This window comes from Lactuca sativa, chromosome 9 (genome assembly GCF_002870075.4).
Source record: "Lactuca sativa cultivar Salinas chromosome 9, Lsat_Salinas_v11, whole genome shotgun sequence".
In the NCBI taxonomy this organism is placed as follows: domain Eukaryota; kingdom Viridiplantae; phylum Streptophyta; class Magnoliopsida; order Asterales; family Asteraceae; genus Lactuca; species Lactuca sativa.
Window position 1 is genome coordinate 14,593,733 of NC_056631.2, and position 72,089 is coordinate 14,665,821.

The window sequence follows — 72,089 nt, forward strand, 5'->3', positions numbered from 1 at the left end:
TTTTTCTCTTCTATAAATAGGAAAGGTTGTGAAATGTTTCAAATGGACCAAATCATGAGAACTTCCTCATGCCTACCTTTGTAGGATTTTGAAGGTATTATTTGGTTAGATTGTCTATATTGGCAAGTGTCCAGTTAACTTTTAGAATTCTAAAAATGGTTTTGAACCAAATTTTTCAGGTTTAAACCGTGTTTTAGTTAGAAAAAAATTATATAGTTGGGTAAATTGAGTTGAACCGGATCTGGATCAATTTGGACCGATAAAGGAATCATTTTCCTTTCACAACAACCATTTGAAACTCCCATGATTTTTCGAATTATTTCTAATAATATATAAATAAGTTACATAATTTTATATAAATATAAAAAATCATCTTCCTAAACCTAAAATTATAACTGTTTGAAAAATCACTTTGATTCAAAAGCACGAAATATATACAAACCGGGTTTCACTAGAAAAAAATATGTAGTTTGGTATATTTAGTTGAATCGGTCCCAGTTTGATCTATTTGGACCATAAAATAAGCATTTTCCTTTTACTACATACATTTGAAACTCCCATGATTTTTCAAATTGTTTCCAATTATATTTTAAAAAAGTTACATAATGTTATATAAATATAAAAAAACATCTACCTAAAAATAAAATTATAACTGTTTGAAAATTCGATTTGATCAAAAGCACGAAATATATACGCAGATTATATTTTATAAATGAATTCTTTTTATAATGAACTTTTGAATATTGAAAATACATATAAACAAGCTTTCTATATTAAGTACCTAACTGAATTTATGATTTTAGAATTGAACAAAAAGTTATTCAATAAGAACTTACTTTTTTGGATAGCAACTTACGAGATTATAGAAAAATGAAACTATTGAACAATAAAGAAAGGGTAAACAAAAGAAATGATGTTTTACTAAATAAGTTGAATAATGTTTTATTAACAAGAAAGCGTGTTTTATTACAATGTCTTCATCCCACATCAATGGCGAGAGTAAACAAAAGACGTTTCCTCTTCTATAAATAGGAAAGGTTGTGAATTGTTTCAAAGGGACCAAACCATGAGAACTTCCTTATGCCTACCTTTTTAGAATGTTGAGAGTATTCTTTGGTGAGATTGTCTTTATTGGAAATTGTCCATTTAAGTTTTAGAATCCTAAAAATGGTTTTGAACAATTTTTTTTTTAGGTTCAAACAGAGTTTCAGTTGAAAATCCGTTATGTAGTTCGGTATATTGAGTTGAATCGGTCTGAGTTTGATCAATTTGGACTGATAAAGGAAACATTTTCCTTTCAGCACATACATTTGAAACTCCCATGATTTTTCAAATTGTTTCTAATAATATTATAAATAAGTTACCTAAACCTAAAATTATCATTGTTTGAAAAATAAATTTGATTCAAAAACACAAAATATATACAAACCAGGTTTCAATAGAAAAACGTTATGTAGTTTGGTATATTAAGCTGAATCGGTCCGAGTTTGATCAATTTGGACCGATAAATGAAGCATTTTCCTTTCACCATATACATTTGAAACTCCCATTATTATTCAAATTGTTTATAATATTATAAGTTACATAATGTTATATAAATATAAAAAAATCTACTTAAACATAAAATTATAATTGTTTGAAAAATCACTTTGATTCAAAAGCACGAAATATATACTCGATTATATTTTATAAATGAATTCATTTTATAATGACATTTTGAATCATGAAAATACATATACACAAACTTTCTATATTAAGTACCTAACTAAATTTATGATTTTAGGATTTAACAAAAATATTATTCAATAAAAACTTGCTTTTTATAGCAACTTACGAGATTACTGAAAAATGGAACTATTGAACAATAAATTTTCTGGATAACGTTTTATTTTTATTATTTAATATTTTATTTAACAAAATGAAATTATTGGCAAATAAAAAAATGAGTTTAATTAAAATGTCTTCATCCCACATTGATCGTGAGAGTAAACAAGAGAATGTATTCTCCTCTATAAATGGGAAAGATTGTGAAATATTTTAAAGGGACTAAGTCATGAGATCTTCGTTGCATCTAACTTTGTAGGACGTTGAGTGTATTCTTTGGTGAGATTGTCTTTGTCGACAAGTAACCAATTAAATTTCAGAATTTCGAAAATGCTTTTGGATTGTATCTTTTAGATTTGGATTGAGTTTAATAAGGATTCGAGTGTCTTCTGGCTGAGTTAGACAAACTCGCTTCCATTGGAGGCCGATATTAAGTAACATGTCGAGTATTTGGTTGTGTTAACCAAGTTTTACAACCCTGTATGTAATACAATTTAAAGTTTTAACCTTATAAAAGACGTCACTATTATCATATGTTCTACATAATTATGGTAATATTTATGATACAAAACATTTTTTTTAATATTTAAGATAAAAAGTTGTCTCTATTATCATATGTTGTACACAATGATAAAATTTAAGATTAATAAAAAGATGTCTCTATTATCATATTTTCTACATAATGATAATATTTATTATAAACGTTTTAATTTAATATGAAATTATTATTTAATACATAACAATAACGACTTATTTATTTTTAAAAATTAATTTTTTTTTTCTATTTTAATCATATAACTTTGTATATGCAAAACAACTTCAAGTTCAAACTTTATCTCTTATAATATAGTTCAACATAATAACAATACTAAAAATCATTTTTTATATTTTTTAAGAAAATATTATTTAATTGTTAATAACAATGATTTAGTTATTTTTAATATAAAATATTTTTTTATATCCCACGCAACGCGCGGGCATTCGCCTAGTATACTTATAAAGGAAGCATTTTCCTTTCACCACATTCATTTGAAACTCTCATTCCTTTTTCCTTTCACCACATTCATTTGAAACTCCCATGATTTTTCAATATCTTTCTAGTAATGATTATAAGTTGGTTAATAAGGTTAAATAAATATCAAACCTAAAATGTAATCATATATAAACTAAATTTCAATATTAAAAGAATATATTTTCTTATACTTATAAAGTTATGTTTTTAACTTTTAACATATTATACTTAATTTATTAGGTTTAACATGTTGTTGTATGTAAACCATTATCATTTTAAAGCTACAACTTTTGAAAAATTTGTATAAATTACTTAAATTGTTAATTTAAATACAACCATACAAGATCAACTTAAACATAAGTTTAACTTAAACAACCAAAAAAAAATATTTTGTAAATAGTTAAAAATGATAAATTGTAGTGTCTTTTTAATAATGATTATAAGTTGGTTAATAAGATTAAATAAGTATCAAACCTAAAGTGTAATCATAAATAAACTAAAATTCAATATTAACATAAATAAACTAAAATTCAATATTAACATATTATACTTAATTTATTAAATTTAATATGTTGTTTTATGTAAACCATTATCAGTATAAAGCTATAATTTTTGAACAGTTTTGACAAAATACTTAAATTATTAATTTAAATATAACATTATAGTGTCAACTTCAATATAAATTTCAGTTCAACTTAAAAAACTCAAAAAATATTTTGTGAATAGTTAAAGGTGATAAATTGTAGTGCTAAATACAAAAACTAAATTGTAATATCAATTTAACAAAAATATTTCCTAAAGATATTTTTATAATCATTAAAATTTTAAAATAAGTAGTTTAAAATAATTTACAATAACAATAGTTAAAAATAATCTATATAAATAATTACAATGATAGAAATTAAAAAGGTTATATAAATAAATTTTAAAAAATTAATTAACAATAACAATAACTTTAAATAACATTAAACCATATATTATATTTAATTTTATTCATGAGCAACCCACGGGTAGAGGTCATTCAAAATATTGCGATTATGCAGTTTTAATAGATTTATATATTATCATATAAATCAAAATAATCAATATATTATATCAATTTAGTATACAAATTATTATATCAAATTTAACAACATAATTGTCATATTTAAAAAAAAACATATATTTGTAAAGATTTCAGCTATATAGATGTTTTTGCGCAACGCGCAGGCATTCGCCTAGTGTTTAATAAACGAATGTATTCCATACTCGGATATAATGTGGGTTCAACCCTTAAATAACATGGAGTAGTAATTGTCAATGACTCGCGAAATTCATTATTATTATATATTCACTAATATTAGAAAATAAGGATGAAAACACAAAGTATATACGTGATTGAAATTTGTTAATGAAAACTTGACTCCTACCGGTATAAAATTTATCAGAAATAAAAACCCAACGATTATCGTGTGAAAAATCATTTACCTCAAATAAATTCTTTAACAACATGTTGGCAAAAAGTACATAAAATATTGAGATCGTGAGCTTCAAGTAAATTCGAACAAGAAATTTATTATAATTAGTCACTATATTGCGACATTGAAATACGACAAGTATACTAAGTTCTAGAAGTTACTGATATTTTTGAATGTTGTTCTCTTAAACGACAATTAATTAAAATAACTTAGTAAATTACTAACAAGGAATTCTAGGACTAGAATACCTATGTTCACCGTTAGAACCTACAACATCTGGGTATCCCAAGATGAACCATTTTATAAGGTAGATCCAAGACCACAAAGTTTCCTGATAGAAACCCTCACGTTTATAACTGTTAATCCGCAGTGAACGAAGTATAGGTGTCATGATATTAACGGTTAGACTGCCTGTCTGGAATTGCTAGCTACAACTACGTTCGACAAGACGAATTTTGGTGTTGATGTTAGTACCATTGTACATTACCTCGTGTTATAGCGACGTGAATGGCTCAAGCATGCCCTATTAAGGAGTCGGTGCAAAAAGTGTGGTGTCATGAGTTCGGTTATAAATCATTATATAATCCTGCAAATTCTCAATATTGTATGGAAATCAGAATAGCTTCCACTCAAGGATCAATTACCCCACATATTTTTGTTATTCATATAATTTTCTATCAAATAAAATAGGTACACTGTTGTGTTTATAGATTAGTAAATAAAAATAATGTTTTTTTAATGATTTACTTACAAATATAAAAAATATGTATATATGTATTTGAAAAAATATTTATATGCACATAAAACGTTGTTTTTTTGGTTAAAAAATTATCGTTTATTTTTCTCAAAGCTTACTGTTTTTTAAAAAAATTGCATTTAATATATATATATATATATATATATATATATATATATATATATATATATATATATATATTCATTTTCTTAAAATTTATGCTTTCTAATTTAAAAAAATCAGCATTTAAAAAAAAAACAAAAAATATTATTTTTATAAAAAATCCAAAATTTTGATTTATTATGTTAATTCTTAAACATGTTTATTAATATTTCTAGTAACACAAAAATTAAATATTAAATGAGATTGGTAATATGATGATTATGCCCTTAATGAGTTAATTTTGATCTAATACTCTACCTTTTGTTCTCAGAAAACTATGAGTTCTCAACGGATCTCACCCATATATATATATATATATATATATATATATATATATATATATATATATATATATATATATATATATATATATATATATATATATATATATATATTTGTGAAATCATCACAAGAATTTTGGATAACTCAAATTCGATAGTTTCCAGATATTTGAAGTTGTCACAGTTTGATTGTTTGTGATGATAGTTGATTGGTAAGCAGTTGGTCGATGTTTGTTTGTGTCAAGGTGGACTCGCGAGCGAAAACATAAAATAGGTCCCTTTAAATACACTTTTTTGGTTATAGTAAAAAACAAATTAAATTTGTCTATATGTCAATTAGGAAAACATAACTAACATGCATGGTATAGAAAACATGGAAAACTCCAATAAGTACAAAGATTCTATTCATATCATGTAGTAAAATTCAATTTATATGTTATGATTTACAAATAAGAATCTACTTTATAGTTGTATGAATAACCTTAATGGATCACAAAGTAACCTAAAAACAATAAGAACAAACTGAGTAATGGCAACCAAAAGCAACATGATGGTCAATGTTTGCAACATAGTAAACCAATAAATATCAATATTGTAAAAATCTCGATTGGGTTCTCATTAATCTTCAATTAATCTTTAGGTGTTACCCAACCGACTAGAAGGTACCTAACAATTAATCCATACCTACACGATGAGCAAAGCAGTAGCAAATATTGAAATTTTAACAATTTGAAGAAATTTTATCTCAATAGAAACTATTTTAGGAATGTTTAGTGTTGTATTAATCAAATTAATCTATTTTGTTAGGCCCTTTGGGTTTAAACCTTCATGGACTATCATATAGGTTTAGTCCATCCTAATTAACCATGGATCATTAGCCCATACTATAAATATTACTGATTTACTTAATCAGTCCCTGTAAATTTAATCAGTCTCTTTTGATCACTAAATTAATTCCAAATCAATACTAATTAAATATGATTTCTCAATTAATATATTATACTTATAATATATTAATAAATCACAAATAACCTCTTCCTCAAAATTCTATCCTATCAAATTGCTTTGGTGAAGGCAACCTAAAAGGACCATGCTACTATCACGTCAAGTACATACCAATTATACTTATGGGCTTAGACACCTAATCCAATACTTATACCATCTAGGGAAGGCCAACGTGGTGGCTGATGCTTTGAGCCGCAAGGCGGTGGGTCTCCTATCAAGAATGTTTGTTTGAGGATGACGGTGGTCTCTCCACTATTATATATGATCAAGAAGGCTCAAGTGGAGGGCTTGAAGAAAGAGAAATGGAAGATAGAGCGAATTCAGGGTCAGTTTCCCTTGTTTTTACGGGATGGTCGGGGACTCTTGACATAGTGTGGCTGGGTGTGGGTATCGGTGTCTGGAGGAGTGAGACAGAAGATATTAGAGGAGGCACACATGTCCAAGTTCTCTGTACAAAGATCTGATATTGAGTAACTGGTGGCCCTGCATGAAGCAGGAGATCGCCTGGTTTGTGGAGCGGTGCTTGACCTGCAAGAAGGTCAAGGTCGAACATCAGCGGCATCATGGCAAGGTTCAGCCGCTACCTATTCCTATGTGGAAGTGGGAAGAGATCACCATGGACTTCATCACGAAGTTACCGAGAACAACGAGGGGTGTGGATGACATATGGGTCATCGTTGACATATTAACGAAGAGAGCTCACTTTATTCCAATCTCCGAGAGAATCTATGCTGAGAAATTAGTAGATATTTATGTGCGAGAGGTGGTTGTTAGGCATGGGGTGCCAGTGTTGGTGGTCTCGGACCGGGATGTTCGTTTTACATCCAGATTCTGGAGAAAGTTCCACGAGGAACTGGGCACATAGTTGCACTTCAACACTGCTTACCACCCCCAGACAGACGACCAGAGCGAGCGGACGATCCAGACGCTCGAAGATATGCTACGGGCATGCGTACTAGATTTTGGAGGGAGTTGGGATACGTATCTCCCACTAGCAGAGTTTTCATATAACAATAGTTATCATGCTAGTATCGACCGACCCCCGTTTGAGATGTTGTATGGTTGGAGCTGCAGGACTCCTATTTGCTGAGGCAAGGTACAACATCGGGTCATGGGGAGCACCGAGGTGGTGCTCAAGACTACCAGGTTGATTTAGCAGGTGCGCGACAGGCTGCAGGTCGCATAGAGCTGTTAAAAGAGTTATGCTGACCGGCATTGCTCGGATCCTGAGTTCCAGGTGGGGGACTTCGTCTTACTGAAAGTGTCACAATGGAAAGGTGTCATTCAGTTTTGGAAGAAGGGCAAGTTAGGGCACCAGTATATTGGTACGTTCAGGATTACTGCCCGGGTGGGCAAGGTGGCTTATTGTTTGGATCTGCCGGACGAGCTTAGCCAGATTCACAATGTGACATCCCCAAAATCTCGGCCAGAAAAGACCGATTTTCATTTATGATTTTTAAAATAATTTCAGAGTAAATCCTTTTGATTTGAAAGAGTTGCGAAATTTGTTCCCAAAAACAAAACGTGATAAAACAATGTTTACCAAAGCATTTCATAAAAGAAATGTATTTTCGTTATATAACCAAAACTTGGGATGTCATGTTCTGATACAGACCATAAAGCATAAACGATAACATTACAAGTCATTCAACAAATATATACATATACAGACTTGTAAACAAAACAACTTGATGGTTCATCCATCTTATGCCGTTGCGCCACTTCTTGTAATACAAATAAAACTGAGTGGGTCAGGCTTGGGAGCCTGGTGAGCATATAGGGTTTTCAACCCACAATAAATAATTAAATTAATTTTCATCAACCAACAATAACCCAATTACCCATTCCCGTTATTTTCACTTTATGTCCCTAAAATAACTAACACAAGGGACCTAGTCTAAGAATATTTCATCGGGGCGACAACACATGCTTCGGGGGTTCCTCAGCAATACACGTCAAATAAGGCAACCATGAGGGGGATGGAGTACAGCGAATGAACACCCAAGTTCATTAACACCTACAGGTGGCGAGCCTGCTAGTGTTCCACATGATTGTCTAGAAAAGTCTGTGGTCGTCATCTAAAATCCGCTAGATGACTGAATCAAAACAACAACGAGGCCTCTCATCTGTTTATTACACACCAACTATCTACCCATGTTCTACCCAACATATTAGTAGATAAAAATATACATTTTTATACATAGTTTAAAAACCTGTATAGCATGCTTTAATCAATACATATTCCACATAACAGATGAGGCACGCACACATAACACGTATTTCGTATAAAATACTTTATAATTATGCGTTAGAAGAAAGTAACCACACACTCACCTGATCAGAAGATGATCGGACAACACTACGTCTTATAGAAGTAGTATTCTTCGGTAGATCTGGAAGATCTCCACAAAAATCGAACTTCTCGCGAGCAGAACTTCGGCTCGGGAATCTTACTTCTCGGGATCTTCAGGACCTCGGGACTTGCTTCGGGGCTTGGGAATGATATCGGGGCTTCGGGGTACTTCTGGCACGCAAAACGATACAAAACGGGAGAGAGAAGAGAGAAAAAGAGCAAATGAGCCGGCTGCCCTCGCATCCTATTTATAGGAGGCTGGAGCCTCGGAGTACGCGGGGCGTACGCGTCCGAATCGTCATGGCATGCGTCATCCGAAGAACTCGAGTGCGAGGGACGTCACGCTTCGCTGTACGCTGGGCGTACTTCGGATGAGTCCGATGACTCCCCTTCGGATAATACCGGACTTTATAATTAATTTTAAATATTAATTATTTAATAAACTTCATAAATCCATATCTTCTTCATACGAACTCCATTTTCGACGTTCTTTATATCCACGCGTAGGTGAGACTACGCTCTACAATTTTCGTTTAGACTCCGTCGGCTAATTTTGACATTATTTTTATTAATTAATTTTAGTAGGCCGGGACAGAAAAACTTCGTTATAAATTCATAACTTCTTCGTTTGACGTCCGTTCTCGCCTAACTTTTCATCGCTTCGATACCAACAACGAGATCTTCGATTCTCGTTTAGATTGATTCGACTAAAAACCGCTCGATCTCAAAGCGAGTATTTCGGGCTGCATACCGCTAAGTCGAAACTTCAGAAAATCATAACTTCCTCATACGAAGTCAGATTTGGGTGTTCTTTATATATTCGTAAACTTCGTTTCAACTACTACAACATTATCCAAAGATATCAAGTTTATTTTACACTTAAATTTTGACGCTCATTTTATTCTTAATTAATCAAATCACATAATTAAGCAATTAAGCACAAAACACATAATACTCAAATAATATACTTCTATTATTTCAAAACGGGTTACAAAGGTTAACCTAGACTATTACATCAACGAAAATGCCTAGCCTGGAAACGCGGGCGTTACACACAACACCTTCCATGTGTCTCTGTAGCACCTGGTTCTTGGTATGTGTTTTGTTATTAAATCTTCTTTATTTTTGCACTTTTGGCCTTGAACTTGGCAATTCGAAGGACTGACTCACCGAGTAGAAGCGGGATGAGGCGCGGGGTTTAAGTCGCGAACTCGGCGAGTCGAGTCCCGGACTCGGCAAGTAGGCGCTGTTTGGGCAAAAACCCTAATACAGGGGTTTGCACCCTATTTAAACGACTTTATGCAGCCTCGTTTTCCCTTTATGCTCCCAAACACTCCTCATAGCTGTTGGATTAGTGTCTAAGTCCATAACTATTTTGGTATGTACTTGACCCGATGGTGCATGGTCCTTTTGGGTTGCCTTCACCAAAGCAACTTGATAGGATGAATTATGGAGAGAAACGATTAAATATGATTTATTAATATATTATGGGAATAATATATTAAAGGAGAAATCATATTGTTTAATTAATATTAGTCAATAATTAATTGATAATTAGTTTTGTGACTAAAAGAGATTAATTAAACTTAAGGGACCGGAATTGTAATTATAAGATAATTGCAATTTGGGCCATGGATTGTCTTGAATTAAGAGGTGGACGAATTCTAATGGGAGACCCATAAGGAAATCGTCCAAGGGCTTGATTAAAGGAGTCCATGGGTTGCTTAGGGCTTAAGCAACCAAATTAGGGTTTCCTTGTTAGATAACCCTAATTGCCTCACTATATATAGATCCCTTAAGGACCAAAAACGTGGACAAGCTTCTTGCTAGGGTTTCACACGGGTTTTGGCAGCCTCCATCCTCTCTCCTCTTCATCCTCTTGCTTATGGTGTTTGTGAACCATTAGAGGAGTGACACTTGGGACTCTAAGCCTTCCAAAGTCAATACAAGGAGATTTGGGATTGTTATTGCTACATAACAATCAAGGTAACATCTTAAACCTATTCTCATGTTAATATGATTACTTGAATGTTAGAATTAGGGTTTATAGTCTTGGATAACTTGCATGTACAATAGAGAAACCTAGATCCAAGCATTAGGGTTTGTATGAGCACATAGGATGTTCTTAGGACCAAAACCTATCATTGGTATCAGAGCCTAGACTGGTTTCAATTGTATTGATGCATTACATGTTCAAAAAATTCGATTTTTGGTGTTCTGGAGGCTGGACACGCCGAGTCCATAGCTGAACTCGGCGAGTCCATGCAGACTCGACGAGTCTAAGCTTGACTCGACGAGTCAACTCGTCAGATGGGGATATCTTCGCGATTTCTTGCTGTTTTTGCTTATGGATAGTTACCTTATCATATTAGATCCATATAAATCCAATTTTATGATATATTTGACTATATTCTTGATCTAATTGAAGATATTTATCAATTAATAAGATAATTGTTTCCTTATGTGATAATTGATTAATTATTTTGACTAAATTGATAAATTGTTTTGCAAGAAATCATTAAATAAATCAAATATGGATAATTATGTGATTAATTGTTAATTTAGATTATTTGTTATTTGATCCTTATGTTATGAAATGTTTCATATTTTCCCCTTTAGGTTTTATAGTTTAAATTTGAACCCAAAAGTTTTGTTGTTTTGAAATTTAAATAGTTAAAACCCTAATGTTTTGAAAAAGGTTTCAAAACTTGCCCTCAAGTTTTGGAATTTAAATTTTGATTAAATGGTTTAATTTTGATGTATATTTAAATTCTAAACCCTAATGTGTTGAAATGTTTCAAAACTTGCCCTCAAGTTTTGGAATTTAAAAGTTGATTAAAAGTTTAATTAGGAATGTTAAATTCTAAAACTCTAGTATAGTTTTGAAAAAGTTCAAATCACAACCTTATGGTTTTATTAATTAATTAAGGTGTAATAAATCCATAAAATTTTAGGTTTACAATTTAATTGAATTAAAGGTATAATTGTTAAATTAAACCACCTAATATTTTAAAAGTGTAAAATACACCCTATACTATATATATATATATATATATATATATATATATATATATATATATATATAACATTAAAAGTCTAACGTTATATATATGTATGAGTAAAAGTCAATCATACCGTTAGTAGGCCTCATTCACGAAGCTGGTCTATAAGGGGTGTTTAAGGAAATTGCCTATAAAATGGCGATTGAATGGGTATCCACTCTTACCCACCGCACTCTTGACTAGTGGAGGGTCGTCAGCCGAACGGGTAGGATAGGACAAAACCTTCCATTATAAGTATAATGAAGTACAAAAGTAACTAAATATTTCTACAAATTCCCAATCTTAGTTGCTTAGGCAAAAGTGAATTGATGCAATTCCATGAAATTACACTTTGTGCCCTTGCGAAGACGTTAGTGGAGCGTGTGTGGTTTACCGACACACTAAATGGTTCTAAGCAAAGGTAGCAAAGGGTGACTCAATGTTTGTCATAGTTCGGTGGAGCGTGTGTGGTTTACCGGCACATCGAATAGGTGACTGTAACATGTGAGGGCACCATGTAAGTTTGCATGGTTATTCACACCCGCTTTGTGATCCTCGGCATCCCAGTCACAAACAAGAGGGGCATATCGAGATTTAAACATGCCATTGAAAGTTCAATGAATCTCAAAGGATCTAGGAGTTTTCATAGATTTAAAACTTAATTTTCTTTTTCGTTCTTCGTGGTGGAAATTAGTGAATCGTCATTCACTTACCTTCAAATATTCTGCAATTAGGGTTACGACATCCCTCTCGCGAGTTGTAGAATATTGTGTTGGGTCCTAGCCTTAGTATTTCATTTGGGTAATTTACTAAGGACTCAATCTATCAACTAACTTGAATTCGTTTTCTCCCGTATTGTAGATGTCAAAGTTCGACAACTATGGTCTTCCCAAATCCCGTGGAACAAGCATTCCACATGAAGATGATATTCCACGATTCGATCAAGGAACAAGAAATCATGCTTCACTTCCTCCACCTCCTCCAATTATTCTCCCTAACCCACAAGTTCGAAGGCTTGAAAAGTTCAAGCTCACTAAAGCCCTTTTGGCAAGTAAACATGAAGAAGGAAAGTCGGTGTGTGCACACGTCCTAGGGATGAAGTCACACATTGATAGGTTAAGAATGTTGGGATCCGTTGTCTGTGAGGAGATGGTTGTTGATTGGATTCTTCAGTCACTTCCTAAATCATATAGTGGGTTCGTAAGAGAGTACTATATGATGAACTGCGACGTGACCCTTATAGATCTCACCTATATGCTTATTGCTGCTGAATCAGCAATGATTTGGCGCAATAGAAAAGCAAAGTTGATCGGTGAATCTGCCTTCAAGACCTTTATGGATATAGACAATGGCAACGAAAGACATGCTATGATCGAAAAGTTTGATCATAAGAGAAAGGCAATGTCTGAAGTAGTTCCATGTCATGTTCCAAAAGAGTCAATTTGCTTTTATTGCCAAGAGAAAGGGCATTGGAGACGAAGCTGCCCCATTTACCTAAGAGATCTAAGAGATGGGAGAGTCGAAACGTATGGCTTTAATTTAGATAAAATCCATTGACTAACTCTTTTAAGCTTCTATTCTAGATTCTTAATACATAATGTGATAAGATTGCGATTGATGTTTTGTAGAATCGAAGAAAATAAAGGAAGCTTAAGGGAAGAAGTGAGCAGAATCTAACCGTGAAGGAATGGATTTCGATCTCATTTCTCGAAGATTATATGAGATATTACTTAGAGTTAGAATTAGATTGCTAAGAAAGATGTATTAGCATAGTTTTTTCAATGAATTGCATTGTAAGGACACATTTTTTCCGCAATAAAATAAATTTTGATTTTATATTATTTATTTATCCTTGCAATGGCATATATGAAAAATTGATGTTTGGATGTTTCTATTATTAGCAATAATGGATTTGATTCTTAGTTATGGAAATGTCGAAAATTTACCAAATAGGGAGAGTCTCTCATCGCCCAAGTTTCAATTGGACAGAAACTTGGAATCATGCAACTTGGTTGCACGATGAATGATAAATTTCATATTTTGGAAATTAGACTAATTCATTGACAAAGTATCAAGTGAAGGACTAGGAGATCGAGTACACAAAGTTGCATGTTGATCAAGTTCACCATAAGAGTAACAAAGATATTCGTCATGATTTACTAAAGGTTTAGTAAATATGATTATACTTACAAGATTAAGTGTAATTCTGGATTGATTGAAAAAATTTAAATCAATAGCAGAACAAATAAGAAGAATCAAGTAGGCAGAAAGATAAAAGTTTCTCCATTCTAAGAAGAAGGGAGAGTACCTTTTATGCTTTATGATAGGTCTTAATGATTAAGAACCATATCTGAATTGATCCTCTAAGTGAGTCTTAGTGCAATTGTATGTTTGAGAAGAGGAATCAAGGATTGAAGAAATGGTTAAATCAATAAGTCAATCATACTTCGTTCCAAAAAAAGTCTTAAAGTTAAGATTGTAACATTGAGTGATAAGTATTAAATGTTTATAACATTCATCAAATGTGGAAAGTTGTGATGTCTTGGATAAGACAAAGACCAACTAGGACCAAATTTATGAAGTGTTTTGATAAAAGCTACACTAACTCTTGAATATTTGTTTGTCAAGAAATGGTTATTGACAAGAGAATCTCATATGTCAAGGAGTCAGTGGGAGTCTTAATGGTCTTGAAAGGTTTCAAGAACAAATCAAATAAACCTTATCGATCATCACCAGCACACGAGTTGAGGTTTACAACCTATCGTGTCGACATTATTTTGTTTCTGTGCCAATCCAATCGAGTTAATTATGCATGTGAGTCCTATGAGTTCTCATTTGAATGCATTAGAGGAAAGCACCTTAATCAATGAAAGGTACATTGATAGGAAAGGGTGATCTGCTTAACTACTTGGAAGACATGGTGGGCAGCTGTGCTACCATAAGGCAAGAAATCAAGATTAAGAAAGTTCGGTCCATATGAGTTTGAATTTGTCGTAAACTTTGGTTTTAACAAATTCACATGGATAGGAACACATACACTGTTTAAATCTAAGTGTCATAAGATTTCCTCCTTCATGAAAATGATTGTGAGGAAATGCTTTCACTAAGAAAGATTTTAAGAAGATAGTGATTGTAAAATTGCATTCTCGAATTCAATTATGGTTACGGTATCCCTTTCCATGATTTGAATTGTGAGGTTTGGCAATTAGTCTTAAATGTTTAGACACACATATGAACTATCTAAGGCAAAGGTGTATAAGTTTAAGAGGCCTTGATACAAGATTATCAAAGCATTAAGTATTAGAAACATGGACTTAAGAAATTCAATAGGTATTGTTTTTCTGAAAGTTAAAGATGTTTATGAATACATGTCGAAGCTAGTGGGAGCATAAGTGTTATGTTTTATAATAATCATCATGATAGTGGGAGCATAAAAGTTATGATTGTATGATTATTAAGGCACGTATTGCAAGTTGGCAATATTAATTATAGAAAACAAGAGTTATACCTTGCAAAGTAGTAAGGGTTATAAAGTTGTTTTGCTATAATTAAGGGAGAGAATATTATGCTTCATTTCAAATCTAAAGGCTTAGGTTGTGGAATGTTAATAAATTTAGTCAAAGGTACATAGTGTGTTCTTAAAATTTCGATTATGATTACAACATTCCTCTTCACAATTCGATTTTTGAGAACATAGCAAATAAAACATTATGCATCGTGTCTCATACGCTTCGGGTATAAGACCGATTACTAATGCTTTAATATTTGACCATTCTAAAATTTTCCAAATGTCTAGCGCATTTAGAGGGAAAAAGGACTAGAATCGGTTTTGACTAAAAATAATTAAACAACTATCAAAGGACAATCCAAAGTTCGACGAGGATTGGTCGCTTGTGAGTAGTTGGAAGTATAGTATTGGAAAATATGAAAATGTTTCCATATTGGATGGACCATATCGACATCATTACGAATAGATAAGATTCTATTAAGAATGAGTTGTCATATGGAAAATATGGAAGCGTGTCCATATTGGGAATTGAATATTGAAAATCTATGACTAGATTAGAAACTTTTATGCAAAAGGATGTTCAAAGGAATGTACTTTGAGTGAGAGACATCATATCTAAGGAATTGTATTGTAACAATCTCCGATAAAAGACTTTGTAATATCACTGACAATAGTCTTTGTGACTTTGGTGCAGTGACATTACGAAAGGATAGTTGCATAGAATGTTAGAATCTAGCATATTCTATAAATGGAAAGAATTTGATATTCTTTCACTTATGAAAAGGGATTTGGAGTTGTGAAATGAGAATGATTGGAAATGTGTTCAATGTGATCTATTTCACAAAGTAAGAACCATAGGTAAACATTGTGTGCATGCTAGGAGCATGGGACAAGTGTAATAATTCAAGTAAGAAGTTGATTACCTGAAACGACAAATAATGAGTAATCAATATGGTGATAAATAAAAGGTGTTTTATTTATGCTCAAAGGGTTGAGGCCATATGGGATTAGTATTATTCTTGTGTTTCACATTTGCATGTTTTGACTTCCAGAATAATTGAGTTTATTAAGAATAATCGAATTATTCAAACGGGCCATAGTCGTTCATATGTTGGAAGTAGATATGAATGAAGACTGTCGTGAATTGGTGTGTGGATTGTCTAAAGAGCATTAGACATAAGCAAATGTTTGTTGCAACGTTCATGAGTGCTTATGAATGTGATTTGAGCAAAGAGAATGATTTGTTCAATTAGTCAGTCGTTATAAATCGGGAATCGAGATATAGTACAAAGAGAATGATTTGAAATCATATCTCATATGATATCAAGAATGGAGGAATATATGATCCCTTATCTAAGGACACGCGTATCTGATAGGATCAGAGTTGACAGCGGCTTTGGAAAGCTACGATTGCAGATCAGGATCTGAAGTCATACGCATAATAGTTATTAGACTTATCCAAGTGGGAGACTGTTGGATTAGTGTCTAAGTCCATAACTATTTTGGTATGTACTTGACCCGATGGCGCATGGTCCTTTTGGGTTGCCTTCACCAAAGCAACTTGATAGGATGAATTATGGAGAGAAAGGATTAAATATGATTTATTAATATATTATGGGAATAATATATTAAAGGAGAAATCATATTGTTTAATTAATATTAGTCAATAATTAATTGGTAATTAGTTTTGTGACTAAAAGAGATTAATTAAACTTAAGGGACCGGAATTGTAATTATAAGATAATTACAATTTGGGCCATGGATTGTCTTGAATCAAGAGGTGGACGAATTCTAATGGGAAACCCATAAGGAAATCGTCCAAGGGCTTGTTTAAAGGAGTCCATGGGTTGCTTAGGGCTTAAGCAACCAAATTAGGGTTTCCTTGTTAGATAACCCTAATAGTCTCACTATATATAGATCCCTTAAGGACCAAAAACGTGGACAAGCTTCTTGCTAGGGTTTCACACGGGTTTTGGCAGCCTCCATCCTCTCTCCTCTTCATCCTCTTGCTTATGGTGTTTGTGAACCATTAGAGGAGTGACACTTGTGACTCTAAGCCTTCCAAAGTCAATACAAGGAGATTTGGGATTGTTATTGCTACATAACAATCAAGGTAACATCTTAAACCTATTCTCATGTTAATATGATTACTTGAATGTTAGAATTAGGGTTTATAGTCTTGGATAACTTGGATGTACAATAGAGAACCCTAGATCCAAGCATTAGGGTTTGTATGAGCACATAGGATGTTCTTAGGACCAAAACCTATCAATAGCAACCCTAGCTGTTTTTGTGAAGATCTAAGGCTTTTTTAGTGATTCTTGTGAGTTTTCGTCCCAAGGAAGAAGGAAGAGCATAGAAGGATCAAGAGGGGACTGAAGGATTCGAGTTTGGTTTATCATTTGCAGTCTTTGGAAGGTATAAAGTTTGAACCTTGCTCATTCTTTTGTTAGATCCCTCTTTGGAGTGATTTAGGGCTTTTATAAGCCATTTTTGGTGGCCAACCATGTTTGCAAACATGGTTGGGGGTTTGAGTTTCTGTATCATGTCATTTTATGAGCCACAAGTAAGATCTAGGTTGCTTTTTGCACCAAGGAAGGCCCCATGCAACAAAAGAACCATTCTAGAGCCTTTTTAAGCTCTAATGTCCCATGCTTGCATGTAAAGTTTGTAACTTTACATGCTAGATCGAGTTTAGGGGCTTGGATCTATCATTTGGTTAAGTGTTGTACATCAAAAATCGAAGTTCTTAGTAAGGAATGTGATAGACTTGGTGAGTCCATTCCTGGACTCGGCGAGTCCAAGGATTTTGGTCCCATATCAGTGAGGGTCGTAAGGACCAGTTGAGTGTGGAAGGGTTTTTAGGAGTCTCGGGGAGTGACCCAACGTTCTGGACTAAGCAAAGTGTTCTGGGAATTCATGGTACTCGGCGAGTCCAAGACAATCTTCATGGAACTCGGCGAGTTGTTCATCAACTCGGCGAGTCGAGGACAGAACGTGTTCATAGGATGAAGAGTAACTTGACAAGTTGTTCATACAACTCGGCGAGTCAGGTCAGGACATGAGTATCAGTTGATGATGAACTCGACGAGTTGTTCATAAAACTCGACGAGTCAGATGTGGATTCAGTCGGTGTTCATTTAGAAGGAAAAATCATCGAGTCATCGCCTAACTCGACGAGTAGAGACAGGTATGAGGTCTGATGGAAGGATAGAGACTCGGTGAGTTGACGAGTCAACTCGGCGAGTCAGGTCAACTGGAAGTTGACTTTGACGTTTACTTTGACTTGGTCAAGGGGTAAAATGGTCATTTTACCCTAAGGGCAGATGTCAGTTTCTGACTAAGTGTTTTGTGGGAATTTTAGCCGGAAGACTTCCGGAGCAGCCGCGGTAGCAGTCAGAGGATTCCCGCACAGTTCAGCAGATACGAGGTGAGTTGCCTTCCAGTAGGGGTGGGTCTAAGGCCACAATGCCGGCCCACCATTGAGGAGTATTTAGAAGATAATTGTCTTTGTGATAATTTATCTTGGTTTGGTATGCGTTTGGTTATGTGTTATATATGTATGATATGTTGCATGATAGGGATAGTTTCCGTGATAGTGGTCCGTAGGACCAAGGGGTAGGTCAGTACCCAGATATGTCTGAATGTGTGCTTATATCTGCTGTTGTATGCTAGTGGTAGGGGTGGAATAGTCCCCAGTTACCAGTTGAAAGATACCGATGTCGATTGCCGATTGAAAGATACCGATGACGATTACCGGTTGAAAGATATCGATGATGATTACTGGTTGAAAGATATCGATGGTATTGTATGGTATGTGGTATGATGGGGAACTCACTAATCTTTGTGCTTATGGTTTTAGTTTTTGGTTTCAGGTACCTCTTCGTCTAAGGGGAAGGAGCCGGCGGCGTAGCATGGCATCACACACACATATGATTTTTCCGCATGGTGTTTTCTGGGATTGTACTCTGATATGACATTTGTTCATGGTTGTGGGTTTCAAATATGATACTTGGTTTTGAGATTTCATGTTTATACAATACTTTCTAATGAATGTTTTATGAATTAATTAATCAAAAAATGAAATTTTTAGGCTTGAATTTTGGGATGTTACAGTCTCAGCTCCGGAAGCGTGTCACTGATGAGACTGCTGTTACATCCTTGGACGAAATTCAGGTGGATGAGAGCCTGGACTACATTGAGAGGCCCATTGCAGTTTTGGATAGGAAAACTAAGGTCCTTCATAACAAGGAAGTGAAGCTAGTGAAGGTGCAATGACAGCACCGAAGAGACTATGAATCGACATAGGAGTCGGAAGATGAGATGCGAGACCACTACCCGGATTTGTTTGTATCAACAGACTTTGAGGAAGAAGTCGAGTTCAAGTGGGGGAGATTTGTAACGCTTAATCTAGGTATCATTTATTTCTGTAAAAGTTTAGGGTTTTGGACTGGGACTCGACGAGTTGGGGGACTCCAACTTGTCGAGTATGAATCATTTTGGACACGAGATTAAGGGTATACTCGACCAGTTGGAAGGCCCAACTCGACGTGTAGGCACTGGAAAGGAAAACCCTAATTTTCTAGGTTTTGCACCCTATATAAAGAACTTATGTTTCATTTGTGGCCTCCCTCATCGTCTTTACAACCCAGAGAAACCCTAGTTCGAGCTTTACACCTTCTTGAGTTTGTGTGAGAGCCTTGGAGAGTGATTTTGATGTGATTGTGAAGGAATTTGGAGCTTGAAGAGGTTAGAGCAAAGGGAGAGGCAGTAGATCCGACATCTACTCTGTGTTAGCAAACATTTGGAGGTAAAAAGTCTTTAGCTTGGCTTTCCATTTCTTAGATCTTCCCTTAAACTTTTCTATTTAACATTTTGTTATAATTAATCTGTTTAGTACACGGGTCTGACAACTAAACATATAATTTTATTTATTTATTTTTCGCATGTTTTTTTTTCTCATAATTTTCATTTATTTCATATTTCAAATTTAAATAAACTTCTCATTTAATCATTTATATTCATTTAATCATTTATATTTAATATTTTTTGTAATCAACCCGTATAATATATGGATGTAACAACTAGTTAATAACAAATCACTACCTTTTTTATATTTTACTCATAAAGGTTTTATTAACCAACTGTTTTAGTTTAGGTTTGACCATTTGCTTGGAACAACATATGAAATTACGATTTTTTTTATTTGTTATTATGTTTTTTAATTGTTCATATATACCCTTTTTGCATAAATGCCCAACCGAACCTTCGCTTTCCGAACCTCGGCTTGAGGTCCCGTCATACTCGAGCTTTTTTACGATGGTCACACTTTCTTCTCCTTCATAAAAGTACTTTGTCAGGTCAATTGTTGTGTTATGGTCCATATTAAACATTAAAACTGAATCTTCAGGAAACTTCGTTGGATTTTCATCCGTTTTGTGGAGTTTATCTTGTTCTTGATCGGATAGTGTGTGTTGAATTGTATGCTATTGTAATAATCGACTGAAGTTTAACTTTACTGCAACTGCGTTTTTTCTGAATTTCGGGAAAACAACTCAAAATTGATTGAAGATAAAAGTTGCATATTGAAATTCGGAAAGATTTGACATTTTTTAGTAGCAGAGAGTACGCGACTTCGTCACCTTTGGTTTACAGTTTGAGTATTAGGAAAGTAGCAATTAGTTTTCATTGAATTTAGCTTAATTGAGGATCGTGGTTCGTGACTTCGTTCGGTTTGCAATGCAGGATTTGTTCTACTGGACTACTGGTATGCTACGAGGCGGTTTGATGAGAAAATATGGAATTACTTGCAGTAAAGTTTATTTGTTATTTGATTTTAATGAATTAACGCGAATTATTTTTAATGATATTATAGAGATTATCGTGGAGAAGAATCTCGACTCACCGTTATAATTGGGTGTTCTAAACCAATCATGTCGCAGAATTGGGAAGCTGATAAGATGTATGCAATGCTTAATCTTTGACTTCGTGTTTACGTATTGTTTGCTGTTACTTATTACCAGTTTTAGTTATTCAATCATATGAACGGGTTTAGTTGATTAGGATAGTAAGGGCGTGCTTGGTTCATGGATTCCAATGGAATCTGAAGGATTCGGAAAGAGAAATTCCATTAACAGATATCAATTTTTCAGTATGTGATAATATGAGATGATTTAACTTCTATCAAATTCCTTTTTGCTAGGCTGGATGTTTACATCCATGACTATTTGTTAAAACGAAAGATGCACACATCCGCAAAAGCTTTCATGACAGAAGGGAAGGTTGCTACAGATCCTGTAGGTATGTTGTTGAGTTGTTCTTATGTGTACAATCTGGGCATCCTTTATAGATCTCCATTATGCTAAGGCTTTTGATGATCCACTAATTGGTTTATTTATATTTTTTATATTGATGATTGGAGCTTCAAAGGATAATAGAAACATAGAATGATTTTAAAGAATCATTCTTATGCATGCAACACACCAATAAATATATATACAGGCTATACACATGATGCACGCAATGTGAAATTGAGTCTGTTTGAGTTTTCAAATTTCAGCTATTGATGCTCCTGGTGGATTTCTTTTGGAATGGTGGTCTGTCTTCTGGGATATATTTATTGCAAGGACAAATGAGAAACATTCTGAGGCAGCTGCATCATATATAGAGGTCTCTTCTCTCTGACTTTTCTTGTTCTTATACTAGACATTTTCACTGGTGAAAAACTGGTTTCACTTTTCTTTTCCCATACTTTATCTTCTTTTTCTCTTATTCTAAAAAAAAACAATTTCAGACACAACAACTGAAAGCAAAGAGCATCAACAACAACTGCATGTGATGCAACAAAGAAATGTTCACTTACAAAGAAGGGATCCTAATCATCCTCCACTTGGTGGCTCTGTAAATGCTATGAATATGAATGGTGATGGGATGATGGGAAAGCCATCAGCCAGTAGTAGTACACTTGGTGTGAAGTTGCAAGAGGAACCCATGAAGCATTCTTATTCTATGGTTTCAGAAACATCTCCAGCTCTTCTTGATTCCAACAAGATGACCCTTATGAAATCAGCCACAAATCAGCAAGGGTAAATCAGTATTTTCATCAATAAAGATGCTCCTTTTTTTTTCTTTCTCCATAGATTGGTTGGGTCTTTATGTTCTATTTTTACGTTGATTCAGCCTGTTGGTACCAGACAATTCTCCAAATGTATCTTCAACTTTGCAGCAAATTCAAGGGAGACCTCAGTTGAATACAGTATATTTCCAACACTCTATAAATATATGTTTTTTCTTATTCTCTCTGTTCCATGTTTGGCTCATGAGCTTCTACAAATCCTAGGAAATCAAACAAGAAGTTAACTTGGGTAATACACAGAAATCCTTGCCTACAGATCCTTCATCAATTTATGGACAGGCAATTTTTCAGTCAAACTCTGGTCTGGCTAGTGTGGGTAAGACATATTTCTTTAATTTTACTTGTTTATTTTTGGTGGATTTTGATTTTATGATCCATTTCCATCCATTCAGGATTGAATCAAGGTGTTCCAGGTCTTCCATTAAAGGGTTGGCCTCTAACTGTAAGTTATCATGGTTTTATCTTTCTTGCATCTTATGTTGTTATTTAGTTTGAACTTTGAAAGGGTAAATCTGACAGTTGGTATCAACATGGTTTTCAGGGAATTGACAGTTTACGCCCCAATATGGGTTTGCAAGTACAAAATCCCAATATGCAAAACCAAAATCAGTTTTATTTGGCATCACAACAGCAACAGGCCTTAGGAGCTTCACCAAATTATGGGGCTGTTGGATTACCTAGAGGCAGTCAAAGTATGAAAGATGGTCAACCCACAAGAAATGATGGATCCGTAGGCTCCCCGGGTCAAATGAATTCACCCAAGGTTATGATTTTTCTTTTATGATCCAAATTATGCACAACCACTAATAAACATGCATCAATTAATAATATTTTGGTTGCATTATTGCCTTGATGTTGACATCAAATAAAATATTATATAACATATGTAGATGCCTCAAATGCAACAATCTACTTCCCAACAACATGACCAGTTGCAGCAACAAGTTGTGATTTTGTAGATGATCCCCTATTAATTACACAATCCATTAAATATGAAAATATAAATTCAAACCACTGATTGGTTTGGTCTTTTGATACTTAGATAAATTGTAAAGCATAAGAAAATTCATTAATAACTGAACTTAGACTAAATGTGCCATAATTTAGGATAATTGAACGTAAATAAGTGGATTTTTTTTTGTAAAATAATTATCTTATTTAAATACCTAAATATAAGAGTAAATTACAAAAATGGTCCCTGTAGTATAATGGGAATTACAAGTTCATTCCAACTTTTGATTTCCTTACATGGGCAATGATCATGGTTTTAGTTTGTTGCGAGTTTAGTCCTTATTACTAACACTGTTAATAAAAAACCATAAAATGCGTGTAAAAAGACATTTTTACTCCACTTTTTTTTGTCAGTCTTTTTTTTTTATAAATGTTCGTCAACAACATGGTGAAACCAGAAAAGTAACCAACGTTGAATTGGTTTTGATCCAGTCATCCATAAAAATGCAAATTAATTCACTAGTTATTTTATTTCCACTATGCCCTAGGGACCATTTTTGTAATTTACTCCAAATATAATATAATTTAGAAAAATTAAATGCGAAGTAAATCAAAAACCTATACTTTAAAAGATAATTAGAAGAAAAATAAAATATATTATAATTAAGAAAATAGTTTAATACAAACTTATGAGCAAATTACAACTTTGGTCCATGTGGTATATTAATTTTCCAGGTTGGTAAAATGGTCATTTTGAAAAAAAAAAATAACGACTCATGGTCCAAAACCGCAACAAAATAGGACTATGGTGACAACTTTGGGACAAAATCAAAAGTCGGACCAAACCTGCGATTATCAGTAAAGCAAAGGGACCAAATTTGTAATAAAAGTCTTTGTTTTTATGTATTATTGATGAATTTTGGGAGGGTTGAAACTTTTTAGCAGAGTAACAGAAAAAGAAAGCAACAACATTCTTCTTCAGCTGGGCCAGCCAACAGTAGTGGCACAGGGAATACACCAAGCTCCCCAGCATCAACTCACACACCAGGGCCTGGAACCGCTGATGGAATGACAACAATAGCTACAAGCCTCCACCATCTACCCAAAACCATCATCATGTATCCTTCTTCTGATCAGGGAACAGCTGCCCTTGCCTCCTCAACAAATCAGCTCGTAAGTTTTTTTTTTTAAATAATATTATATATGCAATTGGGTGGGAATCAAGTTTTGTTTCATATTGCAGGATGACATTGAGCATTTTGGAGATGTTTCCCTGGATGATAACGTGGAATCCTTTCTGCAGCATGAAGGAGGAGGAGATGGAAGACAAGTTTATGGTGCAATGACGCAACACAAGACATAATCTTCTTCCTCTAAGGGTTTGTTGTTTATTTAGTCATAATATCACTCCAGACCCGTTTGTTTGTTTGTTTTTGTGGAAAATTCAAATAAAATTATAATCAACAGGTTTTTCCTTTGGGGAAGTTGGCTGTATACGGACAAGAAAGAAGGTCTTGTGCTGTCATTTTTCTTCAGATGGGAAGTTGCTAGCTAGTGCTGGCCATGACAAGAAGGTATACTGCTTCTTAATTGGCTATATAATTAGGTTTGTTTTTTTTTTTCTTGTAAAAATCAAACATAAAGTGAAGTTTAATTACTATATTCAGGCAGTTCTATGGAGCATGGATACCCTGTACACCTACAAACGGAGACAAACGCATTCCTTGCAGGTATATATATTATATATGTGAGTTTTATAATTTATCGAGTTTGAGTTTATGTTAAATTTGAATACAATTAATGTTAGGAATTGTAAACTACTTGTGCTGGGACATGAATGGAGAGTATTTGGCTTCTGTAAGTGATGAGATTGTAAGAGTGTGGTCTGTGGCCTCTGGGGAATGTATTCATGAGCTCACTTCCAATGAAAACCAATTCTATTCCTGTGTCTTCCATCCAAGTTATTCCGCTCTTTTGGTTGTTGGTGGAATGCGGGTAAGTGATATTTCATTTTCATATACTCTATTGAACTTAAATGCTTTGTTTTCTACTTTTGTTGGATGGAAAGGTAATAGAATGAGTCATGATATGTTTAATTTGGTTGGTGTATAATAATATTTGATTCTTTTACATTATATGTAAATACAAGCTGGTATGGTTTTAAATAATATTATTCTATGTATAATTTAAATATGACTATGAAATTTATATTATAGAAAACTAAAAAGTTTAACATACTAAATAAAAGCTAGCTTGTTATTATCCAAATAAGATTAAGTTAAAAATATTTGTGGAAATTAAAAATGTATATTATTTAAAATCATGAAATCTTTAGAAAAAAATTTGTCTCATTATTTTTTTTTTTGGATAATAATAGGTTGTGTTAAAACTTTCATTCCATTACCTACTGGAATGAAAAAAGTATCCCTGTCTAAACAATGAAAATTAATAAAATAGAAGATATCCATTTCTTCAAGATTGGTCTATTAGATCCTATTAAGCAAAATAAACAATTTTTTTGTTTTCATTCCAATAGAATGCTTTCTTCCATTTTGTCACACTAAAGACCGCCTAATGGTCTATTTTGTTGAATGAAGAAGCAATGCCCGTTACATTCCATGAACATGCTTGGTTGGTCTATAGTAATTGAAGGATTTTTCTTATGAATTTGTTAAATCTAATATAATACAAGAATAGTTTTAACATTATTCTATATATTATTTAATTTTAATTGTAGAATTTATTAATCACAAAAGTTAAAGACCTAACCATAATTAAATCTCATCAGAGCCCAAATAAGATTATAACAAACTTTTGTTTTAGAAAATATGATTATAACTTAACTAATATCATTAAATTCTTAAAAAAATATTTGTCATTAATTTAAAATAAAAATAAAAATAGCTTATATTACAACTTTCAATCTACTCCATGATGATATGAAAAAATACCCATGCCCAAAGAATGAAAATTAGCTAAATGGAATGAATAATAAATCAATTCCATTAGCTAAATTCATTCCAATAAAATGAACCATTTCATTCCTTCATACCAAACATTAACTAACTATCTTACACTTGTTTAATTATGGTACACTTTTGAGCTCATATCAAACCTTTAGATTTTTTTTGAATATATATATATATATATATATATATATATATATATATATATATATATATATATATATATTGCAGTCTTTGGAGTTGTGGAACATGGCTAAAAACAAGAGCTTGACGGTTCCAGCTCACGACAACATAATTGCTGCTTTGGCACAGTCCCCTGTTACAGGATGGTTGCTTTTGCAAGCCATGACAATTCTGTTAAGTTATGGAAATAACCCTATATATATATATATATATATATATATATATATATATATATATATGTGTGTGTGTGTGTGTGTGTAAAGTGAATATACATAACAACCTTATATAAGCTTAGGTACCTAACCACATCATAATACGTAATTTTGTATCACATTTGCATTGTAATCACCCAAAGTTCTTAAAATTCAACCTCATAACTTGATTGCTTCCAAAATCTTTGGGCTTTCACCATTATCTTCCTTCAAATGACGTCTTTCTATCGGAGACCCCCTGGTGGGCTTCATATACTACCGTTACAAATCAAATAGTGTAGGAGGAATATAATGGTGAATGTTTGAAAATCTTGGAAGTAAATCAAGTTAAGGGTTGAAGTTTAAGAACCTTAGATGATTGCAATTGAAATATAATGAAAAATAATGTAGTATAATGTGGTTAGGTACCTAAGCTTATATAAGGTTGTTAGGTATATTCACTTTACCATATATATATATATATATATATATATATATATATATATATATATATATATATATATAGTTATAATGTTGTATGAATGTGACTGATATTTGCCACTTCAAAATATATGGTTTCGGTTAAAGTTACAGGGTAGGAGTAGATTGTTTGTCCTTGAGTCAAATGCACCGAATTTTCTCCTAATAAGATAATACAATTTCATGTACTTTTTTTTCTTGGGTAGTGATGACAATGAGATGGATATGGGATATGTATTGGTGATCACAGTCCTATATCCGATTATATAAAAAAACCGCTCCATTAAGTTCCCGGTTAGTAAATGGACATCAAGTTGCGGGTATACCCGTAGGTATTGGGTATCCCAGTTTATAATCTCAATAAGTTAAAATTTAACCGTTGGAATTTCTATTTTCTAAAGCTCCATCACAAACTTATCGAAAAAATAACTTGAAGTTTTGAATGATTCTAATTTTTAGCAAAATCAACGAATCTTACATGTAGCAAATGGTGTATAAATAGAATCAATCATAACATAAGTAGTAAAACAATGTTATCAATCTCCATTCCTCTGTTCTATTGATGTCACATTATCATCAATTCATTATTTTATCAAGTTAAATACTTGCCAAGCGAATGAGGCGGTTGCTTCTTGGTTCTTGCTTGAATGTTGGTGTTGTGGTTTTGTAGGATATCAGTTTAACAATGCAGTCAGTAACCATTTGGCCTACCTTCCAACACCTAAAACATGGATCACCGAAGGTATCATAGGTGTTTTAGAAGATACATTAGGCTCGTTAGTTGACTTAGTTCGAACTAACTTGCTCTCCATCAAACCTCCTCTTGTTTGCTTATCTTATCTGTTTTTCTTTAGCCTTTAGTTTGAAAAAACATGGAAACATGGGCATCAAGGCTTTCCTCATCTTTACTCACTTCTCTTCTTCATAAATGACTTGCCACTTTAATCATCTGTTTCATCAGAAATCATCTTTCTTTTGGACAAAAATACAAATGCAGCCTATGAAGTTCTAGAAGTGTCGTTGAATTCTTTCATGGACATATTAATTTGGTTCTTAGTTTTTCCATGGTTCAAAAAAGTACCATATAAATTTTAGATGTTCATATCCTTCATTTTGTCACCATTTTCAACACAATAATGATCTCTTTCCAATGAACATGAAGATACTTGTGAAGTAATATATATATATATATATATATATATATATATATATATATATATATATATATATATATATATATATATATATATATATCTTTCATTATGTCTAACCTTTCATATCATTAACCAAACACACTAAAACCCTGTAAAAGGTTTGAGTGATTGATTTACTCTTCAATGTAAAGAAGAATGCATAGTCTCGAGTAGGGATGGGAGTGGGTCCAAACCCGGACCCGGAAAACCCAACAACCGGTTAACGAGATTTTGTACGAGCGGTATATAGGAACCGGTTCCGGTTCGGTTCCAGGTAAAGTGGGTCAAGAACCGGAAAACCCAGAACATTAAAGTGGGTCGGGTGGAACCGGATAAAGTGGGTCTAGAACCGGAAAACCCGGGAAATCTGGAATTTTTTTGTAATTACTTAGTGGTTGAACTTCGAAAATTTTCAACATTGATATCCCAATTTCGGGGGACTGTAAGTTATTGAATATTAAACCAAAAATGACAAAATTATAGTTTAAAATCATATACAAACTCTAAACTAGACGTTGCAAAAAATCTCATGATAATCCAACTTCAAATGAATTAGATATGCATTTTTAAAATTTCACAAAATATAAAAATAAAATTAAAAAGCAGAAAATTCACAGCATTGATATCCCAACTTTGGGGGACTATAAGTCAATGAATATGAAACCAAAAATGACAAAATTATAGTCTAAGATCATGTATAAACTCTAAACTACACGTTGCAAAAAAAAAAAAAACCCTCATGATAATGATATAGGCATATTTAATCATAAAATTTATGCATTATTTTAATACTTTATGTTGATTTTATCTTAAATATTAAACAAAAGGTACTTAATTAGTTTAAAATCTCATTTTAGCAACAAAGACATGCTCGGAAGGAAAACGAAGCAGAATTGGTGATTGGAAGCTTGGATCTTGGATTTTGAAGAAAGAAGGTTGTTGTTGTACAACATGACCCCTTGTAAGTGTTTTGACCATATCTCATGACTCATAACTCCGATTGATGAGACTCAAAAACTAGACACAATTTCGGACGACTTTTGTGTTTTGAGAAAATGTTGATTCCAAACGAAATCGATGAGTTTGGGTCCTCCAACTCGACGAGTTGAGATGAAAGTTCCCGATAAATTAGTGCCTTGTCGTACACACGTATTAAGTGAAAAACTCGACGAGTTGAGCCTATTTTTAGAATCTATTTAAAGAACGTTTTCATTCGAAACCCTAACTTTTGATGGAGACTTTTAGCGACTTTTGGAGGCCAAAGAGGTTCTTAGAAGCTGTGGTTTTCGAAATTCAACTAGAGGCTTGGAATTGAAGAGATTTAAAGGCAAAATCATTAGTAATTTACTTAATTCTCTTGTTTACATTATGTCTACATTAATGAATTTTGTTTTTATGATGTTATTCGCTGAAGTTATGGGCTAAAACTCCATACTTTTGTTTAGACTAGATGATCTTATGAATATGGTTTGATTAAGTTGCTTGGATTATATTGATTTGGTTATTTATCTTGTTAAGTCTGTTAAAAGATCTTTATGTGTTAATGATAATTATTTTCTGTTAATAACTAAGTTAATTGAACATTATGAACATCTTCTTAATTGCTTGAATTTTATAGTTTTGTGAAAACAAGATTATATGCCTAGTATTAGTGAACATGAACCTAAGGTTAACTAGAAAATAAGTAAGTTAATGTGTGAGCATGTGCAATGACCAACCACATATGAGTTAATTGAATCAACCAATTTAGTTAACTAATAATACAAGTCTTATTTGATTCGAACTGAACATTAGGAACCCTGTTAGTTTAATCAATTGGCTACTATTTGAATTAACTTGTTTGCTAAAGGATTAGTAATAGTGAACATGAACCTAATCATATTAGCAATCGGTAACCATTGATATATTAATCCATTGCACTTGCCATGAAATCAACCATAGGAATAAGTGAATCGAATCTAAACGGAAGTCTCTTTTATCTTATTGAATCTAGTTTTATTTTGCTTATCTTTTAGTTGTTATTTTGCAAAACTAGAGAAAACCCCCTTTTAATAATTGTTTCATTTAGATAATATCAATAATTATTTACCGTTCTCTGAGTTTGATACCCTACTTGCCTAAACTATACTGCTAATCGATAGGTACACTGTCTTTCGTGTGTTTGTCTTTGTGTTTAATTTAGTAGGATTAAAACTAGTACAATCAACACGTATCAAGCTTTTGGCGCCGTTGCCGAGGAACAGTTTGAAATAATTAATATTAATTGCTAGTGTTATCGATCCTTTGTTTTAGATTTATCTCATATAAAGTTACGAGTTTTTTGTTTTAAGTTTTATTATTATGTACTTTCCAAATATCGATGCTCTTGATGCTTTTCTTGAGGAAATAGTAAAGGAATTTGAGCAAGAAGATGAGAAGTATGACTCATATGATGATTTGAAGAAATTTAGAAGATGGTTAGATAACATCTTGCCTAATAAACAAGAGCAATCCGAGTCACAAGAGCTAAAGTTACAAGATGAAGAGTTTAATCCAGAAATAGATTTGGAGGAGCTGGAAAGGTTGCTGGCAGAAGGGTCAGACGAAGAACAAGAACAATCTGAGTTGCGGGAACCAAGTCGTGGTTTGACCATTACCACGGCGTGGCCCCCTGTTTTCCGGTTTGTGTTTCAATCCATTGAACTCATATAAGTTCAAGGCATTGGAGGCCTTAGTTTTCAAATATGGTGGGAAGAGTTTAGACTGTAACTGTTATTGGATAAATAACCATCAATCCATGTTTGCACAATCATTCTATTTTCTTGGTCAATTGGATAACAACCTTGAACTGATATAGTCTTTAAATAGTTTCACTTAAGGACCTTGAGCACCAAGTCCTTAAATTGTCAATTACTCTGATCTTCTTTGAAATATGTAAATTTTTAGAGAAATTAAACAAGCAACATTAGAAGGTTTCGAACTCGTGGGTAATTATGACTTCAACTACATATAAGCACACATAAATTTAGTGTAATAATTTATATTTCATAGTTAATACATAATCATTTTCAACATAATATAATTTTTATTACATAATTTAACCTGCACATTACAATGTATGGATGGATGTTTGCCTAGTATTTTCAACTTTTAGATCACACTTACCTGGCATTACATTCGAATTAAAGTTAAGCATTCTTATAGAACTCCATGATCCAAAATGTCGAAACTCTACACACAATTTTCAAAGAAGTGAATCCCGCCTTTTTCGCTAAAGAATTATATTCTTTTAACGTCCGCTCTTTTCCACCGGGATTAGCAATCATCATTATCATATCACTACTGATGACAGTCTTAGAAACATCAATGTTGGTAGCATGATCACGTGGTTGATTTTCAAGGTCGGGGATGATCGTTTCCACCGCCACGACCTTACCAAACTCTGGCAATGCCGCCCAACAGTTTTTTAGAACAGTGATGCATTCGTTGTCGCCCCAATCATGAAGTATCCACTAAAAAATGTTCATACATTACGGTTATCTAATAGCTAGAAATATTATCATTAATTTTAACGAAGGTTTATTTAAAAAAAGTTGATGCATGTATGATGTATCACAATATCAACCTTCATGAATATTACATCTCCTATAGGAACACTTTCGAACATATCTCCTCCAACATGATCCACACCTATCCATAATATATGACGAGAAACCATGTCAATAAAGTTGTATAATTAAAATGTATATATGTATATGTATGAAAATTGATACCCGGTGATGAATGTGTATCCTTGATGACATGGGGTAGATCAAAGTTGATGCCCTTAATAGTAGGGTACTTTGAGACAATGATGTTAAGGTTAGCACCTAAACCACCACCCACATCAACTAATTGTTTTACGCCTTCAAATCCTTTATACTTTCCAAGAAACATCTTCATTACTATTGTTGTGTTGTCATACATGCACTTGTTGAACACTTGATTGAATCTGTTGTCTTTTGCAGGGTACTCAAAAGCATGAACTCCATGGGCCTTATTAAATGGGATGCCTCCATTGGCGACTGCATCTTTTAGGTAATACCTGACCCAAAACAAATTATTTATATATCTATGAAGACAAACCTCATAGACTTAGTTATATATCATGAAGTTATAAGTCATGTTATGATTACTTGAACAAGTCTAGATGGATTTGTTTGCATGTGTTGAAGAAAATATCATTGAAAGCAGAATAAAGGTTAACAGTGTTTCCGTTTTGATTCTTGAAATTAATTTGGTGATTTATGTTATGAGCACTCCCTTCCGGAATAGGCACAACGAGTGATTCGTGATGAAGAGGTGAAAACTCATCATATTTGTGAACATCACCCCGGTGCAATGTGGTGGATTGTGGTATTGAAGAACATGATCACCACCACAACCACAGTTGACCACAACCAATTACTCTCTCTCTCTCTCTCTCACACACACAACCTTTATTTGATTAAAAATATATATTTTTATTTAAATAATAAAAAAAGGAATATAATAATGTGGAGTGGTGAGTATATCAAAGGGTTATTGAAATAAAAGTCATTAAGTTTAAGTTTTATCGATTTTGTCCATTTGACGATTTTTTGTTCATTTATGTCCTTAAGTTTTTCAAGTTGTTTGATTTTTACCCTTTTTACCTGTAATAATATGTTTTCAGGTTACCATGAAATATTATTTGCAAAAAACCTCTTTAAGTTTAGAAATATTTTGCAAAATCCCTTAAGCTTACAAATATTTTACGTTTTCACAAATTATATATATATATATATATATATATATATATATATATTCATATTATATGAATTAAGGTTTTTTTTGAATGGTTGAGTGCAATAAAAAATCACACTATAACAAGGAACTAGAGATAATACAAACCAAATACATCAAGTTTAAAAGAGAATTTAAAGTCAATTACTCTACTTAACTTGAAACTTATGTTTCCTATGAAATATTCAACTATAAGAGACATCTATGTCATCAAATATTCAATATTTTCTCGATATATATATATATATATATATATATATATATATATATATATATATATATATATATATATATATAAATAAGCCGACATAAATGTGTCTTTTAGTTGGATAGTTCATAGGAAGCATAAGTTCCAAATTAAATAGAATGATTGCCTTCAAAATCCTCTTTTAAACTTGATCGTATTTAGTTTGTTTTTGGTCTAGCTCCTTGTTAGAGCGTGGTTTTTTTAATGCATTCAGTCGTTCAAAAAAACCCTTAATTTGTATAATATGAAGAAAAAAAATATGCTTAAGGTAAAAACATAAAATATTCGCGTATGAAGAAAAACGGGTTAAAACGGGGAGAATGGGTTGCAAACACGATTATAAATGATTTTTAAGGTAGAAAAATGGGGAGAATGAGTCTCAAAACAGGACCTCTATCTCTCAAAACACGATTGTGACCAATTAGGCCGAAAACCTTTTTGTGTTTTCTTTCCTTACATAAAAATATATAAATTCATTTAAATGAAAAAAAAGTTTAAAAACTACATATAAAAGACCTATATTTACGTTTTTATTTTTAATAATAATATTAATAATAATAATAATAATAATAGCAATAACAATGTAATTAATTATTTTAGTTTATAACGGATATATACAACGTTGGTAAGGAAATAAAATATCAAAAGGTTGTCAACCTAGTTCATTAGTGGCATTGTTATATATATATATATATATATATATATATATATATATATATATATATATATATATATATATATATATATATATATAAAAGTGTGAAAGACTTAGAGCAAATATATTTTCTAGTGTAACTGACAAATTGCATATGTTTGTATGGAGATTTTATTTTCTTCAAAATTACGTTTTTTAAGGTTTACTGAACTAGACTGACGTGACATGCTACATCAGTTGCCACGTCAATGGCCCCTTCCAGCTTGGCATGCCACTTAAGCGGTTATCGGTTGAAAAGGTAAAAATGGTTAAATTGTAAGATTTAGCCGGTTTTTTGAGTTTTTTTAATTTGGGGACTTTTTTTGAAAATTTTCCCAAAAGTTTGGGCTTTTTTTTGGAGATTTACCAAATATTGGTGTATGCAGTGTTATTTTATCCTTTTATCAATTTATTCAACACAATGGGTTTTTAGACATAAAAAAAAGTTTAACGATCGAGAACCAAAATATTCAACTTTATAATCTATGATATGTAAATTAACACCACCTTTTTTGCTGTTTATGCAACAAGATTTCACCTTTTTACCTATTTAATTATTTCACTTTTATTTTTCTTATCCGTTTATGCAGCAAACATGAATCATTAATTAACCACATTTGATCAAATGGTTTACCATGTTAATTACAAGTAAAGTGTTACATATTTTGTCTAACTACACGTTAAGCATGCAAGTTGACAAAATTAAATATAAGATGCAAATATAGATAACTGACCAACAATCGACAAATATCTTATCATAGATCATGAGAATTGATGAAGCAAGAGAAGTCCCGTCTTGATTACGAACATAGTTATTAGACAGTGGGGTCATGCCATATAAATTCTTAGAATTCCCACTTTCATCGGTCACAAGGGTTGATGTGAGAATGGATTGGCTAGCAAGAAATCGAAGGAGTCGCTCAATTAAACCAGGGGTTTCTGGGGCTTGTGTAGGAAGACTAGAAGCAAGATCAAGAGAAGAGAATTGGCCATTAGGAGTCTTTGCCATGATCTCAAACAGATCAAGTTCAATGACAGTTTTGATGACCATGGGAAGAGCTATTGTCCCATTAATTTGCATCACTTTTAGCAGCCCTTCCTCTTCAGTTGACATGCTGTAATCTTCTTCTAGTGACTCCATGATTGAACTTATTGGTAAATCTTTGCTATGAACGAGATACTATATATATACACATAATATCTGGTATGCCGTCGTTGTAGTATTCAAATAAAATTACAGTTTGATTTAACATCTTAACAAAAAATTAAAGTTTGTACTTTTCAATGATATATAGTGTGTATGTACGTATTGGTTGGAGTAACTGTGTGAGAGAATGAGTAAGAGCAGTCGGGTATATTGATAAAACCATTAAACCAAAGAGTCAAAGACGATTAGAGTTTGGAAAGAAACCAAACGATGATATGTACTTTGATGCGTCCACGCAAACGTGGGTTTAACACTTGCACCAACTACCCACACAAGGGAAATTAATTAAAATCCCTTAGTTTGACTGTTTTTTTCTCGTTTTATCTAATAATCTATAGGAAAATGTCTTAAAAGCCTTTATGTTTGGCAGCTTTTCGATTTTACAATATCAGGTATATTTTTTTGTCATAAAAGTATGAAAGTTGCAAAGTTTTCTTTATACTTGACATTTATCAAGTAAACATTGTGTTAGTCGGTTACCATGCCATTGCCACGTAACAGGGCACGTGAGCGCTGACTAGGCATTTTGAGCTACATAAAAAAGCAAAATTAATATAAGGACCAAACAAGCGGAGTATCACCGGCATCCAGAGGAATACTTTATTGACGTTACATTATTTGTACCCTATAAGTTGTAACATCCAAAAATCCTTTAATCGCTATGTTGTTGGCAAGTGATCGAGATTATGGTTTGTGTAGCTGGTTACTTGATTTTCAATTTAAATACTGAATACATCAAAACCTAGCGTTAAATGAGATGAATGTTAGGGAAATTGCTGTAGAATCCTGTAATCTATCGGAATTGGATTAGCCGATTAGGGTGCAAGGGAGATTTACCATAACGATGTAAATTTCAGATAAATCCGATTTGCCTACATGAGTTGCTTTGTTTTCCTCATAGATAGATTCGAATGTTGAAATTTGAGTTATAAATCTTACGATTTTATTCTCTTTGAACATCACATAAGCTCATTAATAGATTTGCTACATAACATAAGTTCATCAAAGCAAAGCACCCTTTAGCAATTACGACCTAAATCTTCTTGTAGAATTCCATAATCGAATAGAAACTAACTCTGCAAACAATTTTTGAAGAAACAAATCCCGAATCTGTAGCCAATGCCTCGTATTCTTTAGCAGTCCTCTCTTTCCCACCAGGGTTTATAGCCAACATCACCATATCACCATCAAGATTAGACATAACAACATCAGTTTCACCATTATTATTTGTTGGTTGTTCATCTGGGACAACAGTTTCTAACACCACCACCTTACCATCCTCTGGCAACGCCATCCAACAGTTTTTCAATAGCTTCATGCAGTAATCATCACCCCAATCATGTAATATCCACTGTAATTTCTCATGCATAGTCATTTATTCAAAGATGTATATATATATATATATATATATATATATATATATATATATATATATATATATATATATATATATATATATATATATTAAAGTGCAAAATAATATCTTTTGATGTACATATGCACTAACCTTCATGAAGATTACATCTCCCTTTGGAACACTCTGAAACATGTCTCCTCCAACATGTTCCACTCCTATAAGCATCAAGAAACAATCTTTAATCTAGAATTGTAGATGCCCAATTTAAGGAAATATATTCTGAATTTTTAATTACCTGGACAAATTAGAGGTGCATCTTTAATGACATGGGGCATATCAAAGTTGATGCCTTTAATGTTAGGGTATTTGGAAAGAATAATCCCAAGTGTTGCTCCTAAACCACCACCCACATCCACTAGTTTTTCCACTCCTGAGAATCCCTTGTACTTTTCAAGAACCATTTTCATGAGTATAGAAGTGTTCCCAAACATAGCCTTGTCGAAAAGTTTACCAAATCTTTTGTCTTTTGCTTGGTATTCAAATATATTCTCCCCATGGGCCTTGTTGAATGGGGTTCCTCCTTCAAGCACTGCATCCTTTAAGTGATGCCAAGAATCAATGACAACTTTGTCATTTTGGAATAGAAAGAAGTTAGCAAAAGAAGCCCCTTCTTCATTGCTAACAAAATACTTGCATATTGGTGTCATGGCATATAATTTCTTTGTGACTCCGTTTTCATCGGTGAAGAATTTAGATGTAAGAATCGATTTGGTAGCAAGATACCGAAGTATTCTTTCGATTATGATTGGAGTTTGTGGGTTTTGTGTAGGAAGACATGAAACGATATCTGATGAAGTGAATTGACCACAATGCCCATGGTTAGTAAGTTTGACCATGATTTCAAAAAGATCAAGTTCTATAGCAGTTTTCATGACCATAGGAAGAACAGTTCCTGCTACCATTCGCATAACTCTTAGTAATTCTTCCTCTTCGTTCATGTTCGTGTTCATCACTAAATCTTTGTTCTTTGAATTGCGAGACTCCAAAATATGGTAGTGCTTATATATATTATATAGTTTCTTGATCCATGCCTACCGTTTTTTAGCCTAACTTAAACAACCTGTATGTATGCCTTCTTCAACCAAACCACAGGCTTTGTGTGAACTCAACCTAATTTTGAAGATTTGCAGCCAAATTGAAGATTTATACACAACATAGAGGGGGTAAAATGTAAAAATTGTTAAAATGGACAAAAATAGCCTAAAAAGCTTCATATCCTTGGTGTGGGCCGGACCTTCCATCTCACGAAGCTTAAGATGATGTATTTAGCGTACTTATATAAGTTAATTTAGCAAGTTGAAGTTTATAAATGATGCTAGAGGAAGTATTATTTAGCTTGTCACAACTTTTGTAAAGAAAATGTAAACTTTTTTTTTAGTGAAGTATGTACTTTTCATAGTTTTTTACTTTCATAGTTTAATTGTTTCAAGGTTAGTTGATGTCATAAATATGTAACCAACTTATTGAGATGTTTAAAAATACAAAGTGCATGTTTAAAAAAAGTTCAATCAAAGTATTATGAGAAGGTAAACTATTTGAGATGTTCAAAAACACCTTTACAATCAAACGTTAAGCATTTTTGTAGAATTCCATGATCGAAAATAGAGAAACCCTAGAAACAATTTTCAAAGAAGTGAATCCGGCCTCTTTCGCCAAAGCATTGTATTCTTTTATAGTCCGCTCTTTACCACCAGGGTTAGCAATCAACATTATCATATCACTACCAATGGCCGCCTTGGAAACATCATTCTTGGTAGCATCACCATCAGGGATGATCGCTTCCACCACCACCACCTTACCGGACTCTGGCAATGCCGCCCAACAGTTCTTTAGAACCGTGATGCAATAGCTGTCGCCCCAATCATGAAGTATCCACTAAAAAACAAAATTCATCTCGATTATTTAACAGATGAAAAAAAATCATTTATGCCAAATTTATTAATAAATAAAATTGATGTATGTATGTATGTATGATGTATCAAAAACCTTCATGAAAATAACATCTCCTTTAGGAACACTTTGGAACATATCTCCCCCGACATGCTCCACACCTAGAGAACCGAAAGATTTAGGTACAAAAACAATTGTTAGGGATGGAAACGGTCAAAAGTAAAATTCTAGGGATGAAAAATGTAATTAATTGATACCTGGAGAAGAAGGTGCATCCTTGATGACATGGGGGAGATCAAAGTTGATGCCCTTAATAGTAGGGTAGTTTGAGACGATGATCTCAAGGTTAGCACCTAAACCACCACCTACATCAACCAACTGTTTTACGCCTTCAAATCCTTTGTACTTTCCAAGAATCATCTTCATGACTATTGTTGTGTTGTCATACATACATTTGTTGAATACTTGATTGAATCTGTTGTCCATGGAAGGGTACTCAAATGCATTCACTCCATGGGCCTTGTTAAATGGAATCCCTCCCTCCACCACTGCATCTTTCAGGTGAAACCTGTCCCAAAACATATCATATATATGTAACATCCAAATTAACCAAACACAATCATCTTTATGCATATTGAAAACAAATTATAAATGGGTTAAATTAAATGAAGATAAGATAGATAGAGATGATAAAGGTAAAGTAATCTAATCCTATGTCAAATACCAAAGATAAATACAAGAAAACAGGATACATGTACGTAATGTATAATTATTAAGTGTGTATATATATATATATATATATATATATATATATATATATATATATATATATATATATATATATATATATATATATATATATGCTTTTATAATTAAAGATAGAAAAAGAAAACTAACCAACAATCGATGAGGATTTTATCATAGATAAGGAGAACCGTTGAAGCATGAGAAGTCCCGTCTGGATTGCGCACATAGTTATTTGACAATGGCGTCATGCCATATAAATTCTTAGAATTCCCACTTTCATCTGTAACGAGGGTTGATGTGAGAATGGATTGGCTGGAAAGAAATCGAAGAAGTCGTTCAATTAAACCAGGGGTTTCTGGGGTTTGTGTAGGAAGACTAGAAGCAAGATCAAGAGAAGAGAATTGGCGATTCGGAGTCTTTGCCATGATCTCAAACAGATCAAGTTCAATGGCAGTTTTGATGACCATGGGAAGAGCTATGGCCCCATTTATCTGCATCACTTTTAGCAGCCCTTCCTCTTCAGTTGACATGCTGTAATCTTCTTCTAATGACTCCATGATCGATCAACCTTTCCTTTGCTTTGCTATGGATGAGAACCTATACACACACAAACATATATATACACACACACATGCACAAATATTCTTTCCAACTGTCGTACACATGGGTATGGACCTACTTCTAACTTAACAATGGGTATTTAGGTTCATGAAAAAATTTCCTTTTTGGTGTTATAAAGAACTTTTAAGTTTAACGATGATGAATTAATACTGATCAGAATTTAATATTGTAGCAATATTATAAGGGAAAACCGGTGTTAAAAATCTTTGAAAAGATCCACGTACGTATATATAGGTATATGAAATTTCTCTTTCGTGCTATAACTAGTAAACAACTATATAACGATGATGAATACTCAGATTTTTTTTTTGTCACAATAAGGATAACCTAAGTTAAAAATCTTTTATCCGTGGTCGTTTGAGTATTTTTTTTTTTTAAAGTTAGCGTTTAATTTAGAGCATATATATTAACAACAATGTTTGTATTTATATACTAGCATCGTTTTGTTGTACGTATTTATTCGGTAGAGCTAGTAAGAGAGTCAGACAATCGCCAATTGGTGCAACGTTTTCTACAGTGAGTACTGCAAGTGTAAAATATTTTGATATTATCAAAGTCAAAATAATAAGATAAACATTGTCTTTTAGAATATAAATAAATAAATAAAGATTATGCGTGATTTATGTTAGCGACCTTTCGGCCGGTTGGTATTGACTATGTAAAAGAATTAAGAAATCAAATAATGATGCTTTGGTGGGTCTATGGAAACGTGCATTTCACTAACCACGTCTTATTTTATTTTTTTATTTTTTTTTTAAGAATGGAATCTCATGTTTGACCAAAAACGAAGTCTTATTATTTTTATTTTTATTTTTATTTTAAGAATGGGATCTCATGTTAGACCAAAAACAAAGAGATGTCAGATAACCATATTTCATCCTTACGAAAAAAAATAAAAATAAATGACCACTGAATTTGAAAATATGAATTTTCCGTTTGTTATTTTTGAACTCTGGTTTTCTATTAAAAAAAATTGTGTTCTCTGAATTTTTGAATTTCATGATGAGTTTCAACCCAATTTATGATAAAGGTAGTTTGCAATTCCGAGCAATTTTAACATTATACTTTTATTTGATAGATAAACAAATCAAGACAAGTAAATAAATGTTTTATTATAGTTTTTTGTACCATCTTCGGTTCTTTGGTTCTTTTCTAGTATGTCCTCGAACCATAATACAAGTGTCCAATTTTCTAAAGAGTAAAGAGGGCTAAATGCAAGAAATAGCAATGCACTTCCATTTATTCGTGTGTTATAGCATCTTAGTTTTCATTTTCTTTTTGTTATAACATTGTATTATCTTTTATCTCATCGTCAAGGCATGGTACTCTGAAAATTTTACTCAATTATAGCATTCTACTAGTACGATCAAATTTTTTTTTTCTTATTAGAACTTTATATTTTGAAAAACTGCACAATACTAACAGTGAAAATTGTTTTGTATTTGAATGGAGTTGATATAATTAGGTAGATTTTTCATGTAATATGATGTAATTAGAAGAAATGGAAATAAGATATTATAGTAATAAACAACTTACAAAAGGATGATGCTATTTCTTGCATCTAACACTAAAGATTCATATGCCTATAATTAATATGACAATTGGTTTCTTAGGTTGCTTTTATTATAATACACGGGATATAACTGGAATAGACGAGTTTTTTAGAGCTATTTTCGATGATGAGGATTAGGAAGACATTTACATATTTTGCACAAATGAGATATGTAGAACGGGGTCTTGCCTTGTTCTTTCTGCCTTTTTTAGTAATTCAAAAAAATTGTTGTTACTGTATCATCAACACTGATTCCAGTTCTAGTCCAAATTCATTACACGTCAAACACAAACACATTATAACTTATCATGTCATGCCATCCATAAAAATAGGGCTTTATACATGCTTTTCAATGGACGGACAACTGTAAATTTTTTCTTCCATCTCCTTCTCTTGATGAAGGTCGTGTCGGTGCAGTTTTGATTGAAATGACGACTGTTCCCCTACATGAAAGGTGGTCGAAAATAAAATTGTCATTATCAGACCTTATGAATAGCAATATTATATTCAAGTTTTCAAGCATTATTGTTACCATTCAATATGACAATTGTACTTCTAGGTTTTGATGTGTCTATGTGTTCAACTTGTATATTTCCTAAAATCGAGTATTGATATGTTGTTTATTCTGTAGAGTTAAATAAAAGGGTCCGGCCTAATGGGCTTTCTTTCAAATTGGGTCATCACAGAGGAGTGGTCCGTAATCATGCTTTATTTGGACCGGAAAAAACTTCATTTGTCTTTTTCTTTCTTTATTTTTTATTATAATTATACTATATATTAAAATTATGTGGCCTTAGCTACAGTACCTGACCTAGGTACTGTTCATCATGTTACTTTGACTCCACCATGGTTACTTAGCCACCGCCACCGCCTCATGCGGTATATACACCGTTTCATCTGGATCATTCGTCATTCCACTGTCCCAAGAACCCACCGCCTCATTTCATCTCGGCGGAAGAGGATGACATACTCTTCCTCAGGTTACCGCAAGGTTTCCAACTCCACCGCTTTGACTGCTTTCAAACTTTTACCAGATTCTCGATTCTTCTTCAGTTCTTCTGCCCGTACCCTCTATGATAAACATCCACATTTTCATTTTTTTCCTTCTTCTATCTACACCTTCTCACCACCACCTGAATCTCCCACTTTTGTGTTTCGATTTCGTCAACAACATCACAAACGAACCTGATTAGCAAGATAGACAAAATCAAACTTCGAAAAACATACCTGAATTGCAAGGCGAAGGTGATCGAACGATGGTCGTCAGATGCTTGGGGTTCGATGCTCTTCCTGCTGTGTGGTATGCAACAGATACGAGAGAGACAAGGGAAACGTGAAAATCGAAGGGAGGCATTGAAGGTAGAGTTGCACAGAGGTCTTGTGGTGTTCGAGAAGGAGGGTGCATCTGACTGTAGGTCGACGCATGGCAAAAATTAGGGATGAGCATATGACCCGTTGGACCGGACCGGACCGGAAAAAAACCGGGACCGGATCTGGACCGAACCGGATATACATATTAATGGGCCGGTTTTTGGGTTTTGTTTTTACCACTAATCGGGTTTCGGGTTTGGACCGGACCGTACCCGAAATACGGGATTTAACTCGGACCGGACCGAAAATTTTTTCTCCTTAGAATATATAGATAAGGATATTGAATTATTAGTTAATTTATATATAACATTATGTATAAAACTTGATGTTTTTATTTTAACATTGTTTATAAATCTTGATCAACCTTTGTTCCTATCACTTTACAAGAAAGAATGTATGTAACACGCTATTTTTTGTTCAAACAAGCAAAAAAAAATTTAAAAACATGCAAATTTTTTTTATAAAAACATGCAGTTTTTTACACAAAAACTGTTAATTAGCAATGTTGTTTTTTTTTTGTTAAAACATGCATTTTTTTTATAAAAAGTGTAGTTTTTATACTAAATAGTGAAATCCCGCATTGTACCAACTTCAAAGTCTATTTCGGTCCAAAACCCGGTTTAGTACCCGAGACCGGACCGGACCGAACCGAACCCGAACCCGATACATCCAAAAACGGTCCGGTTTTCGGGTAAAAAAATTCACGATTTTCGGTCTTCGCGTTTTCAGTTTTCGGGCCACTCTGGTCCGGGTTTGGCCCTTTCTCATCCCTAGCACAAATTTATGTTTACGGTTTTCAAGTATTTTTATTCCGTTTTAGGGCTTTTTGATTCTCTTGTAGGGTTTATGTTGGTTTAAGAGATGGTGTGGGCAGATTTGGGAATCATACCATCATCTCCATCTTCACCTCCACGTAACACACCCACTCATCTCCTTTATCTTCTTTTCGGGTTTTATCTGTTCTTTTGGAGATTTTACATGGATTCCGTACTAGAAACTTCTGTCCAAACAATTCCCACCATCGATTTCTGCCCTAATTTCCCCTCTAAAGGTATAGTTTTTCTTATTTTTATAACATGCTTTTAGTTTCAATACCTTTGGATCCGACTTCATAGTAACTAAAATATGATTTTCTTTGTTGAATTGATTTATGCTCAGATCATTTTCCTTGAGTTTTTATCCAACTTCTGATTTCAAGGTAAGGTTTCTCTTACTCTTTGTAGAATGATTTTAATTTTACTCAGATCTGTGTAGGTATCTTTTGCTAATTTGTTTTGGTTATTCATTTTGCATCAGCTGGACTTGAACTTATCAAAAAATACATTTCTTTTATAGTAAAAGACTAAAAGATGAAGATACATTAGCTTTTGTGTTCTTCTATATAATGGCCTCTATAATTTGTTGTTTTAGTCAATGTATCCGTATAGGAACAAATTGGGAATATGGGATAAACAAGGTCGGTGGCAAGTAGTAAAGTCTCAGGTATTACTCTGAATTGTTGTCAAAATGGGCATATATTAATATTGATGTCAACTTTGGAAGCTGGACTCTTATAATAATTTCTTCAGGCTTATGTTTCACAATCTTTTTTTTTTCACATTAATTTATCTAACGAAAGTAATGAAATTCCAAAAGGGAATAATAAAAACCCCAAAGTTACAGGTTAGATTATTCAAGCGAGTAAAATTACTCAAGCGATATTACAACATGTAAGATTAATCACCAGAACCCTAGAATGAACCCCAAAGTTAACACTTTCCTATATCCAACACGGCAGCACCTGTATTTCTTGCTTCTCTTCTGCAATTTTGTGTTAATATTTAAGAAATGATACGTATTTTCTTTCTATTTTGCTTTGACACCGTAAAAATATTCAACTTATTTTAGTTTTAATCTGTTTGATATAGCATCACAGGTATCTGTTAATGATGTTTCCTCAGCCTGCACACCAACACCACGTTGTTACCAATACAATATGTTGACCACAGACTTCCCCTCCAAAATTGTAAAATTCAGATGTATTTGTTAGGGTTTTTTTAATTATATAGTAGAGTTTATCTAACTGCAACACGTCCAACGATTTTCTAAATATAGATAGGGTTTGTGGTATGTTACCAAACTAATTGATTTGTGTTTCCATTGATGCAGTGTGAAATTGGCTGAAGAATAATTATAGCAGACGGAGGAGAAAGGGTCGAATTGAATCAAATAATAAACAAGTGATTTAATTAAACGTCGAATTTTTATTTTTATGTATCTATATATGTGTGTCATAGAGTGAAGATTTTAGTAAGTTTTATCACCTGTTGCAGTTTCCCATATGTGTTACAGCATGCCATTTGTCACTTTACACAGAACTTGTCCTAATTTGTCGTTTATTCATCAACCGACTTCTTCTATGACTGGTACGCTTCCAATTTTTTTAGAAAATTAACTTGCTACTGTTATAAGACCATAACTTCAAGCATCATCATTAATATATTAAGAAAACTTTTTTTTACCATAAATTTATGAAAAATATAACATATTTATGTTTTTTCCGTTTTGATCAGAAGTTGTTGTTGGAGATGATCAGATGTGATCTAATCAGATCAACAGTTTCATGTTGAATTTGATGTTATCTAAAGCTGAATCTGATAATATTTGAAAGATTATGCTGATAAACTATAAGCTACTGTTCAAGCTTATCAGAAGTTGCTGTCTTAGGTGATTAGTTCTGATTAATCAGTGTCTAGATACCATAATTTGTTGTAGCGAGTGTAAACTTACTCTATATAGGATCTGATCCTATTCCTCTTTCCCTTCTTGGCCAGACTCTCACTTTTGCACATGTTACCTTCATCTATTTCGGGTTTGTAGCAGGTATGTTTCCTTTTTTCTTATGTGCATTTTTTAGGACCTATACTTTTCAAAAATAAGAATTAAGATATTGGTTGGTTTGTTTATTTTGTTCTTATGGTATGGGAATCCTGATTCTTGTGTTTATCCAACACAGATACCTTTTCAATTTAGATCCATCATCCATGTTACATTATGTTTTACTAAATAGTATATTTCCCACTTTTTTTATTAATAAATTATAAATGCATGATGATAATTGTGCCCATGAAATCCAATTAATTAGGTTTTTTTACTCTTATAAGGAAATTACTTACCACTATTATAGTTTCATTTTCCAGGTTCTAAATATAAGAATTTCCATTTATTTGTTAATGTTTAATGAAGACTTTGAGGTTTCCCAGGTTTGACTTTCATTTATCTCACCATGTTTATCATGTTTCATGTCTTTGCAACTCTGATGCATGCCTTTTTACTTCTATAAAGTTTTGATGAAGATGTTGTTTACTCTGTTTCTGGATTGATGACCGAAACATTATAAATATGTCGGATGACATGATTTGTTGTTTTTTTTATAGGGACATTGTAATGTTCAAAATAGAGATAAATTGATCTTAAAAATCATTTTTATAACATATATGGAGTTGCAGACTGGGGGAGAATGGTTGTAAAAAAATTAGTAAAAAATATTTAAAGCTGTTTATGGGAGGAAGAAATATAGTGATAGATACTATAGATAAATATAGCAAACCAAGATGACGGGGGAAAAGAGAAGATTTGTAGAGGGTTTCAAGGGAGGAGACAGGAACCAAAAATGTTTATAATGTTTCTTATCACTATCAAACCTTGCTATACTAGGATCAAATTTAAAAAATGTCTCATAAGAACTTATTAACGTTATGAAAATCTATTTCAACATTTCACAGAAAACCTTAAGTTGCTGGTAGAATTTTTGGCTCTTAATCATACAGCTACTTACATTACTAGATTCATATACATAATCTATCTCTATATCTTAAAAGTAACCATATGATTGAGTTGATGGATTATATGTTGGTTTCTTGCAGGTGCTTGCTATTGATGGAGGAGTCGTGATGTTTCAGATACCCAAGAACTTGGTTAAATATAGACTACATTGCATGAATCACAATGTACTCTACTCTTTTACCGAACTAATATACTTTCTACAATTTAATGTATTCGATTCCGTATTACAAACGAATACCATCTAACCCTTTAATTCTTTATCTATTTTGACACATCTGGTCCTTGCAGTCAAAACTTTTACATTTTTTTCATAAAAACATGAAAAAAATGGTCCGGGACAAAGTTCGGGCTTTTCGTCCTTGCACTTTCTACGTCTATCATATTTATCGATTCGGAAAAAGCTTCTGGCCTCCGCGTAGTGGGGTAACAATTCTAGTTTTTCATTAATAATGTTAACTTATAAAAAAAATCAGAAGCAGTCCTTTTAACACTCAGACAATTCATGCATTTTCTGACTGGATAGACATTGGTGGGACCGGTCTTTTGGGCTTTGTCTGGACCGGACATATAGTGTATGTGGAAATGGAACATTGCGTTTTTCATTTCCTTTAATTAATTATTCTGTAACACCCCAAACGATGCAAAAATAAAATCAAGCACATATGAATATTTTGGTCAACCGATATTATTATTTATCTAGGAATACAATACAAAATAAGTCTGAGCCTCTAGGGAGGAAGACAACCACTATTGAATATAGTGATATTGTGATTGTATATGGTTATAATAATTAGTTTTGCTTGCATCGTTCTCAATATAAAGGAATTATCATTTAATCATTCAGGCCCAACAGACTAATTCCAAGCCTTAATAGGGTAGGGTTTCATTTTCTTAAATTACCCACCAAACCAAACTTCCATCAACTCAAACCCAAGCATCTTTCCCACCAAGGTCAACTTTTACTTCAATTAATATAGGATTTTGTATTTACAACGTACATTTAACCAACATTCACTTGTTATAGTCATTATGGACTTTAGTTCAAAACATCAATGTAACAACATTTAAATCTTAAATTCTACTCTTCGCCTTACCTGGTTATATAACTAAACATCCCAAAACAACTTCTTTTGAAGCGAAATTCACACTTATTGGTTAAAACTTCTAGTCACAATGATCATGGGTGTTATAAATTGGACGTAAAAGCAGCTTTCTTCATGGTGAATCAAGTGAAAGACGTGTCGTGTGCTTGGAGCAATCAAGAGGTTATGAGAAGAGAGGAAACAACTCATAATCAAGTTGTAGATGTGATGACAGTAGAAGATTTTTTAATGGGAGTGTGCACTGCCAATGAATTAAATTAATTGTTGTCTTGCAGTTAGTTAGGGGATGGATTGTAGAGTTCTTGTTTTTGGGCCGGGTCTTGTTTTCGTTTGAATAACAATAATAATATGTCTATAGAAGTTTTTAAAAGTATTTCTTTTTATAATTGTTAATGTAATTTTTACGATATAAATAAATTGGATTCTTTATGTTTTGTTTTATGAGTTAGGGTCTCTATTGTCATCACACACAGCTATAGTAAATATAAATGTTAGTTGTTGATTCAAAGTTTCTTAACAATTAGTATATTATCCAAAGTAATCTGATTAATAAAATTGAAATGAATCTAGATATACGATCAATATAATTTCATTAATACATATTATAGAATAGAATAGTGATTTTGTTTGTATATTTATTGTTATATTTTAATTATTTTAAAAACAAAAGCATGCGCATGCCCTGATTGACATTATCTCTTTTTCTTTAACGTTCATCAATCAATAAATTGCTAAAGTAAAATTCCACACAATGCCACTTTTAAGGATAATCAGACTATGCACTTTTGGCCCTTTGTGAATGAAGAAAATACAAACACGCCTCTTTTTAAACACCTTTTGAGCTTTGACTATGATGATGGCATCTAATCCTAAATTTGTATTATACTCTATAAGTATTCCAAGTCAAAGCTATGTGGTGCGACTCTTATGATTTATGAAAAAAGTCTTGCTTGCATGATTTCCCTTACCTTTCTTTTTTATTTCACAAATTTATATAAATATCTTTTGCTTTTCTTACCATTATCCATTTGTTATCTATGTATATGTATATAACAAATAGATGTGACTTTAACTATCTTATTCATAATACTTGTTTCAAGAAAATTATAATATTTGGTTTCTTATTGTGATTTATAAGTGTTTAGACAGTCATAAATAAAAACAGGTTTAAAAATGAAAATATTGTATGTATAAGGTAGACCGACAAATAGAAATTTGAAATGAGCCAATTCCTAACCAATTGAAACAATCAATGCACAAAGACTAGTTATTTAAAGAGTTCCTATCATAATCGATCACCCTAACTAGTCATTTCTCTTGTTTCACATTTCTTTTAGTGTATAAAGATTTTGTTTTTCTTTTTCATTGATTTCATGCTCACGTGTATGCGATAGTATATTACAATTTCTTTTTTTACTTCTCGTAATGATCTTGAAAAAAGTGCAAGAACTACAAGTGATTTGAATCAGTAATTATTTCATGGAGATGATAATAAGTGAGTACATGATCGCATTATCAAAGCAATAATAGTTGATTTATCTACTTAATAAGTGAGTATATAATGCATTATCAAATTAATGGTGACAATGGACCAATGTCCAAAAACATGTGGTGTACATATTATGTGGTCATACCAAAACAGAAGTGTTACTTTCATAAATTATAATGCTTTCATTGGTCATTTGTATTGATGAAAGCAACAAGTCCTGTTTTGTCTAGAGATATGCTATCTTCAAATAAAAGCAATTATCATGATACATGGAGTACACTAGATGGAGTAGTCCTTTTTCTCCATCCTGCTCAATGCAAGTTGTAACCATGGTTGAGATCAACTTAATCATACCCGATTTCGGTTAGTATCCATATCCATGTCTAGATAAGTTAGCCATTCATAAATCGATCGTGACTACACATGCATACGTGTGCAATTTGTGTGTTTGCATATATCAACAGTTTTCCTAGTGTAACAATTTATGATTAACTCATAAATACTAACTTTATACTTTTTACATATTTGACATGTTAATCTAATCTACACATAAACTTGACCTATTTATAATGATATTGGTTGAAATTGTCTCTCACCTAATCCATTTGATAAGTGTCATTAAAATGATAAAAATGATTCAAATATTTTTAAATTATGCATATATCTTCTATGTTAAAAATGAAATCAAATGCTTGATACATGTGGTCATTGGCTTGATGCATCATCATACTTGAAATTGAAAGGAAAACATGTAGTTGTGAGATTTGATTGACTTTGACTTTGTCCCAAATAAATCTTTTTGTTCTTATTTACATGGAGAAAAGATAAATGTAGAAAGATAAATAAAGAAAATAATAATGTGGTGGAAGTGGAAGAAGTCATGATACTATGGCCCACGGTATAATTAACGTGAGGCCTCAAAGGGGCCCAATGATCCAACATGTCCCTACCAGCCCAGCTAGCCCATTCGCAGTTGGGTGGGAAATCATTTAAATTTATCAGAAATGTCATTTAGCGTACTTCTACTTTTGAAAATGTTCCCTTTTACTCCCTACTTTCTTTTTGGAAATTTTACTAGCATACTTTCCTTCATTAGTGGTGAAAGGTATCATTTGAAGAAGAATTGTTCCGATTCCAAATTGTCAAAGCACATATATGTAATGACGTTTTTGACTATGCTTTAACGATCTTGAAAATCGAGATTTTGTAGTATGAGCCTATGAGGGAGTTCCTTGTCATTTTTTCAAGGGATAATGACTTGAAAGGGTAACGAACTTTTGACTTTTGTCACATTTAGTCACTAAACTTTTTTCCGTTATCTATTTGCCATTGAACTATTGAAACTGTTCACATTTTACCCTTATGACCGGCTGTTGCCGGTCATAAGGGTAAAATGTGAACAGTTTCAATAGTTCAATGGCAAATAGATAACGAAAAAAAGTTTAGTGACTAAATATGAACAAAATCGAAAGTTCGTTTCCCTCTAAAAAGTTCAATGACTAAATATGAACAAACCTCCTCTTGTATTATGTTTTAGCAAATTATTTATTTTTGTTAAATTGTAACAACATTTGTTGATGAAGAAATCTATGAAATAAAAAAAAACAAAACAAAACCCTGAAAATATATTTAAAAAAACAAAAAACCAAAAACAAAATAAAAAACCAATGGTTTGACATTTTCCAAAATAAAAAATCAAAATTTCCAATCTGATTTTGGTTTTACAAAAAAAATGAACCATTTTCACTGATGTGAATTATGACCATTGGTTTGGCATGTGAAATTTGTGACATCCCATGAATATGTAGTTACAACATCGTTTGAACTCGTAATTCATAGTAAGGGGTTAGAGTATCATCGCATGAATACGTAGTTACAACATCGTCTGAACTCGTAATTCATCACCTACAGGTTATGGGCCTGTTGGTGTTTCCACTGGGTTGTCTAGAATAGTCCGTGGTCGCCATCTATACTCTGGTAGATGACTACATCGCCACATTGCTGGTTAAGGTTATGGTATCTCCTTTCATCCAACATCACATATTCATCGTCATCTATTTACCTAATTATCACCACCTATCTCTCATCATTTTATTTCATCACACACCAACTATTTCATCTATCCATGTTTCATCCGCAATATATTTGTAGATATAAAATAAATATACCGTTTAAATCTTTTAAAACATGTATAAAATCGTTCATCCAGCATAGACAACAAGTATTCAAATAATATGCACACATAGCACGTAATTTATATAAAACACTTCATATCTATGTGTAAGATTAAAGTAACTATATATACCATAAAAATCCCATAAATGCTTCCTAACTTCGAACCCCAAGGTTTACTCTACTAAAGCTTCATATTCTCGGCTCTCTAAACCTAGAAGGGTCCAAATCTATCACACCAAAAAGCTCAAGATAGCTCTTCCTCTCACTCTACACACTCAAGCTCGCTAGGGTTCTCACTTATGTGAATGGTAGTCGCAATTGAAGGCCATAAGTGCCTTTAAATATGGCTCGGGCACAAAGATTTAGGGTTTCTGCCAACAGCGCGGACTCGTCGAGTCGCCTCACCGACTCGTCGAGTCCATTCATTAATCTGATTCATCAATCGCGACCTTACTCGACGAGTTGAGGCGTAAACTCATCGAGTCTCTCTTCTTAACTCAAAAGAAAAATACTTAAATGATGATACCTGGAAATCCGGATGTTACATTTTGTTTTTTTTTATTTCATAGATTTCTTCATCAACAAATAATGTTGCTACAATTAAACAAAAATAAATAATTTTGCTAAAACATAATACAATAGGAAGTTTGTTCACATTTAGTCATTGAACTTTGTAGAGGGAAATGAACTTTCGATTTTGTTCACATTTAGTCACTAAACTTTTTTTCATTATCTATTTGCCACTAAACTATTGAAACTGTTCACATTTTACCCTTATGACCGGTAACAGCCGGTCATAAGGGTAAAATGTGAACAGTTTCAATAGTTTAGTGGCAAATAGACAACGAAAAAAAGTTTAGTGACTAAATGTGACAAAAGTCGAAAGTTCGTTACCCTTTCAAGTCATTATCCCTTTTTTCAATTTAAATCTATGCTTTTAACACCTTTTTTTTTTTTGAAAAGATATTTATATGCGCTAGAAATTAAAATACACCAATGAACGAATTTCTCTTTAATATATTTATTTTTGCTTTTAAGAACTAAACATTTACGTGTATATTCTAAAATTCTTTCTATATGTAACATAAGAATCATAGGGCCCACCACCCACCTACAAAAATTAAATATATAGTTTCAAATTTGTGTTTGCTTATGAGTAAATAAGTTTGTTAGGCAATTTAAACATCATGTGATATTGTCAAAATTCTGTTTGTTTGCGACTAAATAAGCTTGTTAGGCTGATGTCTTATTCAATAAATTATGAGGAATTTGTTTATTTTCATTAGCCACTCATATTTTATACCATTGTTTCTTTTAGAAAGAAAAAAAAATCTCATGTTAAATAGATTTGACAAACAGTAGAATTTCATTTACCGCCTAATTCGGTAGCTTTTTACCACAATATTCATAAAATCTAACAATTAAATATCATCTTCTAAAATATTTTCGACATATTTACAAGAAATAAAAAGGAAATTTGTATCAAAATGAGTTACGATGAGCCATGAGGATAAGTTGAAATATGTCAAATCCCAAATAACAACCTAACCTTTACTTCCCGTTTTGTTTTCATCTTTTAACATTTTCTGATTTCCTCTTTAACTTTTCTCTCCTAAAAACAACATAATTACCATTTTCTCCCTTTCTTTATTTGCTTTGATTGAACATGATTTTGAACAGAAAAAAAAACATATAAACGTGATCGCCTTTTATTTGTTCGAAATTTTCATTGGGTTTCAACAGTTACTTAAATATACGTATATAATACTTCATAGAAAAACCATGACATCCTAGTTCTTAATAAAAGAACTAAAAAGGCAAAAACTTAAGAGTAAATTACATTTTTGATCCCAAAAAATATTTCCTTGCAAATTTGATCCTTATATGTGGTTTTTGTAATATTTCAGTCCTTGTTCCAAGTAAATGACTAAGTTTGGTATCCAGGTACAATTGATTTTGGCAAATATAGTGATTTTACTTGGAATAAATACTAAAACCTCAAATAAGGAACAAAACTGCAAAATAAAAAAAGACAGAAAAGAAATTTTTTGGGACGAAAAATGTAACTTGCTCAAAAGTGTATGAAAGGTGACAAAATTTGCAAACTAGTTACAACTGATTTTGGAGAAGGAAAGTTTTTAATTTATGATCTTGTATTAAAAAGTACGACCCTACAAAGGCCAACTGGTTTGGACGATAGCAACCTCATGATTTTGCATATTTTGACAAAAACAAATGGGCAGAAAACAGCAAAATCTCCAACTGTGGTTATGTCTCCCTCTCTCCATCTCACTTCTTATCGAACTTAACCCCACACAAACACACACTAATAGATCTCCTGAATTCTTAATTACTCATCTTCTCCGGATCTTTTCTCTACATTTCTGCCATCCATGGACCAACACCACCCCCAGCTCACGTTAGCCAAGAGCTCTCGTCACAGCTATAACGAGTGGTTCGTCAATTTGGTTAATTTCATGGTGCTCATGTTTTTTATGTTTCTAATTTATATAACAATCCAATCATATTGTTTACAGGATATTTCGCGATGTCCCGAGTGATATAACTATAGAAGTGAACGGTATCGCGTTCGCATTACATAAGGTAAGTTTTCTTATTTGTCATAAAATTCGACTTTTGCCTATGTGAAGTAAGACTGTCTACATCTGATCCATGTTTGTCTGTAGTTTCCTCTCGTTTCCCGTAGCGGGCAAATCCGGAAAGCAGTTTCGGAAAACCGAGACTCGGTCATATCACGAATCGCGCTTCAAAACCTACCCGGAGGCACCGAAACATTCGAGCTCGCTGCTAAATTTTGTTATGGGATCAATTTCGAGATAACACCATCGAACGTCGCACAGCTGATTTGTGTTTCTGAATACCTTGAAATGACTGAGGATTACTCGAACAACAACCTTGGATCGCGTGCCGACGAGTATTTAAACCATGTTGTCTGCCAGAATCTCGAAATGTCGGTTTTAGTTCTTCAACAATGTGAAAACTTACTTCCGAAAGCCGATGAGCTCAAAATCGTTACGCGATGCATCGACGCGATCGCATCGAAAGCGTGTGTGGAGCAAATCGCATCTAGTTTTTCGAGGTTGGAGTATAGTAGTTCGGGAAGACTACATATGAGTCGACAAAAGTGTGAATTGGACTGGTGGATTAAAGATTTATCTGTTCTTCGAATTGATTTGTACCAAAGAGTTATGACAGCGATGAAATGCCGTGGGGTGAGACCCGAAAGTATTGGTGAATCGCTTATGAACTATGCACAAAAAGAGTTGACTAAAAAGCCGAATGGTGGAATGAGTGATCACGAACGACTTGTAGTCGAGACGATTGTCGGTTTGCTTCCAGTTGAGAAACTTGCGGTCCCATTAAGTTTTCTTTTCGGGTTGCTTCGAAGTGCGGTGATGCTTGATTGTACAGTTGCTAGTCGGCTTGATCTCGAGAGACGAATTGGGTCACTGTTGGATATAGCGACACTTGATGATCTTTTGATACCAAGTTTTCGGCATGCTGGTGATACGTTGTTTGATGTGGATACGGTTCATAGGATTTTGGTTAATTTTGCGCAACAAGACGAGAGTGATGATGATGACGATGATGATGATCAAGATGGTTCGGGTTTTGGATCTGATGGTCTTGATTCGCCATCTGAAACGGCTTTGTTTAAGGTTTCGAAGTTGGTTGATAATTATCTTGCAGAAATAGCGCCGGATGCAAATCTTAAACTTTCTAGGTTTATAGCCGTTGCAGAGTGTTTACCCGCGCATGCTCGGACCGTCCATGATGGACTTTATCGATCCATTGATGTTTACCTTAAGGTATGTCTTTTGATTCCACAAAGAATCTAGTTCAAATACTCGTAGATTTATTTTTTATGATAAGAACAAGGAGGGTATTTACGTCTTTTGTACCGACGAGTCTTTGTCCCCCTTTTCATGGTGACACAAATACTCTCAGTTACCCAAAACATTTCCTAAAAAGACTTGACTGATGGTCAATCTTCCTAACCAACAACGGACAACTACTTCTCATATAGTCAATCCGGACTTAAATTAATCTTATTTCTTAAACTAAAAGAGTTCTCATATAGTCAATCCGGACTTAAATTAATCTTATTTCTTAAACTAAAAGAGGGTGTTCAGGATTTTGAAAATTGATTATTGACTTATTAGCTTTTCAAAAAGCCTATAAGTTTCAAAAAAATATATATATTTGGAAAATAGAAAAGTGTTTTTGAAAACAACTTTTATTATCCTAAAAAAAGATTTTAAAAAGTCACATGCTATTTACTTTTGAAAATAACTTCTTAACCTAAATGACTATAAATTTATCAATTAAATTTTTTTTGAAGGTAATCCAAACACTTTTTAAGAAACTCATTTTTATCGCCACATAAGCTAACAAGCACTTTACCAAAAATAATGTTTATTAAGTTATATAAGCAAAATCCCAAACGCCCCTGAACCACCGGACTGAAATTAGTCATGAATCAATTTTTTAATTATTATATCTACTCTAATTAATGGAGGTTTTTTTGCCACATGTTCTCTTCTCCTTCATTTGGACACATGACATTTTCTAAAATTTTTAAATTTTCTATTTTTTACTTGTTATTTTATTGTATTTTTTATTTTATTAAATTAAAATTTCACATTTAATATGTAAAGTAATATATATATATAAGGTATTTATTAGAAATGATTTATATATGTAATGTATTCAATACATTAAAGCCTCATTAATTTTAATAATTCAAAAAAATTCTCATTTTTTATATAAATTCAAACTTTTCAAATTGTTAAAATTTCATATTTAATTTTTTTAAAATAAACTAATGTAATATATGGGTATCACACAACTTAAGTTTAAATGGTATTTATTCATGCTCCCTCTTTCGGTACTTTAGGGTAAATGTATTAAGTTATATAAAAATTTAATGATATTTTATTAGAGGTTTTTTAAAATTACTTTCATGCTAATTACTACTAACACGATTATTTTATAAAAAAATGTTACAACTTTGAACTGATTCTAGAAACAAAACTTGCATGTAGGCTCATCAGGGTTTATCAGAAGCTGAGAAAAAGAAGCTCTGCAAATTAATCGATTTCCAGAAACTGTCACCAGAAGCGGGTGCACATGCTGCACAAAACGATCGCCTGCCACTTCAATCAATCGTCCAAGTTCTATACATCGAGCAATTAAGACTTAGAAACGCCTTATACTGCTCTGACCTAGGTGGTGGTGACCACCAGAAGCCACCGCCAGTGCACCACCAGTCATGGCGGATCAACAGTGGTGCTCTCAGTGCTGCTATGTCTCCAAAGGATAACTATGCATCACTCAGGCGAGAAAACCGGGAGCTTAAACTTGAATTGACTCGGTTAAGAATGAGATTGAATGATTTGGAAAAAGAGCATGTTTGTATGAAGAGGAATATGGAAAAGTCTAACTCACGTAAATTTATGAGTTCGTTTTCCAAGAAAATCAGTAAATTTAATCTTTTTGGACATAGTTCTTCAAGGGGATCCAGATCAACATCTCCATCCAGGAATTCACAAAGAACTGATTCTAAGGTAACAGTCAGAACAGAATGAAGCAATTTGTTTAGGAATATTTGTTTTTTACTTTTTAATAAAAGTACGTATTTAGAGTTGATATATAATTCGATTATGTTTATAGTATTTTGTTTCTCAAATATTGTATAAGGGCGTGTTCGGTTTGAGGATTCTAGCAAAATCCGATGGAACTGGAATTCGAGATTCCATTCCATTCTATGGCGTGTTTGATGGATTTCACCATTTCTTACGCCTCGTTCCCGAGTTTAACAAAAGAAAAGAAGAGAAAAGAAAGTCACGAGAGAAAAGAAGAGAAAGGAAAAGAAAACAAAATTTTCTTTTGTGTTCCGAGTTAGAGAGAAGTGGAAGGAAAATGAATTATTTTGTTATATCTTTCCAAATCCTCCCAAATCGGAAGGAAAGTTAGGAGGGAAAGTGATCCTCCCATTTCCCTCCACTTCCTTCCAATTCTCTCCTTTAATGAAACTCGGGAACACCAATTTCTTTTATTTTCTTCTCATTTCCACCCATTTCTTTTCCTTTCTCTCCTTAAGTTGAACTCGGGAACGGGGTGTTAGGGAAGGTGGAAGGAATTCATTTCCGTTCCTCCTTTCATTATTAAAAAACTAAAAATACCCTCATTTATACAGATACTGGAATATAATAGAAATAGAAAAAGTAATTATAACCAAAAACTTATAAGTTATCCAATTTTTATTATCGAATTCCATTCAATTTCCTGCCAACCAAATTCATTCCAAAAACATTTGGCAAACCAAACACCCCATAAAACTCAATATTATAACTTTTATGATCCAAAGAAGCATGAATTGTTCTGTTCTACTATTATGACCTCACAGAACATAAAGACTATGATCTCATGCCTTTTTCACACAGAACTGACGTTTTCAACAATGGGGAGTTCAGTTCCAATAATATTGGATGATTGTACTAAAGTCAAAAGTCACCCTTAGGTTTGGGGATACCCGAACACGGCCCTCCTTCTTCATGCAGGATTTCAAATTGGTACCTTGTTGACCATAGTTTGCAGTTCTTCCCCATGCTGAACCATTTCTATTTAGATAATAGTCTCTAGCTTGAAAAGTCAAACTATCACCATCATCATCATCATCATCCAACGTATTTTCTTCACAAGAACTTGATCCTTCTTGTTCCTGATCATGAAACTTGTATTCAGAAATAGGTGTCCTTCCTGCCATTGATTTTGATGGTGAGATCTGTTGGGAAGCTTGATTATGATCACTAGTGTTTGGATTTGGAGACTCATTTGGATGTGAAGAGAGTTGACTTCTTCTATGTTTGACCAATTTATATACGGTTTTGTTTGGGACAATGTAAAACACTTGACCAGGAACCATAATGGATTCAGGGCGAACAACTATATAAGGATTCTTAAAGAAATCAGGGCGAGTGATACTGTGTCTAGGATTCTTCCTCATGATTTCAGCAGCTGTGATTGAGCTTCTGTGATACTCAACATGTCTACCTGGATGCACTAGTTTAAGCACACCTTTCTCTTTTGTTGAACCTCCCATATGGTGTGTAAAGACTAAAGAATACAGTGGAAGGCTATTGGAGGTTTTGTGTTTTCATTCTTATAGTCTTTTGTTCTTGGATTTATTGGCTATTTACAAAAGATTTGGCGGAGAGTTCAAGGGAAGGATCTATGGAGGAAATGATTCTTTTTGGTGTATTGATTTAATTGGATAAGACGTATTTTGAAATTTGAATCTTGATAGATTTTTATTCTATTGAAGTTTGTTTTGGTTACATGCCGTCCAGCTAGCTGGTGACTCTAGTTCTTATCTTTCTTGGTGATTCTAAATCAAACAACGGGTTTAAGATCTTTTTCAACTAATCATAGCTAATACTTTATACTTCGAATTGTTCAAACATACATATATGTATTTTTTTAGTCTTGTTAAATTATTCCACGGGTTTTCTCTTGTTCTTTTCATTAATTTTAAGAGGTAAGACAATTGTGTATTAGCAGAGTACTTACCAGGAATAACATTACTGGTTGCTCCAAGATTCGCCCCCCTTCAGCACATATCATATCTGTAAAATTTAATGCCATTTCATGTTCTTGTTTTTGACGAAAAAAATGTACTTGCAGTTGACCAAGAACTTGTTTCAGAATAAACAAGATTGTGTTCCTTGATTTTATAAGACATCTAAATTTGTGTTTATAGAATTATCTATTTGAAAGAATGATCAAATGAATATGACAAGGATGGTCATTGGTCAACCAAGAACAAAGGGAAAACCTTCAAAAATCATTGTTGATGTGCCAAAAACATGAACTTTAAAGCAATACAATCGATTAGGTTAAAAAATTGTAGGCATAAAAGAGGGAGGGCAATTCAAAGCACAAATCAATTACAAATATCATCAAAAATTACTCTAATCCTACCACTAAACTGTAATGGAACAATACGTTTTCGTTGTTCCTTGATTCCTTATTGCGATTCTTAAATCGTCATGCAAGACTGACGATTCATACACATCAATTAACTCTTAAATCGGGTCACGGAGGAATATCTACGTGAAGTTGGCTATTGATGGACTCCAACATTCCAGTACAAATAACATTTATACGCGTTGTACAGACCAGGGCGAAGATCACAAATCAGAAACTAAAATCAATTCTAGATTCGTAAAACGAATTAAACTAACAACATTCCCAATGTGACTCCAAAGAACAAGCATATTAGGGGAGGGTTCACGATATGAATATCAAAAAACAGAAAATTACCAGGACGACTCGAGGAGAGGAAACATCATTGGAGAAGATTAAGTAAAGATGACATCGATGAAATTATTGCTACTAGCTGATAAGAATTTGTCGAAGAAACTGTATGCCTCTTCTGGTTCATCTTCTTCATTTTATCTTCCCGCTTTCCAAATCTCAACTTCACATAAGGTTAGGAAGCACCAAGTTCATGCACTGACTCCGGATTTTCTTTAGATCAACAGGAATCAACAAACTGTGTGTAGTGTGGTAGTTGTGTACGGACGTTTGACTCGTCTGAAGTCGTCTCTAATCAACTTTACAGAAGTTTTGTGATACACCCCAACACCAACCGGACTAGGGACGAGCCCAAGCCCAACATAGCCCACTTCCCCTTTTAATTTGCATTCATTTCCCATGTCAGTTTTTCAATTTGACAACACTCTACAATTGGTGTACGTGTTTTGCTCAAAATTATCATTTTGGTCCAAAAATATTTGGTCTAACATCACATGTCTAAAGTTTTTATTTTGTTGCGTCTTTGGTCCAAAATATTAACATCCGTCTATCTCCTTTCGTTAATATATGTTTGACTAGTCAAATTAGGGGTATTTTGGTCATTCCTTATTTATTCACCTTATTTAATATAAATAAAAGAGATTACGAATGTAATTATCGCCATACGGATAATATCGAGCCTAATTCGCATTTATACTCCTTAAAAACTGTGAGACTATTCAATTTCCCTCCTCGTAAACTGAGGATCAAGAACCCTAATCTGCTTACCAAGGTTGTTAGCTTCGATCAGGCGACTTTCGTAATGAATGCATATACTAATGTGGCAGTTAAGGTTGTCAAGCACGTCATTCGACCCAAGGGTGGTTTATGGTACATAATTTTATTTTTGATCATTTACTTGATTTGCTTACAATGTATCATCCTTTCTGAAGCTTGTTATTTTCTCTTGTGTTGAAGATGGACACCCTACACTGTTTACCATCAAGCTACATCATCGAGGCGAGTTTATAAAGTTTCCAGGTGTCAACTACATTGAGGGTACTGTTACGTATGATGATATGATGGATATAGAAGAGTTTTCTATTCACGAGATGGATGTGATTATGAAAAGGTTAGGACACTAAGTTCCTCTAGTTATCTACTATATTTTCAAGTGCCAAATGGAGACATGCATTTTGGATTACGGGCCCTAGGAAATGATGATGATGTCCTCAATCTTGCCCAGTATGTGAATGATCATAAATTGATAAGGGTTTACACTGAACATGGTATGACTAACTTGCTTACTTACTTTACGGCTCCTAAACCTATAAGAAAAGTTATTATTTAGCAATTAGAGGAGATTAAGGAACATGACCCCCCCCCCCCAAAAAAAAACTGATAACCAACCTAGTGGCATACCACAAACATGCATATCAACTGTTATAGTCAGTGAAGTTGCTTTAGCATTGTCGATATCCCCTGAGTATAATAAGAAAAAGGATTTTATCAAGGACAAACCATTGTCATCATGTATTAAGAAATTGGCCATGGATGATGTTGGTGTTGTTAGGATTAGTGATAAGGATGATACAACTAATGATATTGACCAAGGATTTAATGAATTTGATGAGGCGGCTAATGACTTTGATCTTAGCTTGTACCAACAGATTTTACAGTCTAATTACAGTTAATGTGGAAGTTAATGAACAAAATGTAGATAATGAGGTCCATGAAGGTGAGGAAAATGCAATTAATGAGGTCCATGCAGGTGAGGACAATGCAGAGAATCGTGAAATGAATGAAATAAATGATGAGAATGTAGAGATGAGAGATTTTGCAGTTGATGATGGAATCAAAGAGTATGCAGTTGCATAAAGTGGGAATTAACAGGACTACCTTGTAAACATGTCATTACAGTCCTAATAACAAAGCAGATAATTATGAGAAGTTTAGAGAGCTGCACACTTATGCCCACAGGGTACACTGGCTAGAAACATGGAAAACAACTTATGTGTACAAGGTAGAGCCTATTAAAGGTTGAGCAAAGAGGCCTATAAGTGAATGTCCAATTAAAATCACCCCTCCTATACACCATAATCAGCCTGGAAGGCCCGAGAAAAAGAGGAAGCAATCTGTTGAGGAGAAAAGCCAAGAGAAGGGAGACAATGGTGCTAGTGGGAGTGGGAGTCAAAGTCATGTTGCTAGTGGGAGTGGAAAGCTTAAAAGAAAGTTTATCAAAGTGACTTGCAGCAAGTGTAAAAATAAACGGCACAATGCTAGAACTTGCATAGGCCAAGGAGGTAACTGATGGGATTTGAAGGTATTTTGATGTATGTAGGGGTATAAGTGTCTTTTTGGGATAATTTTATGTTTATGTGTATTGTATGTTTAGTATTTGATGTGTTTTGGGGTTTAAGATATTTGGATGTTCTTTCTGGAACTTGATAGCGTGTACTCTGATGTATGGGAACAATTTAGATTGGACTTGATGTAATGGCTTATGTCATGTTTAATGTGTTGATGTTATTCTCATGTATAATTTCATATTGTAGAACTTGACCAATGTGCCCTTTTAAACAAAACATACAATTGTCATTGACAATGTTTAAACCATAAACAAAACAAAATGGTCAAAATGTACATACCAAATATAATTACCATTGACAATTTGTTTCAAAACATGTCTTACATTGCTTACATTTTAACCACAAAAGACTACCACAAAGTACTACCCAAAAGATTACATTGCTTAAACAAAATACTACCCAAAACATTAAAATACTACCTAAACTGCTACACTTCAATCTACTTCTTATAAACCAAAACATACACAAACAACATCCAACTGCATAACAAGTAACATCTGATTGTCCTCAGCGGACCATGTCACAACTAGCATCTTTGGCTAGGAATTTCTATTTATGTATGATCAACTCTTGATGTATTGTATAACTCTAAGATTGATGTTATACATGTTATTATTTCAAAAACAACTATTCAAATCAAAACTCAATCGTGAAACCCTAAACCTAATTCAATGCACTATATTCACTCAATGTTGGGTTGTAACCCTAATTTCCCGGTTCAAACCCGTATTGGCCATAAATCATTTATTGGGCCTAATAGGCCAATAAACCCACAACTTGATTATTTTGGGTTAAGATGCCTCATTAGGGCCCTAATTGGACCCACATTCACTAAGTAATTGATTTTGGGTCACAAAACTCTACATGAGCCTTATTGGGCCGTAAACATTATTGTGAACATCATTGGGCCGAAAACCCATTTCCTTTGCCATTTTGGGCCATAAACTCTCATGTGGGCCACATAAATCGAAAATCCCTAATGGTCCCATGAAATTTAATCCTAACATCTAAATTCCTTTTCCCTCTCCTATTCTCGAAAATTTATAAAAAAAAAACATGTGGCTTGGGCTATCATGGAGACACTCACTATTACATGTTGTATATCCATGCACTATAACCACCATACAACTAGATATTCTCATACTTCTATGCAACATCTTTTCTCACTTCTCTCTTATCTCTTCTTATCCTTGGTCGAGAGCACCCATAACCATCCTCGCTTCACTCATTTTTCCAACACTAAATCCTCTCTAACTCCTAAGAAATCTCTCATTTTTCCTCCTAAAAATCGTGAATTGGCGTGTGCTTTCAAGGGGTTCTTCAACAAAAATTCATCCTTTTTGATAAGTTCTCATCATACTCAAAATGATTTGAATCCATTTTGTGCTAAGAACACTTCCTTACATGGCCTCATTTCGTGTTCTAGCTCTCTTGAACCATCAAGATTCGAAAACCTTTTCAAGAGGTTAGCTAAGGCCGAAAACTCCTTCAAACTTCTCTTCAAAAACCAAATCCATCACCAATGTGCGTTCATACCCCCTTGTTTTCGGTTTTTACAATGTTTTGGGGGAGGATACAAGTTGCTTTGTGTTAGATCCATGTATTTATGCATGTATATGTGTGTTTTCATGTTATATGTTGTGATTATGTTATGAAAACATGTTAAATCTTCACCAAACTCGAAATGTCTACTAATATTAGTGATGTTTGTAAACTAAACCATCTTATCTGACTTACTATGAGGTTTAAAGGATTAAACATGCTAAGGATGTTTGAAAACTAAATAAAACCGTATAAGGGGCCATTTTTGACAAATAAACAAAAAAAAGTTAGGTAATTATGACACTCACGGTGTAACATCCCGAATTTATGAAGTATGATTTAAGGGTTTAAATTGTAATTTCAAAGAAGGGACTCGACGAGTAGGTACGCTTACTCGCCGAGTCGGAGTGGGTTTGGTTCGCGAATTAAGTGACCAACTCACTGAGTCGGAAGCTGGACTCGACGAGTTGGTGCTGGAATGAGAAAACCTAATCTTAGGGTTTGCACCCTATTTAAAGGACTTTATGTCCTTCTCCCAGCCTCCTATTCCCCCTATAGAGTTCCAGAAAAACCCTAATTTCGTGTGAGACTTCATTTTTGAGGAGATTGGAGCTTGGAAGAGTAATTTGGTGGAAGGAGCTTGAGAAATTAGAAGCTAGCATCAAGGGGCTTGTATAGATCTGGAATCTACATCAGTTTGGGCACATCTCAGAGGTAAGGATCCATTATCTTAAGCTATTTCCTTTCTGGTTCATCCTTGGTGGTTGATTTGGAGTTCCTTAGCTTGTTTGGGATCTATTTAGGGTTTGGAGTTTAGATCTGAGGTTGTTACTCCAGATCTAGGCTTATGATGGTCCAAAATGTCATAAAGCTTCTGTTTAAGAGTTGTTGGTGAAGCCCCTTAGTCCTTAACCCTAGCCATGGTGTATTTTGGGCCTATATCTCCTTGGTTTCACGTAAAGTTTGCAACTTTATGTGAGGGTTAGACTGTAGAAGAGTGGATCTATGGTTTGGAGCCCCTGCATGGCTCGAAAATCCTCTGAATGGATTGAGAACTGGAGAGACTCGGCGAGTGGGAAGAACAACTCGGCGAGTCTGTTGAAGATTGCCTTAGACTCGTCGAGTCTGTTCTTGGACTCAGCGAGTCTGGTCATGGAACCCTAATCGTATTAAGCCTTGAATCGGTGAGTCGAGGGGCGACTCTGTGAGTTGAGCAAGATGGGACTCGGAGATCGTTGGACTTGAAGAGTCTTGGGGCGACTCGGAGAGTTGAGTTGTGTTATGGGAGTTTCTGAGTATAGGAACTTGACGAGTCGACAAGTTGACTCGGCGAGTAGAATCAACCAGGAAGGTTGACTTTGACTGAGGACTTTGACTTTGACCAAGAGTTGACCAGTTTGACTTCCAAGGGTATTTTGGTAATTTTGGTATTTATGGAATTGGTTCTTTGGTAGTGTTCCGTGGTGAAGTTCGTGCCGGCGGACGGAGCAACTTGGTCTTATCTTTTCATCCGGCAATTGCAGGTGAGTTCTCCTCACTATATCGACAGGGTCTATGGCACCAAGGTCAGCCCTTTATCGGATGGAAATCTGGGTATTGTTGTTATGTTATTGCTTTGCTAGATCTACATCCTGGTATTTAGGATGGTGTTATGTTAGTGACCTGGTTAAGGTCGGTACCCGGTATATAGGGTAATGTTATGTTAGTGACCAGTTAAGTCGGAATCCTGGTTTAGGATGTTGATGTTGGATTAATGTCTAAGTCCATAACTATATTTGGTAAGACTTGACCCGACCCGGCATGGTCCATTTGGGTTGCATACCATCATGCACTTGAATGAGAGAAATAAGACACTTATGGTTATTAATATATTATAAGTTCTAGTATATTAATAATAAGAATAATAAGATTATTTAATTAGTATTGATCAAGAATTAATCTAGGATTAATTAAGTGATCAAAAGAAGACTAATTAAATATATGGGTTGATTGTGTAAATCATCCATACTTGTATAGTGGGCTAATGCTCCATGGATAATCAAGTTGGGCTAAAACCCATAGGATGGTCCATGGATGCTCCATGGTGTATTTATACCCATGGATCCAAGGAAATGGAAAGCCATGACAATTAAGAGTTTACCCTAATTGTGTAACTATATAAGCATCTTATTATTGAGGAAAAATCGGCCACTAGAGATAGTGAAGAAAGGGCTAGCCGATTTTGATGAGTGTAGAATTCTCTCAAGTCATTCCAAGTGTTTTGATGATTGTGATTCCATTTGAGGTGTCACACTTGGGGCACTAAGCACTCAAGCTTCATGAAGACTTACTACACCAAAAAGGTATGTATTCTATCCTACTATATCCATTGTTTTATATGCTAGATTAGGATAATACCTTGGAAGTTCTTATTTGCATGTATAATAGAGAAAACATAGATCCAAGGTATTTAGGGTTGCATGTACACTTAGGAAGTGTTAGAATGCTCAAAACCCAACAGTGGTATCAGAGCCACGGGTTGTTTTCTGTTATATTGATGCAAATATTTTATTTTCAAAGTTGGAAAAAAAAAGAAAAAAAAAACATGAAGTTCGTCAAATTTTAAGATAATTACTTGTTCTTGGAAAAACTAATTATTTGTAAAATTTGAATAATTTGCTTTATGAGTTGAATTAGGTCAAATTTAATAAAAGATAAAATAATATGATTATTTTATTAGTTTTAAAAGTTTGATCTAAAGAGTTTTATTTTTTTGAAACCTCCATAAGTTATGGATATGAAAAGGTTTTAAAAAAAAATTGATTCAAAGTTTTATGGAGTTACAAAAAATTTGGTGTTAATGTTTTAAAGGATTCCATAACTTAAGAATAAGTTATGGATCACCAAAAGTTTTTTGTGTTACTTTGTTTTATGAGTGAATTTAGATTAATGAATAAAATTATGTGATAGTTGGTTTTAATCCAAATTAATCTAAGAATTGATTCTAAAATGTGTTTTTGTAACTTGTCCTCAAGTTATATGAAAAGTCACATTTAAGAATCATAAAACTCATAAAAAATGGCAAAGGTTACAAAAATGAAGAGTCTAGTTCTAATTAAATGGTTTTATGACTCCATAACTTGTCCTCAAGTTATGGAGGACCAAGAGTCTCTTCATTTAATAAAATAAAATAAAATAAAAAAAAGTGTAACCTTAATTAATTCCATAAGTTATAAAATAAAGAAAAGTTAATTCTTTTATTAGTTTAAAGTCTTCCATAACTTGTCCTCAAGTTATGGAACTTGAAGAGTTTTTGGATTAAAACTACTTTAAACACATAAGTTATGGAATTAATTAGTTTTGAATAGTTTCAAAACTTGCCCTCAAGTTTTGGAATTTGTAAAGTTTTCACTTATGAATACTTTAATTCCAAGTTAGCCCTTAGAATTTTAAAAGTTAAAATTCAACCCTTATACTTTATAATATTATAAGTTAATAATATATATATGTATAAGAGTAAAGTCAGTCTTACCGCTAGTACGCCTCATTCACGAAGCCGGTCTATAAGGTGGGTATAAGGTTGTTGCCTATAAAATGGCAACTTAATGGGTGTCCACTCTCACCCACCGCTTGCTTGACTGGTGGAGGGTCGTTAGCCGAACGGGTTTGACAGGACTAGAATTCTCCCTTCATTAAAAGTATTAATGATAATACTAAGTAACTAAACTCTTAATAATACCCAATCTTAGTTACTTAGGAAAAATGTGAATAAGGTGCTAACCCATGAAATTACACTTTACACTTTGTCTAAGTCGTTAGTGGAGCGTGTGTGGTTAACCGGCACACTAACTTGGACTTAACAAGGTAGGTAAAGGGTGACTTAATATTTATCATAGTATCGATGGAGCGTGTGTGGTTAACCGGCACATCGATTGAGGGGTAATTTATTAAGGGTACCAAGTGATTTGCATGGTTACTTCACACCTTGTTTTGTGATCCTCGGCATCCCAGTCACAAAACCTGAAGGGCACACTCGAGATTGAAACATGCCTTTGAAAAGTTCAATGAATCTCAAAGATCTAGGAGTTTCAAAACCAATTAAAACCTAATAATACATTTCGTTTATCTTGGTGGAAATTGGTGAATCGTCATTCACCTACCTTCAAATATTTTATAGCTTGGATTACGACATACCTCTTCTAAGTTATAAAATAGTTTGTTGGGTCCTAGCCTTAATATTTCATATTGGGTGTCATATTAAGGACTTTAAATCAACTATCTTGAATATCTCCCAAAAGATGTCTGGTTTAGACACCTATGATCTTCCCAAATCTCTTGAAACAAGGTTTCCTAATGAAGATGATGTCCCATGGATATCATACTTCTTCACCTCTTCAAATTATTCTCCCTAACCCACAAGTTCTTGAAAAGTTTAAGGTCACTCAGGCCCTATTAGGCAAGGCAAGGTCTAGGTGTGGTCACATCTTGGAGATGTAGTCACATATTGACAAGCCGGGAGAGTTGGGTGTCAAAGTCTTGAGAAAGTTGGTGGTTCAACTACTTTCTAAGTCACATAGTGAGTTCTTTTGGAACACCTATGAAAAAGACTATGACAAGACCCTTAATGATCTTATCTATTTGTTAAGATCAACTTCCTAAAACTTTATGGACATTGACAATGATGACATTGGATATCCAGTAAAGCATTCTCTTCCCAATGGAAAGGGATCGGCCAGAGTCAACTCGGTTGACCAAATGGTAAAGAGAAAAAGCTAAGTCTGTGATAGTCCCGTGTACCATTATCAAAGGGTCCATATGTTTATATTGCCAAAGGAAGGGGCATTGGTCACGAAGCTGCCAAATTTACCTAAGGATGTTAAAGTCAATAAGTTTGACTCTACTTCAGGTAAATTCCACTATCTAACTCTGTTAAGTTTCTATTCTGAGATTCTTGATACATGATGTGACTGGGTCACATGGTGATGTTTTAAGAATCAAAGAAAAAGTGAAGAAACTTAAAGAAAGAATATGCTGAATCTGATGGCGTAGATGGATTTCTATCGCATAGTTTGAAGATCTGATTCTTGAGCTACTTCTTAGGAGTTATGAGATATTGCTTAAGGAATAGATAACAACAAGTTTTTCATATGGATTGTAAGGATAAGTTTTTCCGCAAAGTTTTAAAATAAAAGGAAAATTTTTGATTTTATTTATTTTAAAATATCCTTGCAATGGCATTTGAGGAAAAATTGTTGCTTATATAATTCCATTAAGAGCAAGAGTGGAAATATGAAATTGAGTCTTTCATTTGTGGTAATGTCTAGATTTACCAAATAAGGAAAGATTCTCATCACCCAAGTTTCAATTGGACCGGAACTTGGAATCATGCAAGTTGTATAGCATGATGAATGAGAACTTTCAAGTTTTGGAAAATTAAGACTAATTACTTGTTCACATGGATGTGTGAATCAAGTAAAGGACTAAGGGATCGAGTACACATTCTTGTGCACTGGTCAAGTCCACCACAAAAAGTTTGATAAGACTATTCGTCATGATTTACTTAAGTTCAGTAAATATGATTATACTTACAAGCTTAAGTGTAACTCTGAGACATTGGAAAAAGGTTCCAATGTATGACAGAGCGAATAAGAAGAATCAAATAAGGCAGAAGGATAAAAGTTTCTCAAGTCTGAAAAGATGGGAGAGTACTTTAGTATCAGTTTTGTGATCATCTTAATGATTAAGAAACCATATCAAAATTAGTTCTCTAAGGAAATCTTAGTGCATTCTTATGACTAAGAAGAGGGATCTTGAATTGTTGAAGTGGTTAAATCAAGAAGATGAGTCATACTTCGTTCCAATACAAGTCTTAGAGTCATACTCCAAGATTGTAATTTGAGTGACATGTCTCAAAAGAAGGTTAAAACACTTGTCAAATGTAAGAGTAAAAGTTTTTCTACTCTTGTACATTTGAAATTGGTAAGTTGTGATGTTTTGGATAAAACAAAGACCAGCTTAGGCCAATTGTGTGAAGTGTTTGTCTTGATTAGAATCCTCACTATCTCTTGGATATTTGACAAGGGAGTCTTATATGTCAAGAGGACAGTGGGAGTCTTAAAGGTCTTGAAAGTCTCAAGAAATAATCAAGAATAAAACCTGAAGTTCTTCGCTAGCACACGACTTGAGGTTTATAACCTATCGTGTTGACATATCTGTGCCCATTCCAGTTAAAGTTGGCTTTGCATATGAGTTCTTAGAGTTCTCAATTTGTTGCACAACAACTTGGAAGCAATGGCAGGCCCTTGAGCTGCCAGGTGGCAGGAAGTTAAGATTGAGTTCAATCCATATGGTTTTGGATTTGTCATTGTCTTTGTCTTATGATTATGGTTTTGACAAATTCACATGGATAAGAACACATACACCATTAAATCTAAGTGTCATAAGGTTTCTCTCCGATTCATGAAAATGATGGTGAGGAAACACTTTCACTAAGTAGATTTTAGCTAGATAACAATTGTGATATTTGCATTCTCAAAGTCGTTAGTGGAGCGCGTGTGGTTAACCGGCACACTAATTTGGACTTGTGAGAAGTGGCAAAAAGGTCTAAACATTATGATTACGGCATCCCTCTTCATAATTGTTTAGATACACAAGTGTGCTATCTAAGGGAAGGTGTATGATTTTGATAAAGACTTATCAAAACAATCTAGTATCAGAAATCTGAACTTTGGTAAGAAAGTCAATGAAGTATTGATTTCTAGAAGTCCAGCTGATTTCTGAGAACATGTCAAAGCTAGTGGGAGCATAAGTGTTATGCTAATAATCATCATGTTAGTGGGAGCAATGATAATTATGTTAAGTATTGCAAGCTAGCAATGTTAATTATAGAAAACAAAAGTCTCAATTGGGAAAAAGTTGTTTTGCTTTAATTAAGGGAGAGGAAATTATACTTCATCTCAAATCTATAAGCTTAGATTGTGAGGTTTTAATCATTTAGTCAAGGATATATATGAATTTCATGTTGGAATGGCTCAACATAAGGAAATTCTGTATACGGGTCCATTATTTGCGTTCTAAAATTCGATTATGATTACGGCATCCCTTTTCATAATTTGAATTGTGAGAACTTGGCAAATAGAAATGGAAATATTATAGCAAAAGACTGGTTTAGTCTTTATGTAAGACATCATGAATCGTGTCCCATATGCTTCGGATATAGGATCGATTACATGTGCTATAATCATCCGTTCTAAAATTTTCCAAATGCCTGGGGCATTAAGAAGGGAAAAGGTTTAGAACTGGATATGACTAAAAGGATTAAACAATTGTCGAGGACAATCTAAGGTTTACCAAAGATTGGTTGCTCAAGGACAGTTGGAAGTATAGTGATAATTCTGGAAGGACCATATTGACATAATCTGTAAGGAGGCAACTCTTGTTCAGAAGTGATAGTCAAAATGGAATCTGGAAATGTTTCAAAGTTAGAATTTTCACTTTGTGTAAGATTAAGGAAACTTAATGCAAGAAGGATGGTTCCAAGGAGTTGATCTCCTTTGGAATGATCTGTAATGTTTGTTGTCAAGTCTTTATGACTTTGTGCATAATCATTACAAGAGGATCAATGCATATAAGTTTAGAATCTGACAGATTCCAGTAAATGGCATGAATTTGGAATTCTTGCATTTGCAGTAAGGATTTGGGAGTGTGAAAAGAGAATCATTTGAAGTAATGTTCAATTGATCTAGTTCACAAAGTAAAGATCATAGACAAACATAGTATGCATACTTGGTGTGTGGCATGACTAGTGTTTAAGAAAACATAGTGTACATGCTTGGAGCATGGGACAACTATTGTTTTAAATTCAAGAATAAAGTTGATAGCTGAAACAGTATACAATGAATAATGTGTAATCATATGGTGATAAATAAAAGGTGTTTTATTTATGTTCAAAGGGTTGATACCATATTAGATTCAATTATTATTGTGTTTCACTTTGCATGTTTTGACTTCCCGAATAAACTAGGTTATTCTTCCGGAATGACTAAGTTATTCAAACCATCCACAGTCGGTCATATGTTGGAAGTAGATATGAATTAAGACTGTCATGATGGGTTGTAGAGGTCTAAGGTGTTGGACAAGGCTACAACAATCATGAGTGCTCATAAGTTCTGAGTATTGGATTCAACCCGCGCTCATTGGAATCACTTCATGGATTTTATCACGAGTGATCATGAGACGATAATATCTTATATTCTTCAAACCTAGAGATATGAGTTGTTACT

At 33.4% G+C, this 72,089-nt stretch overlaps 3 protein-coding genes, 2 long non-coding RNA genes and 2 pseudogenes across 18 annotated transcripts; 3 read left to right on the forward strand and 4 right to left on the reverse strand.

The window, feature by feature from the left end:
- Positions 1-21,312: 21,312 nt before the first annotated feature.
- On the forward strand, positions 21,313-26,805 carry LOC111885567 (transcriptional corepressor LEUNIG_HOMOLOG-like; annotated as a pseudogene).
- Positions 26,806-31,645: 4,840 nt separating this feature from the next.
- Positions 31,646-35,478, reverse strand: LOC111885575 (caffeic acid 3-O-methyltransferase). The gene is made up of 4 exons (XM_023881820.2): positions 34,936-35,478; positions 32,231-32,541; positions 32,083-32,147; positions 31,646-31,969 (listed from the first exon to the last, which is right to left on the reverse strand). Exons 1-4 carry the CDS (start codon positions 35,340-35,342, stop codon positions 31,646-31,648), a joined length of 1,107 nt encoding a protein of 368 aa, XP_023737588.1. The 5' UTR covers positions 35,343-35,478.
- A 933-nt stretch (positions 35,479-36,411) lies between these two features.
- On the reverse strand, positions 36,412-37,772 carry LOC111885585 (caffeic acid 3-O-methyltransferase). The gene is made up of 3 exons (XM_023881833.2): positions 37,061-37,772; positions 36,916-36,980; positions 36,412-36,759 (listed from the first exon to the last, which is right to left on the reverse strand). The coding sequence occupies exons 1-3, from the start codon at positions 37,761-37,763 to the stop codon at positions 36,442-36,444; spliced, it is 1,086 nt and encodes a 361-aa protein (XP_023737601.2). The 5' UTR covers positions 37,764-37,772; the 3' UTR covers positions 36,412-36,441.
- A 492-nt stretch (positions 37,773-38,264) lies between these two features.
- On the reverse strand, positions 38,265-40,214 carry LOC111885586 (caffeic acid 3-O-methyltransferase-like; annotated as a pseudogene).
- Positions 40,215-43,808: 3,594 nt separating this feature from the next.
- On the forward strand, positions 43,809-48,375 carry LOC111885517 (uncharacterized). Of its 12 annotated transcripts, XR_006187417.2 has the most exons (7): positions 43,812-44,057; positions 44,165-45,411; positions 45,559-45,712; positions 45,820-45,868; positions 46,186-46,248; positions 46,912-46,995; positions 47,120-47,510. It is a non-coding gene; the product is annotated as an uncharacterized LOC111885517 (long non-coding RNA). The 12 variants fall into 12 exon arrangements; XR_008226794.1 differs by adding an exon at positions 47,968-48,375 and having other exon boundaries at positions 43,809-44,057; positions 45,820-46,995; positions 47,120-47,254; XR_006187424.2 differs by lacking the exon at positions 46,186-46,248.
- Positions 48,376-52,645: 4,270 nt separating this feature from the next.
- On the forward strand, positions 52,646-58,959 carry LOC111885516 (BTB/POZ domain-containing protein At5g48800). Of its 3 annotated transcripts, none has more exons than XM_023881762.3 (5): positions 52,646-54,053; positions 54,136-54,202; positions 54,286-55,428; positions 56,665-57,186; positions 58,367-58,959. In XM_023881762.3, the coding sequence occupies exons 1-5, from the start codon at positions 53,992-53,994 to the stop codon at positions 58,370-58,372; spliced, it is 1,800 nt and encodes a 599-aa protein (XP_023737530.1). In that variant the 5' UTR covers positions 52,646-53,991; the 3' UTR covers positions 58,373-58,959. The 3 variants fall into 3 exon arrangements, with proteins under 3 accessions (XP_023737530.1, XP_023737529.1, XP_023737527.1); XM_023881761.3 differs by lacking the exon at positions 58,367-58,959 and adding an exon at positions 58,066-58,295 and having other exon boundaries at positions 52,648-54,053; XM_023881759.3 differs by lacking the exon at positions 58,367-58,959 and having other exon boundaries at positions 52,666-54,053; positions 56,665-57,294.
- Positions 55,110-60,366, reverse strand: LOC128128769 (uncharacterized). The gene is made up of 2 exons (XR_008226799.1): positions 59,945-60,366; positions 55,110-59,247 (listed from the first exon to the last, which is right to left on the reverse strand). It is a non-coding gene; the product is annotated as an uncharacterized LOC128128769 (long non-coding RNA).
- Between the last annotated feature and the right edge of the window lie 11,723 nt (positions 60,367-72,089).

Coding starts and splice junctions, on each gene's coding strand:
- LOC111885585 (XM_023881833.2), bottom strand. CDS start 37,763: ATGAACGAAGAGGAAGAATTACTAAGAGTTATGCGAATGGTAGCAGGA. Junction 36,981..37,060: donor TGCACCTCTAATTTGTCCAG/GTAATTAAAAAT, acceptor TGATGCTTATAG/GAGTGGAACATGTTGGAGGA. Junction 36,760..36,915: donor GAGATGTAATCTTCATGAAG/GTTAGTGCATAT, acceptor GAGAAATTACAG/TGGATATTACATGATTGGGG.
- LOC111885516 (XM_023881759.3), top strand. CDS start 53,992: ATGGACCAACACCACCCCCAGCTCACGTTAGCCAAGAGCTCTCGTCAC. Junction 54,203..54,285: donor TCGCGTTCGCATTACATAAG/GTAAGTTTTCTT, acceptor GTTTGTCTGTAG/TTTCCTCTCGTTTCCCGTAG. Junction 55,429..56,664: donor CCATTGATGTTTACCTTAAG/GTATGTCTTTTG, acceptor ACTTGCATGTAG/GCTCATCAGGGTTTATCAGA.
- LOC111885575 (XM_023881820.2), bottom strand. CDS start 35,342: ATGGAGTCACTAGAAGAAGATTACAGCATGTCAACTGAAGAGGAAGGG. Junction 32,542..34,935: donor AAGATATTTGTCGATTGTTG/GTCAGTTATCTA, acceptor GTTTTGGGTCAG/GTATTACCTAAAAGATGCAG. Junction 31,970..32,082: donor GAGATGTAATATTCATGAAG/GTTGATATTGTG, acceptor AACATTTTTTAG/TGGATACTTCATGATTGGGG.